The sequence below is a fragment of the Apodemus sylvaticus genome, chromosome 19 (assembly GCF_947179515.1).
Source record: "Apodemus sylvaticus chromosome 19, mApoSyl1.1, whole genome shotgun sequence".
NCBI classification, from domain to species: Eukaryota; Metazoa; Chordata; class Mammalia; order Rodentia; family Muridae; genus Apodemus; species Apodemus sylvaticus.
Window position 1 is genome coordinate 45693708 of NC_067490.1, and position 72089 is coordinate 45765796.

The 72089-nt window shown below is 44.9% G+C and overlaps 1 protein-coding gene across 1 annotated transcript; it reads left to right on the forward strand.

Annotated features, from left to right (window-relative positions):
• The first annotated feature begins 21469 nt into the window (after positions 1-21469).
• On the forward strand, positions 21470-46099 carry Ostm1 (osteoclastogenesis associated transmembrane protein 1). Its single transcript, XM_052163586.1, has 6 exons — positions 21470-21948; positions 27677-27791; positions 35668-35765; positions 40157-40324; positions 41822-41987; positions 44152-46099. Exons 1-6 carry the CDS (start codon positions 21535-21537, stop codon positions 44205-44207), a joined length of 1017 nt encoding a protein of 338 aa, XP_052019546.1. The 5' UTR covers positions 21470-21534; the 3' UTR covers positions 44208-46099.
• The last annotated feature ends 25990 nt before the right edge of the window (positions 46100-72089 follow it).

Below are 72089 nucleotides of genomic sequence, written 5' to 3' on the forward strand. Positions count from 1 at the left end.
GCACATGGGTGACAGCTCACAAAAGCTGGGAACCTGGGACATACGGCACAGCTTGAGCGCAACAGGTCGGAGAGGATCCTTTCCAAGTGACTCAGCTGGTCTAGTGCTCTTCCATTTGGTTTGAGTCCTCTCCGCATCTTGGCCTGTCTAAGAGGGACTCCCAGCTTTTATTGCTTACTGTGACAGGGAGGGGGCCTAGCAAATCTAGTCAGTTTCAGGAATTTCCTGAAGGGATTTAGATTTGTTTACCTTCCTGTTTAAAGAGCTTCCCAGCAAGATGGAAGGTTTCTATCTCAGAGGAAGCTGTTACACAACAGTAGGAAGCCAGCTTGATCTTCACGGTAAAGTCCACCACAGCAGGCGGGCTATGTAGACCTCACAACGAACACCATTGTCTTTAGCCAGGTGTGTAATTCTAGTACTCAGGAGGTGGAGTCAAGGGAATCAGGAGTTCAAGGTCAGCCTTAGCTACATGAGACCTTCCTTGCCTCAAAACAACAAAACAAAACACCAAACAATAAAAAGGAAAGAAAATGAACCAAAAAAACATATAGCATTTATTTACCGAGAATTTATTTAGCCAAAGGTATAAGCACGTATTTAACCAGAGCTCAAGATCAGCTGTGAGAAGGACTCACTGCCCTGACTGGTAGAACTCTGTTCTAATGTGCAGAAACCTGATGTTTCAGGTCGCCCAGGACAACTTTGTACCAGGTGAACTTTGTATCTTCTTGGGAGTTTATGAAATACAAGAAATCTCTTATGTGTGTTCAGTTCCTGCCTTATGAACTCCCCCCGACTCCCTCCCCACCCCCCCCCCCCAGTTGACAGGAGGGAAACTGAGTCACTGTTTGAACATCCCGACATTTTGGCCATGCTGGAACTGAGTTGAGTCTCTGCAAAGGTGCTGCTGGGCCAACATACATTTGCATTTGAAGTTGGAGAAAAAAAAAAAAAACCCAAGAGTAAGTTTGCCACAATCAAGTCTCTTTGTGCATGAATGACCCTAATAAGTACTTGTATTTTTAAAAATACATATATGTTGTATGAATTGAAGGGATCCAAAAAGGTCCAATTGCCTCAGAAATTCTCCCTCTACTAAATAGGCCTTAATAGCACTCACCTTTTTTAACCCTCCATGATTGCCAGAAAGTCACTGCTGAACAGAAATTTCCCACCGGGGAGAGAAAGGTCTGCAGTGCATCTACTTTTCCTTCTCTTCAGACTTCCTCCTCCTCATCTACATACCTCGTCTCCCAGATGCCACGGTTATATGGTTATATATTGTGATTCTATCCGTCATATTGGATAGAGTTTGTGCCTAGCAGGGAAGAAAGGTATTTGGTCTTTGGGATGATATTCCCAATACTAGATCTATTTTTAAAAATAAAGTTTATGCAATGTATTTTCTACCATGCAGACTGTGGGAAATCCGAAGTGTAGACACAGTATGGAGGGGGGAGGGGGCCAGGTTTCAAAGAGAGAGAGAGAAAGAAAACCTACAGCATCAGAGAAGGCACGCCCAGGCTTTGGTCAGTATAAAAGAAAAAGAGATTTGGGGGTCCAGGGGGAGAAGAAAAAGAATCTCAGAAAAGCAGGCGGGCAGTACGGTAGAGGCTCTGAAAGCGACTGTGCAGGGGTAGGGTTTCTGCAGGGAGAATAAGTACATTATCTCTCAAAGGGGTAATTACTTCTCCCCTCTACTTAACTTTTCAGGTGAATCAAATGTCCTTTGAGGCAGACTCCTGGTCAGGTAGTTGACAGACCCAGCTGTAATAATTTCTCTGTCTCTCTCTCTGTCTCCCTCTCTGTCTCTCTCTCTCTCTGTGTGTCTCTCTGTCTCTGTCTGTCTCTGTCTGTCTGTCTGTCTGTCTCTCTCTCTCTCCCCCTCTCCCTGGCTGGCCTTGAACTCAGAGATCTGCCTGCTTCTACCTCCTAAGTGCTAGGATTAAAGGCATGTGCCACCACATCTGGCTTAAAAAAATGACTTATTTTGAACTATGTGTCTGTGTGTAGGTGTGTGCACGTAAGAGCAGGTACCCATGGAAGCCAGAGGAGGACCTCAGATCCCCTAGAGCTGCAGTGACCACAGTTATGAGCCACATGATGTGGGTGCTGGGAAAAAAACTTATGTCCTCTGGGAGAGCAGCAGGAGACTTTATTCCTGGGCCATTTCTCCAGCCCTGTGTTTCCATTTTTATTATGTCAGGGAGACAAGAAACAGGATGGGGGTAGGGTGGGGCGTCTAAAGCTGATCCCGAGGGAGGGACATCTATCATCTGTGGCTTCTGAGGCACTTAGGAGTCAGAGACAGATGGATCTCAGTGAGTTTGAGGTGAGGTCTTACCTCAAAAACAAACACAACAAAACAATTCCTCATTCTAGGCCAGGAGAACCTGGAATCTCTCTGGGGGGTACCCACTGAACCCTGAGATCCAATACCTGTTAGTACCCGATCAGTTTTGTTTCCTCAAATGTATAGAGGATGGAGTCTCTGAAGACTGAGGACAAAGAAGGTATCTCAAGACAGTCATTAGAATCTTCTTTGACATTTGGCTCATTTAAGAGTTAATGCACATACAGCTGTATGCAAACTTCATCGTTAAAGCATGTCATTAGTTGAAATAACTATCACAGTCCTTAAATTAGTATCAGACTCCCTCTGGTAGTCTGAACAACAGAAAGTTAATTTTGAGGGTGGGCCATTTTTCTTTCTTTCTTTTTCTTCTGATACAGAAAAAAAAAGCCTAATTCTCCATTCTTCTACCAGGATGGAATGGACAGAGCTGGGAAGAAGGGGATAGCTAAGATATCCGGCAGAACAGGAGCGATCTATAGTTTGGCTTTATAGAGCAGTGGGTTAGGATTTAAATCGGGAAAACAGCAGAATGTGGCACCCATTCCACCTGCAGCCACAGGTCTGAGGCAGGAACAGCTGTAACGTCTGCCCACTGCTGTCTCTGTCATTGTATGACAACCTTTACTATATTTAGAATGTGGAACTTCTGCTTGTTCGTGAGACAGGGTCTTACTACATAGACCAGGCTGGCCTCGATCTTGCAGAGATCCACCTGCCCTTAACTCCTGAGTGCTGGGATTAAAGGTAGTTACCACTATGCAAGTTTTGTTTATTGTTGTTGTTGTTTTTTTGTTTTTTGTTTTTGAGACAAGGTCTCACTATGTAGCCCTGGCTGTCCTGGAACTCACTGTAGCCCAGACTGGCCTCGAACTCACAGAGACCTGCCTGCTGCCGCCTGTGGAGCACTGGAGCTAAAGGTGTGCGCCACTACCCAGCTGCTATTTTTTTATTTATTATTATTTTTTTAATATGAGTTTTGTTTTTCACGATAGGGTTTTTCTGTGTAGCCCTGGATGTCCTGGAACTCACTTTGTAGACCAGGCTGGCCTCGAACTCCCATCGGAAGTGCTGGGAGTAAAGGTGAGGTGAGTTCTTTATAAAGGCAAAATGCGTGGACTTAGCAGCATGGTCATTGGCTTAATAATCTCTATGTCCCAAGAAGTTAAATTATAATTAATAAAACATATTTTGAAGCTATCAGGTGATACATAAGAAATCCATTGAATTATTGATAAGGTTTTTATTGGTAAAAATCAGATTTCTAATTATAGTATCATTATAAGATTCTCCAGAGAAGTAAAACTAATAGGAGATAGATGATAAATAGAGGCATAGATGAGAGAGAGGAGAGATAGATGAGAAGATGCACACACACACACACACACACATACACACACATACACACAAACACATACATACACACACATACACACAAACACACACATACACACACAAACACATACATACACACACATACACACAAACACATACATACACACACACAAACACATACATACACACATACACACAAACACATACATACACACAAACACATACACACACAAACACATACATACACACACACAAACACATACATACACACACAAACACATACATACACATACACACAAACACATACATACACACACAAACACATACATACACACATACACACAAACACATGCATACACACATACACACCTAGACATATACATACAGATACACACAGACACACACATAGACATACACATACATAGATACACACATACATATACATAGACATGCACATTCAGACACACACATATACAAACTCACACAGAGACAGACAGACAGACATGCACACACAGACACATACATACACACAGACATACACAGACACATTCATAGACATATGCATACACACAGATACACACAGACACTCACAGACACACACGTACATAGACATACACACACAAACACACATACACATACAGACACATACACACACAAACACATATACACATACACAGACATATACATACAGATACACACAGACACACACATAGACACACATGTACCCAGACACACACACATACATACACATAGACACACACATATAGACAGACACACACATATACACACTCACACAGAGACAGACAGACAGACACACACACACTGATTATAAGGACTTGGCTGACATGACTGTAGACCCTGAGGTCCTAAGACCTGAAGTCAGAAGCTGTGCTCTGATGTGTAGTTCCAGTCTGAGGCCAAAGGTCGGACAATCAGGAGAGTTGCCAGCACAAGCTGTGCTCAGAAGATCCTGCGGCAGGGCAGGTTGGCCGGGTTCAATGCCCAGCATGTACCTCGCAGCCTACAAGTGTCTGTAACTCTAGTTCCAGTGGAGAAGACACCCTTCTCTGGCTTTGCAGGCACTAGAGACATACCTGGTACAGAGACATGTATGCCAGCTAAGCACCCACCACATCAAACAAGCAAACAGGCAGATAAATACATAACTTCAATAAAAAAGAAGGAACCCTTCCTGCCTGGCTGCCTGGCTGGGAACTCTGGTTTCCTTCAGCCTTAGACCTTCGGAGGATTGACTCTTTAGGGCTTCACCTGGGTCTAGTGGACCTGATTCTGCCTTCCAGTCTCTTCAGGCATGTGGCATGCATGTGGTGCAGACACACAAGCAGGCAAAACACCCAAACACATACAGTGAAATAAAGTGAAAGGAGTAAGAGGGCTTACATTGTCCATGTCACCAGCCATCATCCCCGGTTTGCCACATTCAGAGGCCTTGGGAGTTAGTTACGGTGGCCTTTTGTCATTGTTCAGACTTTTGTATATTAAAGAATTAGGAAAATAAAATGTGTTCCATTCATCAATGTAAAAACCATTCACTGCTGGGCTGGAGAGATGGCTCAGCAGTTAAGAGAACCAGACTAGTCTTCTAGAGGTCTTGAGTTCAATTCCCAGCACCCACACGGTGGCCCACAACTGTCTATAATTCCCACAGGATCCGATGTCCTCTTCTGGTGTGCTACATATATGCCGACAAAATAGTCATATTCATAAACATATCTATCTTTTTGGTTGTTTTTCAAGTCAGGGTTTCTCGTGTAACAGCTCTGGCTGTCCTGGAACTTGTTTTATAGTCCAGGTTGGCCTCAAATTCAGAGTTCTGCCTTCCTCTGCCTCTTGAGTGCTGGGATTAAAGGAGTGTGCCACCATACCTGGCTTAAATAAATCTTTGTTTTCCCCCACTTCCCTTCTCCCTCTTGCTCCTGCCCCACTTGCTCTAAGTAAATCTTTAAAAAACTCATTTAATGTAAATGTTACTAAGCCAACGGTTTTTGCGGTACATAAATTCAATGCATAAATTCAATTACTAACTTTTCTGTTGGAGTGATAAAACACCATGACGGTTTTACCGGGAACCAGGATTGCTGCTGGTGTAAGCTGTGCTCGGGTCTTACAGAAGAGTTCATTTGGCCATATATCTACAGGGTTAGAGCTCATGACGGCAGGTTGCAAGCGTGGTGGCAGGAGCAGGAGCTGAGGGCTCACATCCTGAGCTGCAAACACCAAGCAGAAAGATGGGACTGTCAAGGGTGCATTGCCTTTAAAGCCAGCGAGGCGTGCTTCCTCCAGGAAGGCCACGCCCCCTAAACCCAAACACCAGCACCAGCTGGCAACCTAGTGTTCAAATATCTGAGCCGTGTGGGGACATTCTCATTCAAACCAGCACAGTGAATGGTTCCTGTGTAAGGTACTTCTGGTATACGAATACACAGGGCAAGTGGAATACGATGCACACACTGATGTGTGCACGCAACGAGCAAGGCGGAAAGAAAAACATTGTGATGTAGGATAGCAGGCTGGACGTATGTCTGCTGGTTTATGTCATCCCCAAAGAGTAAACGGCTAGGAGAACTTGTTCCTTTACTTATTTATTTATTTATTTATTTATTTATTTATTTATTTTTGAAACAGTCTTGCCACACAGCCAAGATGGCCTGGAACTCTCTCTAGTCCTGGTGGGTCTCAAGTTCATGATCTTTCTGCCTCGGTCTCTTGACTGATAAGATTATAGGTGTGAGCCACTATGCCTGGGGACAGTAAGCATACTCAAACTTTTTCTTAGGTTATTTATTTTATATATACACATATGTGTGCTTTGTCTGCATGTCTGCATGTCTGTATGCATGTCTGTATGTGTGTCTCCATGTATGTATGTGTACCACATGTATATCTGTGTGTGTGTAGATCAGGAAAGGATGGCAGGTCACATAGGTCTACAGCTACAGATGGCTGTGAGCCACTGTGTGGGGCACAAATGGGTCCTCTGTAAGGGCAACAGGTCTTCTTAACCAGTGAGTAATCTCTCCTGGCCTCAGTAAAAGTTAAAAAATAAAAAAGAAAAAGAAATCCAATAACATACAGACATAGAGGACAAAAAAGAAAAAAAAAGCGGCCCAGGATCATAGAATTAGAGGTGAGGAAGACACAACATCTGTCCCTACACAGGGAGTTACTGGGACCATCGGGACCCAGGCATGCAGGAACTCCACCAGACCAGTGGCACAGGTTCCTTCCAGTCTGACTGGGCTGTGCCCTGAGCAGACCTTAGGCACAAACTCAGCAGCCAGTCCCACAACACCAGAGGAAGCTCCACTCCCAGGCGCTTTAACATGCCCAGGATCATAGGATCCCAGGAGCTTGGTCACACCAGGATCGCAGGGTCCCAGAGGCAGCTTGACTCCCAGGACCTCAGGATCCCAGGATCCCAGAATCACAGGAAAACAGAGACAGCTCGACTCTGAGGAGTTCTGACACAACCAGCGCTGCAGGAGAGACTGGCTTCAGTGAGATATAGCAAGGGCAGGTAGTACCAGAGATAACGGATGGTGGGAGGCAAGCTCAAGGACATAAGCACCAGAAACCAAGGTTAGTTGGGATCCTCAGAACCCAATTCTTCCACCATAGCAAGTCCTGGATACACCATCACATTGGAAAAGCAAGATTCGGATGTAAAACCACTTCTCATGATAATGATAGAGGACTAAATAACTCCCTTAAAGAAATGCAGGAGAATCCAGGTGGTAGTGGCTCACACCTTTAATCCCAGCACTTGGGAGGCAGAGGCAGGCAGATTTCTGAGTTTGAGGCCAGCCTGGTCTACAGAGTGAGTTCCAGGACAGCCAGGGCTACACAGAGAAACCCTGTCTTGAAAAACAAAAACAAACAAACAAAAAAAAAATTACAGGAGAACACAGGTAAACAGCTAGAAGCCCTTAAAGAGGAAACATAAAAATCCCTTAAAGAATTACAGGAAAACACAATCAAACAGGCGAAGGAAATGAACAAAACTATCTAGGATCTAAAAATGGAACTAGAAACAACAAAGAAATCACAAAGTGAGACAAACCTGGAGCTCGAAAACCTAGGAAAGAGATCAGGAGTCATAGATGCAAGCATCACCAACAGAATACAAGAGACAGAAGAGAGAATCTCAGGTGCAGAAGATACCATAAAAAACATCAACACAGTAGTCAAAGAAAACACAAAAATCAAAAAGATCCTAACCCAAAATATCCAGGAAATCCAGGACATAATGAGAAGACCAAACCTAAGAATTATAGGTATAGAAGAGAGTGAAGATTCCCAACTTAAAGAGCCAGAAAATATCTTCAACAAAATTATAGAAGAAAACGTCTCTAGCCTAAAGAAAGAGATGCCCATGAGCATACAAGAAGCCTACAGAACTCCAAATAGACTGGACCAGAACAGAAATTCCTCCTGTCACATAATAATCAAAACACCAAATGCACTAAACAAAGAAATATGAGAAGCAGTAAAGGAAAAAGGTCAAGTAACATATAAAGGCAGACCTATCAGAATTACACCAGACTTCTCAACAGAGACCATGAAAGCTAGAAGATCCTGGGCAGATGTCATACAGACCCTAAGGAACACAAATGCCAGCCGAGGCTACTATACTCAGCAAAACTCTCAATTACCATAGATGGAGAAAACAAGATATTCCATAATAAAACCAAATTTACACAATATATTTCCACAAATCCAGCCCTACAAAGGATAATAGATGGAAAACACCAACATAAGGAGGAAAACTACTAGAAAAAAGCAAGAAAGTAATCTTTGAACGAACTCACATAAACATAATTCCACCTCTAATAACAAAAATAACAGGAAGTAACAATCACTTTTCCTTTATAGCTCTTAATATGATAATTAATATTACCAACATATCCTAATCGATTGAAATTCAAAAATATGAGGAATTAGAAATTTGTTGGCTGTCATCCAGTGGTCTCTCTAATTTGGTATTTGGAGAAATATGTCCAATATTTCACAATCCATATGCATTTTCTGCTTGTTTGTATGTCACAGTGTCTTGCCGTGTACCACATAATAGTCTTGAAATCATGTTTCTCCTATCTCAGCCTCTCTATTAGTAGGATTGTTTATTTGATGTTTTTATACTATACTATGGTTTTCAGAACAGCTTACATATTTCAAAATTATTTATTCAGCCAAAAGAAACATAGATAATTAATTTGGGAGGTGGCTTGTAAGAGAACAACAAAGAGTGAGACTGAATGTTTTGCTTGGTATTTATAATTATTGTATCAATTTTTAAGAAGATGACCTTATAAGTTACTTTTTCTAAGATGAATGCTTTTCAAAATCATCACAGCCAATGAACCAGAATCTTACCCTCACCCCCCAACCAGAACCATTGTTCATTGAAACAGTTGATGAATGAGTTCGTGGATAGACCATCTTAATACACACACCATTTCTTAAATGAATGTAACCTGTTCCCTGTGGGCTGAGAATGATGACAATCACTCAAGTCAAACAGCTTTGACCATAGCAGGAAATGTGCATCCAAATAATTGTGCCTACAATTCATTCCTTGGTGCAGCAGAACTGTCAACTCTTAGATTAGCTACTATGCAGATAAAAATCCTTTGGTGATGTGAGGGACGTTGAAGTACAGCCTTATTACAATGAACTCCAATGTCCAAAAATTGTTCCTATTTTGGGTTTGTACCACAGTAAGAGGCAAGATTTTAAGCTCTACTAAAAACAAAACAAACAAACAAAAAGACTTTATCATTTTATGTTCATTTAATAATATATCCATCATTTTTATGATTGGTATAAAAATACATATTGTATTGAATATAATAAAAAAATAAAAATTATAATAAAAAATGTTTCAGGACAGCGAGAGCTACACAGAGAAACCTTGTCTTGAAAAACAAAAACAAAACAAAAAATGATAAATGAACTTTGGCTCCTACATGTATTTCATTAGTATGCTAATTTCCTTTCATCTTTAATAAACGACAAAATATATGTAGTTCAAGAAAGAAAAAAGAAAGAAGTATCAGAAGGTAGAACACAGATTAGTAACAGAAGCGGCACACACCCTTAATCCCAGCATTCAGGAGACAGAGGTGGGCAGATTTCTATGAGTTTGAGTCTAGCTTGGTCTACAGAGCTACTTCCAGGACAGTCAAGGGACACACACACACACACACACACACACACACACACACACCAACCCAACAAAGAAAAACTTAAAGTTTGATTTTGACCCCCTCTTCCCCATCCCACCTGACTGCCAGAAACCTTCTGACGCTCTCTGAGAGAGGGAGGTGGGCAGAGACAGTCTGGATCCACACACACATGCACGTTCGAGGGCCAGGGCATTTTACTAACCCAGGAGGCTTAGAGAAAAGTTTACTCTCTTAATGCTCAGCTGCCAGCCTTCCTCCATGGCCAGGACCTGAGATTAACGGCAACTGGATTGTATATTGGCAGATGATCCTCTGTCCTGTCCAAGAGAAAAACATTTAAAATATTTATGTTTTCAGAGCTGGGCATGTAGTTCAGGGGTAAAAGAGCATTTCTGGTGTGATTGATGCCCTAGGTTTAGTCCAAACAATAGAGTATAATATAATATTAATGATTTTAATCCGTTGTTTTGGGCCATTCATGTGTATCCATGGGCAGAGCATTTCCACCGAGCCTCATAGCGTTCCTCTCTTAAATACAAGCAGACAGACACTACCCACCAGACATGTAAGGAGAGGCATAAAACAAAAACAAACATCAGGACTGGGGAAGACGGCTCACTGGCTAAGGGCACTGGCTGCTCTTCTAGACATCCCAGCAACCACATGGTGGCTCACAACGATCTATATCATATGTATTATATAATATATATAATATATAATACAATACAATATAATATAGATATATATTATCTATATATCTATACATAGATATATATATATATACACACACTATATTAGATCAGATCTAATGAGATCTGATGTCCTTTCTGTCATGCAGGTGTATGTGCAGATAGAATACTCATACACATAAAATAAAAAAATCTTTTTAAAAAACCCCAGAGTGGCTGGCTCTTGGGGAATGACATGTAAGGTTGACTCCACATGAGCATTCAAATACATGTGCACCAATATAAATGTGTGTATAAGCAAACACAAATACATACACATACCCATACACTCTAGGAAAGCTGTAACTTGGAGGAAACAGACTAAGGAAGCTTACAACCCTATAAAGATGCAGTATCTACAAAGCAGGAAATTAAAATATGGCAGCAGGGATAAGAAACGGAATAGAAGTGCTGGAGAACAAAAGTAATGAAATCCACAGAAAATAGACTGAAAAGACAAAGAGACAAAACCCGTTCCACAGAGTTGTCCCCTGACCTCTGAATGTATACAGTAGCATGCATGTACCTCCCATCATGTGCATGCACACATGTGTGCACACACACATAATAAAGAAATAAATCGTAATGGAAAATATGACTTAAAACATTTTATTTTCATAATTTTCATTCATAGCTAGCTAGCTGCAAGGGAAGCCATTTCATGTTGTCTTTCCTGTGTGGGCACAAGTTAGCGCCATTTTAAGAGTGATAGTTTTTTCCTTTATCCTGGCTAGCTCCCAAATAATGAGACAGAGACTATTAGATTTATTTAATATACTTTATGGCACAATAACTGAGCAGTTATTAATCTATTCTAATCCTCTAAACGAATCTGGCTACCTCCCAGCCCAAATCCCTGAATACTTGCATTTTAGTATCGATCTGTCTCTCTGTGTTCCAGGGCTGCTCTCATGGAGTCTTCTGAGACTCTCCTCATAGCAACAGCTCTGTTCTCTCTCCTCCTCCCCTCGCCAGGACTGGAAGTTGAACTCCATTCTCTCTCTTACTCAGTCATCAGCTGATTAGCTCTTTATTGACCAATCGGGATAATTGAAGAGCAGTATTTATGCAACATTGAGACAGGAGATTTTTAGAATAAGCATTACAATGCTGTCTAGGGATTGCACCCAGACACAGGGCGCTGAAGCCAACATTTGAATTATGCCAGGATAATTTTTTCACACTAACGTCATGCCTACAGACACACATTCAGCTAAAACCATTGAAAAGGCAAAGAGACTGGATCTCCGAGTAATCCTTACTATAATGTTTACATCCAAATAAAAGGATATTCAAAAGCGAGAACTAGATCAAATAAAAGGGAGAAACCCAGCAAGCAAATTTATAGGTAGACAACTAGACTTTAACTATTTTTACAGACAAACCTTCTTTAGGGTACACAACCCCAGTGTCCCTTAAGGTCACAATATAAAACTTATAGCTGAGAATTTTCTGGCAGATCTGTGGATTCCGTGGCAGAGACCTGTATGCTAAAAGGCTAAGTTAATTTACCTCATACACATGATCACAGGGGCAGAATAACCCCGGATATGGAAGGCCTGGATGCCCACAACAGACAGCAGCCCACTAAAACTGTAACTGGTGTTTTTCCTTTCAAACTATTTTATGTGTATGGATATTATGTATGCATAGGTAGCACAGGCAGGCTTTGTACCTGCAGAGACCAGAAGAGAGCACCAAATCCTGTAAAACTGAAGTTACAGATGTTACTAAGCTGCCACATTGGTGCTAGGCATCAGACCCTGGTCCTCTGGGAGAACCGTCAGTGCTCCTGCTGGCTGAGCCATTGCACCAGACCCTTACTGTTGGTACCAAGACCTGCGAGGCCTGTGACGTCATATAGGCGACAATTAGAACAGTGTAACTATAGGCCTATTGCCAAAGCAACAACCATATACCCAGAATTCAATGGCCCACCTTTACCTGTAATTTACATCATCACCCGTATATAATTGGGTAGCGTTTCTACCCCTCTCTCTTTTTCTTTCCCTTCCTTCTTCTTGCCTGCTACCCCTTTCCCCATCTTAAATAAAGTCCCACATGGAACTGTTTGGCCTGGTGTATCTCATTGCGGCCCACGTCTCCACCGCATCCCCGTGGCAGGCAGACAGGTGACCTGTGCTGTGGCGAAGGCAGACCAACCAACACTTACTGAAAAAAAACAACACTTACTGTGTTTTATTTCAAGGCAGTGTAGCCCTGGATGGCCTGGACCTCTCCGTGTAAACAGGCCTCACACTCAGCGGTCTGCCTCCGCTGTCTCCAGAGAGCTTGCGTCTAAGCTGTATACTATCACCCTTGGGCCTGGTGGAACTTAAAAAAAGAAAACATCGTCCAAGCCATTGTCATAGTCCTGGCAGGTGGAGTGAGCCGCCATGCTTAAGTTGGGACTCCCACCATGCCATAGGGGTGGCTGCTTAGGCAGTTCCAAGGCCTTCAGAGGCCACGAGGCATAGCGGAAGCAAGGCTGGCAATGCACAAACTCTGTTAGGTCACAGTAGTTACAGGGATTAATTAGGAAAGATGCTAGGGAAGTAGGGATTGCAGGTGATGCCCTAGAGGACCGGTGCTATAGTATGAAACATCGAAGGCCTAAGGCCCTGGTTAGGAAACCACAGATCTCAGTCTAGGTTGTAGATACCTTTAGGGTGTGAGGACAGCCAGAGGGAAGTTAGTTATCAGGGTTGTGCTTCTGAAGAGAAAATGGGACGCGAAGCTCTTGTCTCTCATGCTGTACTGCCCGAAGGCAATGGGGACGAACAGCTATGAGCTGGAATCTCCCAAACTGTCAACCACCACGCCATTGCTGTGAAGAGACACCATGACCAAAGCAACTCTTATAAAGGAAAGCATTTAACTGGAGGCTGGCTCACACTGTCAGAGGCTCAGTCCATTATCATGGCGGCGAGCATGGCGGCACGCGTGGTGCTGGAGCAGCAGCTGAGAGCCATATCCTGATCAGCAGGGGAGAGGGGAGAAGGGGCAGGGAAGGGGAAGGGGAGGGGCAGGGGAGGAGGGGGAGCAAGGGAGCGGGGAGGAGGAGAGGGAGAGAGGGAAAGAGGGAGGGGAAGAGAAGGAGAGAGACTGGGTCTGGCATAGGCTTTTGAAACCTCAAAGCCCACCCACCCCCCAGTGCACACAGCCTACAACAAAGCCATGCCCACTCCAACAAGGCCACACCTCTTAATCCTTTCAAAGAGTTTCCCTCCTTGGAGATTAAGCATTCAAAAATATGAGCCTCTGTGGGCCATTTTTTTTTAAGTTTTCTGTTTTGTTTCTTTTGTCCCCGGGGTTCTAGGACTGTGAACGGTTATCTTGGGTAAGTGAGCCCACTGGATTCTGATGACCAGGTGTAGCCTTGGAGGTTGTGGGGTTCCTGACTATGCTATTTTTACACATCTGAAAGCCCTTTTCTACTATGTTCACCACACATTTCGAAAGGGAGGAAATGGAACACAGTGAGGAAATATTGGACAAAAGCAAGTCCAAACCAGCAGAACAAACTCCACATTCTGCATCTCCAGGTCTGAGGTCAAAGTGCTTCCTCACATCTCTTCCTCTTTGTTGACTGAAACACACTTCTCTCTCTTGGGTTGGTTCCATGCCGCTGGTCTGCAGTTCTCCTTGTTGGGTGGGTATTCTATGACCAGCATCTTGGGGGTCTCCACCACAGCCCAGCCTCCACCATCACAGCTTCATGCAATGCCCCTCTAAGCCTCCATGCAGGGACAGCCCTGACACATACCTGGCCTCAGTGGCTTTCCTTAGCTGCAGAAGAAGGTTCTACAACTTTTTTCTAGTATTCTTAACTCCAAAAGTCAGAATGATGTGGCTGAAGCCACCACCAAGACCACCCACGTCCAGTGGCATCTACATCAGCTTTCTGTTCCTGATGGTCCCCTTCACCCTTTGGCGTTTCTGTGTTCCTTTCCATAAATTGGCCGCTTAGCTGTGTAGGATCTTGCCCTGAAGTCAGCACTTCCATTTGGCAGAAGACTTTTCTTTAAACCTTTTATCTCTTGGGCACTGTACTCAGCTCCATTACACTTCTAGGTGCTCCTTTTCTCTTCATACTGTACATTTTGTATTTCTCTCTGTCCATCTTGTTCCTTTTCAATATTCTTAACAGTGATTACCTATAACCACATGGCACAGTCAATGGCTTGAAATTTCTGCCAGTGTCACTAATCCAAAGCTCAGCTTAGATTTAGGCAGATCTTTAGGACAAAGGTGAAAAGCAGTCATGTTATGCTCTGACAAAATACCACAAGAGCAGTCTCTTACCAACATTACTAAGTAGGCCACTTACTAACATTCTTCCCTTCTGAGACTTCATGAGCAGGGCTCCCATGGTCAAGTCACCTTCAACACTGCATTCTGTGCTCCTACTAGGATGGGCCATTAATTTCTGCTTAAAGTATCTAATCACTTTTCTAGTAAAAGTCCCAAGTCCACATTCTGCCAACAGTGTCAGGCCTGTCAGAGAAATACCACAGGCCCTGGCACCAGCTCTGTCTTAGTCACTATTCTACTACAGTGATGAGGCACCGTGACCAAAGAAACATTTAACTGGAGGTTCGCTTACAGTTTCAGAGGCTTTGTCTATTACTATCATGTGGGAGCACGGTGGCAGGCAGGCAGGCGTGGGGCTGCAGTAGCTGAGTGAAGAGCTGAATTCTGATCTGCAACCTGAGAGAGACTGGGCCTAGCATTGGCATCTGAAACCCCCAGTGACACACTTCTTCCAACAAGGTCACACCCACTCCATCAAGGCCACACCCACTCCATCAAGGCCACACCCAGTCCAGCAAGGCCACACCTCCTAATCCTTCTAATCCTTTCAACAAATTCTATAACCTGGTGACTAAGCCTTCAAACGTACAAGAAACCGAGAGCCAAAAGAAATGTTTCCACCTTTCAAGTTGATTGTACGGGGCATTTTGTTGTGGGTATGAAACACGGACTAAGGCGCCTGGTCTCGGAAAGTAGAACGGGGCTGAGCACTGGGTCAAGTGAAGAGGCACACATAGGCTTCAAGACTGACCTCCAGCATGCTGCCTACTGATCTCATAACACGGATGCTATCGCAAGGGACTAGAGGCAGATTCAGCTGGGTCATGCAGGAAGAAACTGAGATCAGTTACTGTTCAGAAATGATTTTTATCAGGAGCGTTTCAGGACCACAGGAGGGGAATGTGGCCGAGCCTTGAGGTGGGACCTCAAGCATCAGGAGAGACATGTGTCCTATCAGAGGCAGCGGTAGCAGGACCTTAAAGGGAAGAGGGACTTCTCTTTAAAACACAAAGAACAGCTCCATTAACAGAGAGTTCTTCAAGGACAAGAGCAGGAGAGACAGCCACTGGGTAGGTGTGGAGAGGAACCTGAGGGAGCCTTCCGGCAAATACTCCACACAGAGAGACTGTTCTGGCCTCTCTAAAGTCTGGAAACTAGGGGGAAGTTCATGCCATATGATTCAGTCTGGTTTAATCTACATGACTCCAAATTTGGCCAGGTACTGGGCAGACCCTTAAATCTCACTTGCAACTTTGAGGCCACAGCACAGCAGGAATTCATAATTCTGTGTCCCAGAGGGAGACGGCAGCAGGGGTGTGGCCTGATATCTCCACACAGTCACATCTCAGAGGGACCAACATCTTAGAGTGGGCAGCCATGTCTAACGACAGTCTGTGCTTTTAACCACACGACGGAACGATAGAGAGGACACAGATTATCACAGTGACTTAAGACGGTGTCACCAGTCTCAAGCGGGCACTCAGCATGCCTGCTAATCTTACTGTTTTTACCTATTGACTTCATTTTTCAGTACTCACAGGAATTCCATTCCCTCTCCTTCTTCCTCTCCCTCTCTGCAGACTTTCTCTCTGTTGTAGCTCAGGCTGACCTGAAATTCGAGTTGTATTCCAGGATGCCTTAAAAGTTGAGATCCTTGTGTCTCCGCTGACCGTGGCTGGGATTATAGATGTATACCGTCATGCCTGGGTCTATGTATTACTTACTTTTCTGTTGTTGTCATAAAGTACCTCGAGCAAAGCAACTTAGAGAAAAAAAGAGTTCACTCGGGATTATGGCTCCAACAGGAGAGTCCGTAAGGACAGGGAGGCACGTCAGCAGGTAGCTGGAGCAGGAGGCTGAGAGGTCACAGGCTCGACAGCAAGCGCGAAGCAGCGAGAACAAGCCAGAATCACCAGAATCGCCAGAATCGGGGAGGTTAGGTGCTTAGAGAGTTTGCCCCCAGTGACCTGCTTCTTCCAGCAAGATTCAAACAGCACCGTCGGACGGGGACTGAGTATTCAAATGCTTGAGTCTAGGGGGCAAAGGGGGCATTTCTCACCAAACCAGCACACTGTATTCCCTTGGAAGCTCGGTTTTAGATGAGATGCACTTCCAGCAGCTGCCGAGCATTATCCAGTGCCAACCACTGTCCTACATTCTGACAGGAAGTGAACAGCAAAGACTTGGCTTCGATGGGAAGAGACAAAAATGTGTGAGACTTTATACGATTTGAAGTGCTATGGGGAACAAGAGAATGGAGAGGAGGAAGGCAGAGGTGGCGGGTACACAGAGTCTCCTAAGACGTGGTAAAGCTTTTGCCTTTAGTATACAGTCTCCTAAGCCTTTGCCTTTAATATACAGAGTCTCCTAAGCCTTTGCCTTTAATATATAGATTCTTCTAAGACACGGTAAATATGTAAATATATATGTGTGTGTATATATATATATACACACACACACACATATGTGCCTTTAATATATAGATTCTTCTAAGACACTGTAAAGCCTTTGCCTTTAATATACAGCATCTCCTAAGACACAGAATATATAATATATATTATATATGTGCCTTAGAAGAATACACAGATTCTTCTAAGATGTGAGATATATATATATATATATATATATATATATATATATATATATATGTCTTTAATATATAGATTCTTTTAAGACACGGTAAAGCCTCTCCTAAGAGGCGGTAAATATAAGTATGTATGTCTTTAATATACAGATTCTTCTAAGACGCGGTAAAGCCTTTGCCTTAAGCTCGGAGTGGGTTTGTAGGCACGGGTGGTCAGAAGTGAAGAGCAACACGGTCAGCTCGGGGTTTGAACGAGCACAGATATAAAGGTCACCGCTCGGGAGACCAGACGGACTCAGTCCCGAGCCAGATCACCTCTGCCTCCTGCTCCTCCTCTGTTGTCGCCTGTCCTCTACTTCACCTATTCTAGTGGGAATGGCACGATCTCATTTTCAAATGGCTGAGAACGGGGCTCCCATATACAAATAATGTGCCAAATGTTTATATGTGAACTGTTAACTTTCCCTAGGGAAACTAAACAGATGTCTTCAATGCAGACAGGGCCCCACCATCAGAGCCGAGTGACGATTCTAACCAGATCTAACTGGGTGATTCACTGAGCTTGCTGGGTGAGAGTCTTAGCTTCAGTTCTGTTGCTGGGAACTGACACCATGACCAAGGAAATCTTATCCGAGAAAGCATTTAGTTGGCGTTTGCTTTACAGTTTCCGAGGGGAGTCCATGACCGTCGCGGTGGGCAGCAGGTGGCAGGCAGGCGTGGTGCTGCAGTAGTTGAACGCTTCAATCTGATCCACAGGCACAAGAGGAAAAAGTCTGAGCAAACCATCGGAAGGCGCCAGTAAGCAGTGTCCTGTCCCTCCGTGGGCTGTACTTGAGTTCCTCCCCTGACTTCCCTTCCTCCGTGATCCATGTGGGAGTATAAGCTAAACTCTTTCCTCCTCAAAGCTGTTCCTGATTACAGTGTTTCATCAAAGCAACAGAAGTCAAACTAGGACACACAACAAGTGCTTTCCCTGCTGACCCAGCTCCAGAGTCCCACGGAGGGCTGGCCCTCCCACATCAATCATCAACCAAGAAAATGCCCCACGGGCTTGCCTAAGGGCTGATTTTACCAAGGCACTTTCCCAAAAGAAGTTTACACTCCTCAGGTGACACTAGCTTGGGTCAAGTTGACCAGAACCAGCCTGTACAACTCCTAACTCTGAATCCTTGGTGGGCTTGCACTTGCAATTTAAATATTCTCTGGGCACCTTGACCACAGCCATCCTGAGTGGCCAGTTTCAGCTGGATTCGCTGCTTCTGTGTCCTTCCCACTGCTCTCCCTACCCTGTGTCCCTGTTCCTAACCATGGCACTATCACCCGCCCAATTATCTAACTCTGTACAGCGCCTCATACTACAGACCAAAATACCCACCAATTCTCATTGTTCCTGGACCACAGTTCTTTAGCCAAACCGTTCTCTTTCCCACTGGACATACCTCAGTGTCTTTTATACCTTTTATGTCTTCTTTTAAGGACACACTCTCAGTTCTAGGGTGCAGGGGGAGGGGAGTTCTCTACCTGAAATGCTCACACGCTTATGTCATTATCCCCCTTAACTCTGTTAATGGTTCTGGTTGCCCACAGGCTGAAATGAAAGCATTTGAGAGAGAAAGTCCTAGTATGCCGTTTTAGCTCCATCCCTGCGTCCCAACGGCACAGTAACACAATTTCCAAGCAACAAGTGTGAGCAGCTGCAGCCACAAGACAAGACCCGAGTCCTTCCTTCTAGTAGCTGCTATTCACTGCCAGGATGCTGTAAGCTGCCAAGGAATCCTACTCATCCTGTAAGACCCCAGAGATGGCCTCCTCCTGGAGAGGTTTCAGACTCATCTCTAAGCCCTGCAGACAGCTTCATTATAATGTCCCCCTGTAGCTTGGTTTAGTCCTGCTACACACAAGTTTTCATTTTTCTCAAATCAATTGCTTTAATTTTGTGTATATGTCTAGGCCTCCCTGTGGAGGTCAAAGGACAACCTGGGAAGTCTCTTCTCTTCTACTATGTGGGTCCTCGGGGTTGAACTCGAGTCAGACTTGATAGTAAGCATCTTAACCTGCCACAGGGTGCCTTGGTCACTCACTGTTCTATTGCTGTGACCACGGCAACATAGAGAAGAAGGCATTTAATTGGGGGCTTGTTTGCAGTTTTATAGAGTTAGAAAATTGCATCATTGCAGGAAGCGGACAGGCTTACATACATACACACAGACAGACAGAGACACTGGGCCTGGTCCAAGCCAACCCCCAGTGACACCTCCTAAGTCTTCTTCTGTAAGCAGTACATGAGCTAGGACTAGACATAGAAGTATGTTAGCCTATGTCGGCATTCACACTCAAACCACATGAGGCTGCCTCCATGGTCTCAGACCTTGAATACGTGGTCCCCGCTGGGGCGCTTTTTGGGAGGTTGAGGAGGTGCAGCCTTGATGCAGTGTCACTGGAGGTGGGTTTTGAGAGTATAAAGACTCCCACAATTCCCAGTTCACTCTCAGCTTGTGCGCACCGTTTAAGATATGAGTCCTCAGCGTCCAGCTCCAGCCTGTTGCTGCCTCCTCCTGCCACTGTGGATTCTTGTCTCCGGAATCATGAATCCAAATAACCTCTCTGTTGTTGCCTGTGTCATGGTGTCTTATCACAGCAACACCTGCTAAACCATCTTGCTGGATGGCCCTACAGTGTTTTTGTTTTTTGTTGTTGTTTTTTGCATCCTATTCTTGAGCACAACAATATATCCCGGCCTCTTGTTTTACTCGAGTGCCTACTGCAATGACTTATTAATAGCCTTTCTTTTGATTTGTTATTATGGGACATCTGCTACCAGTGATGAGAACCAGGAGAATCTCTCTCTCTCTCTCTCTCTCTCTCTCTCTCTCTCTCTCTCTCTCTCTCTCCCCTCTCTGGGATGTCTCTGGGTTGACAGAATGCTTGCTTGTAGCACCCAGTAGGCCCTGGGTTTGATCTCCAGCATCACAAACAACTGGCGTGGTGGTACATGCTGGTATATTCAGCAGCCAAGAGAATCAGAATTTCAAGGTCAATATCTGGTACAACGCAAGTTTGCTAGTGTGTTGGAGACTAATCTGAGCTACATGAGGTTTGCCTCAAAAAAGGAAAATACCTATATATATTATATAACATACAATATAACATATTACATGCTACATATTACATATCACATATTACACGTTATATATTAACATTACATATTATATATTACATATTATGCTACAATGTTATGTAATATGTGGTATAATAATTATGTACTATATATATAAAATATAATAATATAGTAGGGTATGTTCAAGTATATGTATTAGGTAGGGTTTCTATTGTGATAAATCACTATGCCCAGATTCGAGCCATATACAGTTGTCACTAGTCAAATATTAAATTTAAATTATGAGACCTTGGAAAATCAGTTGTATCATCATAGAAGCTACAATTCAAGGGTTCGGCTGCTACATGTAGTTAGTGGTTCCTCTATTAATTAAGAAGTGGACTATATTCATCACCACAGGAAGTTCTGTTCGGGTAGACAGTTAAGAATTAAAATCAATCAATCAATCAATCAAGCAAGCAAGCAAGCCTGGAAGCCACAAGTTCCAAAACCAGAACTGGCAACAGATGCTCTCCACTATCCAGAAAAGATAAAAACTTACTAACCCGGAGCCAATGGACACCTGCCCAAACCATCAATATACCCTGTTTTTCAGGGAGCTCACTCGGCAGTCAGCTCGCTGGTGGGCCCAACTATCGGAACAAACTGCACAGGCTCCTGGAAGGCGGGGAACCGCAGGGTGCGAGTCGTGCCGGGGATGCCCAGGAGTTGCTATAGCTAACTCGCGGGATGCACTTGCCAGGCGCGCTCACACTCGCGCGCCCCCGGAGGCAGGTGGGCGTGGCCATGACGCACGCATCTCGTGACCCCACTCAGGGCCTGCGCCGGCCGAAGCCGGAAGCGGCTGCTGTCGGAAGTACCGGGCGAGCTATCTGGTACTGGCCGGCCGGGGGATGGCTCAGGACGCGGAGCTGGAGAACCGCAGTGGGTGGCCGTGGCGGTGGCTGCCGGCGCTGCTGCTCCTGCAGCTGCTGCGGTGGAAGTGCGCCCTGGGCGCGCTCCCCTTCACCAGCAGTCGGCAAACAGGCTTTGCAGACCTGCTGTCGGAGCAGCAACTGCTGGAGGTGCAGGACTTGACCCTGACTCTGCTGCAGGGCGGAGGTCTGGGGCCGCTGTCACTGCTACCTCCGGACCTACCGGATCTGGAGCCCGAGTGCCGGGAGCTGCTGATGGACTTCGCCAATAGCAGCGCCGAGCTGACCGCCTGTATGGTGCGCAGCGCTCGGCCCGTGCGCCTCTGCCAGACCTGCTACCCGCTCTTCCAACAGGTCGCAATCAAGATGGACAACATCAGCCGAAACGTCGGGGTGGGTAGAGGAGCAGCCTTGGCACCTGTGGCGTGGGGGCTGGGAAAGTAAGGGAAAGGAATTGGACAGTCTGTGGAGTTGGGGTATGAGAAACAGGCGGGTGGCATCAGAGGCTTACGGCTTGGAATGCTGCCTCCCTGGATGCTGTAAGCCGGCATCTTCTTGGGACAGGTTTGCTGGAACATTGCAGCGAGCATGCCCAGAGCCACCAGTTTCTAGAAGTGTGACCTTGATTATTTTTTATAGTATCGGTTCCCTCCTCTATAAAATGCTAGAAAAAATATTCCAGTTGTTTCATGTTGCGTTATGGGAATTCGTCACAGTAAGGCAGTCTGGAGCCTGCTTGCCAGGAGTCCGGTTCCATCCTGTTTATCAGCTTGGACTCTGGGCAAGTTGGTGACAGTCTCTGCTTGTTTTCTCATCCATAAAGTGGGGACAGAGAGAGGCCACAAAAGCTGACACAGTGATAGCTCGTGGTCAGTGAGTCGATGTTTTACCGAGAAGGACAGTCTGCCTTCTCCGTAACTGGAGAGCTTTCCTGATCAACTGGAAGGTAATATGAAGGACTTAATGAAGGCGAACAAAAAGAGGAAGACACAGTCTGCCTCTAAGAACTGTATTAAACTAGGAAAGGATTAGAGTGTCGGCTACAGTGAGAGTCACAGGATTGTCTGGTAAAGGAAAAACAAGGACACGGGGATTGGGGGTGGAAATGGTCCTTGTGTATTGCCTCATGAAAAACGTGGTTTCAGTTGGTTTGTAAGTTGTAATTGGCTAGACTAAATAGAAATGTCTGTAGGTGCATCTTGCTTTTAATCTAGCCTAATGTTACTAAACAGATTTTTTTTTGTTTTTTGTTTTTTGGTAAATGGGGGAATTCATTTGCATTAAGTAAATTCCAGAATCACTCTTTGTGGAAAGAGCTGGCTTTCAAGGCAGTTTAAATAGGAGTACATGCAGTATTTTCCAGATTAGCTCCTTTCTATATGACTTTAAGTCCTTGCCCTCTGCAGCGTTATATTTGATTTTGAGCAGTTACATTAAATAAGCTGTTTTTAGGGAGCCTTTTCATTCCACTTATTTAATTAATGTATTTATTTGTGACGAAGTTTCTTGTTGCCCTGACTGGCCTTGAACTCACCGTGTAGCAGAGGATCACTTGACCCTCCTGCTTTCACCTCCATGGTGCAGACATGTGCCGCTGGGACCTGGTTTAATGCAGTGCTGTGAATAAAACCCATGACTTGCCCATGCTAGACAAGCTGTGTACTAACATCTCCTTTCCTCCAAGTTCCTGCTCCACAGCTCTGTTGTACCCCGCCCCCACCATCTGTAACCCCGCCCTCTCCGCTGTACCCTCCCACCCTCTGTAACCCCTCCCTCTCCCTTGTACCCTCCCACCCTCTGTAACCCCTCCCTCTCCCTTGTGCCCTCCCACCATCTGTAACCCCTCCCTCTCCACTGTACCCTCCCACCATATGTAACCCCTCCCTCTCCACTGTACCCTCCCACCATCTGTAACCCCTCCCTCTCCCTTGTACCCGCCCACCCTCTGTAACCCCTCCCTCTCCACTGTACCCGCCCACCCTCTGTAACCCCTCCCTCTCCACTGTACCCTCCCACCATTTGTAACCCCTCCCTCTCCCTTGTACCCGCCCACCCTCTGTAACCCCGCCCTCTCAGTGTGACCCTTCCACTCTCATGTGACCTGTTGTCTGTTACCCTCCCCCCTCCCTTCAGCTTTTTTTTTTTTTTTTTGTTCCCTGTCTTATGGGCTCCTTCCTGATTTCCTGGCCTCTTCTCAACCCTCACTCCAGTTAATACACAAATATAAGCATGGAAGGCTAGGACATGCCTGTGAGAGAACTGTAGCATTTGCCTTTCTGTGCCTAGGTCATTTCACGTAATACCTGAGTTTTCAGTCTCGTCAATTTTCCTGCACATTTCATAATTTTCAGCTGCCTTTTCTTTAAAAAAGAAAAAAAATCTTAAATAACAAGGCCTCTTGTGGGCACAGTGCCCATGAACCTGATTGTGGGGGCGGAGTACCTTGAGTCTTTGAGGCCATAGATGTTTTCCTCCTGCATCTGGATGCTGTGGGATTATGAGGCTTAAAAAAAAAAGTGAACCCAGTGGGCTAGAGCGGTGGTTCAGGGGTTAAGAGCACTTGCTGCTGCTGCAGAGGATGCTGGTTCGATTCCCAGCACCCACATGTTGCCTCACACCCATCCAGAGTATCAGACACCCTGTTTTGACCTTTGCAGGGACTGTATACACGTGGTGAACATGAATACATGCAGGCAAAACACTTCATACATCAAATAAAGTAAATCTGAAAACCATAAGAAGTGACCCTAAGTTCCAGTAATTAGGATGATGGGCGTCACCCACCAGCCGAGCCTGGTGGCCCGAGTTCCGTCCTATAACCCACGCGGTGGAACGGAAGAACCCGCCCCCTACACACAGCTGTGCAGACAGCTTGGCATGTGCGCCCCGTGTCTTCAAAGTAATAATACAGTGTCCTAGGAAGAGCGAGGAGGGATGCTAGGCCGTGAGCACTCAGCAGACTGAAAAGGAAGAGTCAGAGGAAAATTAGGGGAGACTGAGGACAAGGGGCAGAGAGGGTGTGTGGGTCAGATCCTGCTGAGGGAGTCGGAAGTGTGACTGTCAACATTGGCTCGAGGGTGGGACTAACGCAGGTGGTTCTGATGGCACACACCAAAGGTTAGAGAGGGTTAAACAATAAAGGAAGGAAAAGGGAGGGAAGAATGGCCGTAAAACAGAAATAGTTGGTAAAGTGGATGTGCTGCAGGGCTTTGGGAGTGATTTCCTTTCTATTTCTTTACCCTGTCCTTCCTCCTTTTCCTAAGGTCCTAGGGAGGGAGACAGGAAACAAGTTTAAATATATATATATATAAAACCCGTGTGTGTATGTGTGTGTGTGTGTGTGTGTGTGTGTGTGTATGTGTGTGTGTGTGTGTGTGTTCCGTCATTGTCCATGCTAATCTTGAGCTGCTGGGCCAAGTGATCCTCCTGTGTTGGCATCCAGCATCCTTAATCCTTAGAAGCTTGGACCACAGGCATCCAGTGGCGCCCGACACTGCGGAAGCACTAATGGAGAGCCTTTTGCAGGGAGAGGAAAGGAAGACCTTGTAGAGGTGAACAGGGGAAGAAGTGGGCCCGGGTCTGGGAGTGGTGAAGTTGGTAAGACCTGGGGCATCCCCAGAGTGGGGCAGGGGCTCTTTCTCCTGTGTGGTGGAGAGGCAGGCAAGTCAGAGAGATGGCCTATGTTTTCTTTGCCACATAGGAGGCTGGATCTTCTCTATCGAGTAAGGATGGATCCTGTCAAAGATTTGAAATGGTTGTAAAGTAAGATATGGAGTTGGAGGTTCTAGATTAATTATAAAAAAAGTGTGTCTCCCCTCCCACTCCCTCTGTCTGTCTCTCTCTGTGTGGTGTGTGTCTGTCTGTCTGCCTGCCTGCCTGTCTCTGTGTGTGTGTGTCTGTCTGCCTGCCTGCCTGCCTGTCTCTGTGTGTGTGTCTGTCTGCCTGTCTGTCTGCCTGCCTGTCTCTCTCTGTGTGTGTGTGTGTGTGTGTCTGTCTGTCTGCCTGCCTGCCTGCCTGTCTCTGTGTGTGTGTCTGTCTGCCTGTCTGCCTGCCTGCCTGCCTGTCTCTCTGTGTGTGTCTGTCTGCCTGTCTGCCTGCCTGCCTGTCTCTCTGTGTGTGTGTGTGTCTGCCTGTCTGTCTGTCTGCCTGCCTTGCCTGCCTGCCTGTCTCTGGCCTCATCCAACTTCTTAGGTGCAGCCATGATGAAAGTGAATGGTTATGTTCCTGGTGGCTAGGCTTCCGCCCGATGGTTATGATGGCAGATCGTTACAGTTATATTTTAGATACACACAGGGAGATACCACGCTTTAAGAAACAGACCCTATCCACGGCCACTCAGTAGGCGAAGCAGGCTGTCAGGTCGGAAGTGCCAAGCAAATTCAAAACAGTATAGTATTTTCTCTAAAATTAAGAAACAAAACACTTCTATGTGGTGGCTGCTTTGCCAGTCCTTGCAAGTGCCTGGCGCCTATGGAGAGCAGCCCAAGTCCGCCTGGAACTGGAGTGACAATCCATCGTATGCCACCATGTTGGTGTTGGAAATCAAGCCCAAGTCCTCTGGAGGAGCAGCAGATGCTAAGCCTCTCTCCAACCCCAAGAACGTGATTTTCTTTTGCTTGACTCTTAAGGATTTTTCCCAGCCTTGTCCCAACATAACCGTAGTGACACCAGGTTCAGAGCATACCTGCTGCTACCAGACAGTGTCTGCAGGCCACATAGCAATGCCACTTTTACCCTGTGGTCGCTTTATGCTGTCTTAGAGTTCTCTTCCCTTTCCCAGCGCAGAGCTTAGTTCAAATCCTGGATTCTCCATGAACTCTTTCCAGCTTTCTCCTCAACTAAACTGTGCCACACCTGGTGGCAGAGCAGTGATTTTTAAAAATTACATCTGCCTATTGAGTTAGATAGATGCGTATTTATCTCTGTAGATATGGTGTGCCTGCTTGACGGTGTGGGTACCCTTCTCATGGTACCCACATAGAGGGAAGAAAATAACTTGTGGGACACAGTTCCATGTTTTCACCAGGGCTTGGACTCTGGCTATTAGGTTTGAGGGCACTGCCTTTGTCCATGAAGCCATCTCATCCAACCTGTGGTGATTTTTAAGTAGCCAAGCAGCTACATGGAGGTGCACTTCAACTGCCTGCACCCACTCAAACAGACCCTCCCAGAGCACTTGGGGTTGTCAGCAAGGCAGATAGATGAAATACCACTCCTCGTGACTGTTACCAGGCACTGTGCTCCTTGGAGAGTGCGTGTTATCTCATTTAATATAGAAAGTATAGAACCCATGGTTATGAAATTATTATTACTAGATTTTCTTGCCCCAAAATTTTCTCTTGGACCAAAAATTAACCAAAGGATAAAGCCAAAGGTTTAGGAGCATTTGCACACAGATAGCGTACTATATAAATAACACATTTACTGTATAAAAGTTTAGACAGCGGAAGAAAAGCAAAACAAAAGTGAAGATAGAATTTGTCATACTCCGTCATCTAGAAATAACCATTGCTACATTTTGTTGCCTGCATTCTGGAAGTTGTCCTGTGCATGCAAAGTGAGAGATTGGAACACACTCACAGGAAGGGATTACGAAGTTGGACTTGAGCACAGAAACAAATATTCAAGAAGCAAAGATGAGGTTGGAGAGATGGCTCAGCTGTTAAGCAACGAGTCTCTTCCTTTGCACGTGAACCCTGCAACAATAAATATTAGATAGATAATTGTCTTCCTGCCGGGTTTTATTATTACCACTATTACTACTAGATCATATCAGACAAAATCTCTAATCGTTTCTAATAAATATCTCACCAGATTTATGGCTTCTGTGGGCTACAATTTGCTTGGAAAGTCTAAATATTCAAATTTTCTCTTCTTCTTCTTTTTTTTTTTTTAAGATTTATTTATTTATTATGTGTAAGTATACTGTAGCTGTCTTCAGAGACACCAGAAGATCTCAGATCTCATTACGGATGGCATCAGATCTCATTACGGACGGTTGTGAGCTTCTATGTGGTTGCTGGGATTTGAACTCAGGACCTTCAGAAGAGCAGTCAGTGCTCTTACCTGCTGAGCCATCTCACCAGCCCCCGTCTCTTCCTTTTTCTTGTTGCCGTTGCAGAATGCCTCCGAGAGCCAGCGCTGTGCCGGAAGTCTCCTGACGGCAGACAGGATGCAGATAATCCTGATGGTCTCTGAGTTTTTCAACAGCACGTGGCAGGAGGCGAACTGCGCAAGTGAGTCTCCAGGTCCAGTTGGTGCCGTGGCGGGTTCAGTAATAGACGTCAGATTTGACTTCGGTGAACTTTAAAATGGCTGAGACCAGGTAGTACGTTTGAGCTGTCGCTGTGTCATGGTGTGTTCGTCCTTGTCACCTGGGTGAGTCCTGCCAGCCAGAAATGTGTAGCAGATCACAGAGCTCTGAGGTGAGAGAGGCATAGGTTTGGGAAAGTTAACTTTGGTGTATGGAACTTTAGTTCCTTCATCTCTATGTTGGAGCAAATAGCAGAGCCTGTATTAACTGTTTAACATAATAATTATGATATTTTTAATAATCTGGAGGGAGGAGGGGGAGGGAGAAGGAGGGAGAGAGATCATCTGTTTTGCCAGCTTTGCAAAACAGAGGGTTTTGTGTAATAAACTGACACCTATTTGAAGTATTCTCTGGAAAAACTATCATGTCAACTTAAACTCTCCTTGAGTCCCAACCGCATCCTTACAAACCTTGTAGGCCTTCCGCTTCCAACTTAGTGAGAAAGACAGAGTTACAAATATAACTTAGCGGAGGAAAATAATAACATTACAGAGTCTCGGAGAAATCAGCTGGGAGCGGTCTTTGAACTGAGGCTTCTCGGCTTGGTTCCTCTGGGTGGGGCTGAGGTAAAAGACAGGGCAGAAAGAGGCCTCATGGGCAGAGGCACAGAGCGTGAGGAAAAGAGGGCACTGGAGGGTCCTGGAAACCCTCGGAGAGATGAAGGCAAACAAGGGGCGAGAACTTTGATGGATGCAGTAGTTTCTTATATGAACCTGCATTGCCATACTTCTTGGGATGCCAGCATGGTATTAAGAGGGGGTTTTGTAATCCCTTGGACTTGAAAAACACATGTTAATTGCAGTGAGAAGTAGCCAGGGTATTAGTCCTTTCTCATTGCTGTGACAGAAACAAGTGGCTACCAGAAAGGTTTATTTTAGCTACGGTTGCAGAGAAGTTGTATCCATACAGAGTCCATCATGGAGGAGGAGGAAGTTGTGTGAGGGAGGGGCTTTGTCTGTGGAGCCAGAATGTGAGGTGGTAGTCATCACGTGACTGCTGCGCTTGCTAATTTGGGAGGCCAGCGGAGGGCATCAGGTCTGCTGGGACTAGAGCTACAGAGGGTTGTAAGCCACCAGCTGAGCTGGCACTTGAAGCCAGGTCCTCTAGAAGGAAGAACAGCCAGGGTTCTTTTTTTTAAAGATTTATTCACTTATTTTATGCCTATGAGTACACTGTAGCTGTCTTCAGACACACCAGAAGAGGGCATCGGATCCCATTACAGATGGTTGTAAGCCACCATGTGGGTGCTGGGAATTGAACTCAGGACCTCTGGAAGAGCAGTAGCCAGTGCTCTTAACCCCTGAGCCATCTCATCAACTTGAAGCCAGTGTTCTTAACTCCTGAATCTTCAGCTTCTAAATAGGATTTAAAACAATGTGAACTTTTTGAGACAGGGTTTCATGTAGTCCACACCAGCCTCAGACTCGCTGTGTATTCACAGCTGGCCTTGAACCTCTGGCTTCTCGTCCTACCTCCCCGGTGCCGGGTTTGTAGCACCCTTGCTGTCTGAGCCTTCCTGTCTTGAAAATACTGCTCCGACTGCACTTCTGAGGAATGAACCACTAAGCTGTTAGACGTTGAGTTGTTCAAGAGATTATCATCTCCTAATTAGGATCAATTAACAAGCCAGGCCAGAGAACTAAAAGCACGGACATGTTTGGTGGGGGAGGGGTAGGTCAGGGGGTGGGGCAGCAGGAGAGAAAGACTTTGTTTTCATTTGTTTCTGACTGTTATTCAGAGGAGGTAAATTTACCTGCTTTGGACTGTCTGCATTTAATTCCCACTCAAAACTCTCTAGAAAACCTAGAGGTTCCCAGAATGTTCCGATTATAGCGTTTTTATGTTAGATGAGGTCAGAGGGACCAAATGCTATCTTTTCCAGGATTATGCATGAAAAAAACCTGATTTTTTCCCACTCACTGTTTTAATCCTATTTTAAAGTGTTTCGCAGTTCCTGTTTAAAGTGTGTTACAATCCATTTTAAGTGGATTGAAATAGTTTTAAGACACTGGACTAATTAAATTTCATTCTTTTTTTTTCTGGTTTATTCAGTAACAGCATTCTTTCCCTCTCTTCTCTCTCCCCCCTCCCTCCCTCCCTCCCTCCCTCCCTCCCTCCCTTCTTCCTTCCCTCCCTCCTTCCTTCCCTCCCTCCTTTTTTTACCTTGTAGTCCTTAGATTTCTTTACTATTTCCTTAGTAGTTGACATCCTATGTGATCATCTTAAAGATTCATTTATTTTATATATATGTATATGAGTGTTCTATTTGCATGTATGCCTGCACGCCAGAAGAGAACATCAGATCCACATATAGATGGTTGTGAGCCACTTCTCCAGTGCCTCTGTGGTCATTTTAACTCTTTGCCAAGTGTACACGCATTTCTAACTATGCTCTCTGCACACCTGGCTCATGAAGATCGCGGGAAAGTTATCTGAAAAAAATTAAAAAGTTTAAAGAAATGTGTAGTGGTTGGGGCTTAGGTGAGAGGCAGAGAGCTCTTGCATAAAGCCCTGGGCGCAGACTCCAGCTCCAAAAGGAAAACAAAAAGAGCTCCACATTTGACAGAATGCCACAAAGCCTTCTTGCTTGTCTTAAACAGTCTAGTGAGACACTGGGAACACGAGGAAGGGATCTGGAGGACGAGGAAGCGTGGGAGGAAGCAGGATGCCTGAGTGTCTCAGGTTAGGCTCCTCCAGCCCTGTGTGTGCTGTGAGCACAGTGCAGCCCCGCAGCCCCGCAGCCACGCAGCCACGCAGCCACGCAGCCCCGAGTGTGGATGAGGAGGCGGGCTTACATGAATGGCAGGAAAAGAGTCAGGAGGGGATGCAGGGGGTTGTGATTGTTCATCTGCATTCTGCTGTGTAGGATGTGTGTATGGTGGAAGCTCAGTGTTAGCATGTATAAAGTAAGACTTACAAGAGGCTCCTTGGTGTTAGCATGTATAAAGACTTACAGGAGGCTACTTAGTGTTAGCGTGTGTAAAGTAAGAGTTTCAATAGACTCCTTAGCTTAACCTGGAGTTATCTTCTCCTTCCATCACGTGGGTCCCTGGGAACCCACCAAGCCATGTCTCCAGCCCCCAGAAATGTGCTCTCTCTTCATTGGTGACCTGAAACTCCCGTGCCCTGGATGGTATTTTATGGGCATGGGGATGCTACTTAAGCGCCGTGTAATTCTGATGAACATTCTGATTCATTAAAGGAAAGTTAACTTTCAGTGGTGCAATAACTTAAGTATTCCTGACTGAAAAATCACTAATAAAACCTTCTGCTGAGCCAGCCAGGCAGGCGGGCGGGCGGGCAGGCAGGCAGGGCCTGTCTTTGTCACATATTATCTGTGTGGCAATGGACTTATTTGCATGATTTTAAACGTAGTTTTTGTATTTCTAAACTTAATAACACTCTCACCATTTATTCCTATTTTCTGAAGCTTGCTCACCTTTTCAGAAAGCGCGATTGTTGCTGTCCGTGAGATTAGATCTCTGTGTGGGTCCCTGGGAATCCACCTCAGGTCCTCAGGCTTGGAGGCAGGCACCCTACCCTCGCCTTGAGGAAGGTACAGTAGAGAACCTGTAACAGTAGACATCCTGTGAATCAGGTGTCTCTGTGTGTCCCAGGCCAGCCTCGGCTCACAGCCTCCCCTCTCAACCCCCTCCCTCCTCTCTTGGATGGGCTCATGGGGACGTTGTAACATAAGTGAATTATGTCTGTCCCCGTGTGGCTTCCAGATGAACGAGACTCACACTGTGGATTTATGAGTTTGGTTTTGCACAACCACTGGGGGATGACCCCAGGCTATGTTTCTATTCTCCAGCCGGTTATGTCCCAGTTCTGCTCCCCAAACGCTGCTGTTTGAGACTTCCCGGGTGATTTCTACCCCACCAGCCTGTTCTCAGGCTCCATCTCACTTAGGCACAGTTCATCTTATCTAATGGAGACGTCCTGTTTCCTGTCCCCTGTCCCTCCCTCCCGCCCTTTCTTTCTTCGTATCTCTGCATCTCCCTCTCCCACATCCCAGCAGAGGTTTTCATAGCATCACTTGGTAAAAATGAGGATCTCTTTGTTGTGGACAACCAGATCTTGGGGGGAAGGGGAGAGGCAGTATTTAGCATCAGACCCGGCCCACAACAGGATGTGACAATATAAACCTAGTTTTTAAAACGGCAGGGATGGGCCCAGAGGTGAAGGGCACTTGCTATTCTTGCAGAGGGCCTGGGTCCAGTTCCCGGTGTCCACACAGCAGCTTAGAACTGTCTGTTACTCAGTTCCAGGGCTTCCAGAACCATCTTCTGGCCTCAAAGAGTGCCATGTATACATGCAGTGCACTCACACAGACACACAGGCAAAACATAAAGGTTTTGGTGGTGGTGCACACTTTTAATCCCAGCACTTGAGGGGCAGAGGCAGGCGGATTTCTGAGTTTGAGGTCAGCCTGGTCTACAGAGTGAGTTCCAGGACAGCCAGGGCTACACAGAGAAACCCTGTGTCCAAAAAAAAAAAAAAAAAAAAAAAAAAAAAAAAAAGTCTTTAAAAAAAATGAGCAGAGGGGCTGCAAAGACAGACGGCTTGGCTGTTAGAGGTGCTGGCTCAGTTTTTAGGATCTGGGCTCAGTTTCCAGCATGGAAACTCACAGATACCTGTGACTCCAATTCCATGGAATTTCACACCCTCTTCTAACCCCCTTGGGCACCAGGCACAAAATGTATGTAAATAATACTCATATATGTAAATAAATCTTATAAAATTTGTTTTAAGCCACTAGAGAGCTTGACACAAACTCCTACTGGATGCCACATCTCTAAAGATGCGTGGTTCAGCAGGACTCGGTGGTGCATACCTGTAGTCCTGGCACTGGGGAGGGTGGGGCAGGACAGGGAGAAGTTTGGATGCAGACCCTGTCCCTAGAGTACTCAGGGTACAGCTCAGTAATCGGGTGCTTTTATATAGGGGGACCAGGGTTCAACCCTCAGCCCCAGGGGGTTGGGAGGAAGACAGCAGCCACATAATTCTGCTGTGGTAATTGAGCTGGTTTTTGTGTGAGGGCTTGACTGGAATCCTTAGCACCCGGAGAACGCCTCTCGAGCTGATGCCTGGGTCCTCATGGAGACAGAAGCTGTGCTAATCTGCACAGCCTTGATGAGGCTCCATTGATTATATGAGCTGAGGCAGAAACACGGTGACCACTTCACTTAGTGCGTATGGAGAGCTTGTGGTTACACCATCCCTAGCTTACTAATTTCTGCAACGTACAACTCCTCACTGTGCATCATCACCTTGTGCCCTGGTTCCCGGCAGTGCATAAAGGGGACTCACCAGAGTCCCTTTGTGTTGTATCAGAAAGTCAGGGTTCTTCTAATAATCAAGACACGTTTTACCCTACTGGATAAGCGAGGTCCTTTGTGCTTTGTCATAGCACCTCCTAAGAGTTCCTGAAAAAGAAAAAACCAACACACACACTGTGTCAGGACAGCACTCAATCAGCCATCAGCCTGCGCTAGCTTCTCACTTAATTTTCCAATTATTTTTAAGTGAAAAGAAAATAGCAGTAAAAGAGAAGACATTAGATCCTTTTATTCCTCAGAATGGCCTTCTTCATAAATCATTTTTTTTAATAAAGAAATTGTTTATTTGTGTATCTGGTGGAAGAGATTGCCAGCGCTTTCCAGAACAGCGTGTTGTGTGCTGCTGCATGGACCCAGGGAGGGAGGCCTGCCTGACATCTCTGGCTGTGTCTGCCTGGTGCGGCGGGACTCACTGTGATGCTGGTGTCTGCCTGCTGTGGGGCAACTGTTTCCGGTACTCCTCTGTAAGACAGTAACCCCCAGGCTGAAAACCGTTAGCCTAACTGAATGCTCTCTGACTATAAGTGTGCTTGTTTTTAATTTATGTCTGTTCTTCCTGACCCAGGAGTCAAGGCTACATCGTGTTAATAAAATAGCACATTTTTTTTACCATTACTATTTATTATTATATTACTTATATTATTACTTTTAAAAGATTTTAATAAGCCAGGAGATGGTGGCACATGCCTTTAATCCCAGCACTAGGGAGGCAGAAGCTAAGTGGATCTCTGAGTTCAAGGCCAGCCTGGTCTACAGAGTGAGTTCCAGGACAGCCAGGGCTACACAGAGAAACCCTGCTTCAACAAACAAAACAACAACAAATGATTTTAGTATGTGAACTTTGTGGATCCTGACATATTGAATAATTTGTATTTAATTAGTAAAAAAGAATTGCGTGCTTACAGAAGTACAGGCATGTGGAGAACACGTTTGGCATTTCGGCACCGTACTGACTTGTATGTGAGTCTTGGCGTGTGCCCTTCTTTCTCTGGCTTTATTTGTTCATTTGTAAAGGGAACCATCAATTTGTAAACGATTGATGATGAGCAGTCAGAGTTGGACCTGTGTTCTTAACCAAGACTGCCGAGACTGTAAATTCCCGGGCTCAGAGAGGCCAAGCATCTAGGAAAAGGACCAAGAAGGCCTCCATTAGTGTTCACTGGTGCAGAGGGGGTCCTGCCCAAGCCGTGTGTGTGTGTGTGTGTGTGTGTGTGTGTGTGTGTGTGTGTGTGTGTGTGTGTCTGTGTCTGTGTGCATGTGTGCATGCGCAGGGGTAGAGATGGTCTGTCTCTGTCTGTCTGTCTGTCTGTCTGTCTGTCGTGAATCCACTGAAGTCTAGCCGGCTTTTGGATTCAGGAGTGTCATATTATAATTTATCTGTTGGGTGAGCACCTGCTTCCGGGGTCCCAAGTGCACACACAGAGGTTAAAGTGCTGGCCGCCCTGCCCTGTTAACCAGGCTTAGGTTTCATCTTTCCCATCAGGTGACAGTGACTTCCTGAATCCCTGGGAGTGTCAGGTTCTTATGGGCACCAAAGAGGGGCAGAGGCATGCAGTTAGCCACTCTTGAGTATTGAAATTGTTGATTGTTTGACAAGAGTCTCGAAGTGTACATGTATGTGTGTGTTTGTATGTGTGTGTCTGTATGTGTGTGTATCGTGTGTATGTATGTGTGGATATATGTGTGTGTATGTTTGTATATGTAGGTGTGTGTTTGTGTGTGTCTGTATGTGTTTTTATGTGTATATGTATGTGCTAGTATGTGTGTTTGTATGTTTATATGTGTGTATGTGTATATATGTTGTGTATTTGTATGTATATGTATGTGTGTTTGCATGTGTATGTGTTTATATATGTGTATGTATGTGTGTATGTGTTATGTGTTTGTATGTGTGTTTGTGTATATGTATGTGTGTGTTTATGTGTGTATGTGTGATGTATAATGTATGTGTGTGTTTATGTGTGTATGTGTGATGTATAATGTATGTGTGTGTTTATGTGTGTATGTATGATGTATATGTGTGTGTTTGTATGTATATGTGTGTATGTATGTGTGTATATTTGTATGTGTGTATGTATGTGTATTTATGTCTATTTATGTATGTATATTTGTATGTGTGTATGTATGTGTGTTTATGTGTGTGTGTTACTCACCTTGCAGTGTCTGAGAGTGCTGGCCCAACAGCCAGACCAATTACAAATTCCAGCTTTCTGTGTATCAGTTGTGTGACCTTGGACTTGTGTGACCTTGGACTTGTGTGAACTTGGACGGGCTCCTTCATTTCTCCTTCCTGTTTCTTATTTCTAAATTTTATTTACAATTTTGAACTATTTGCTAGGTGTGGTGACACAGGCCTTTAATTACAGTACTTGGGAGGCAGAGGCAGGGGGATTTCTACAGATTATATAGTAGTAGGCAAGGCTGGGCTACATAATGTCTGTTTCCTTGTTTTTACAGATTGCTTGACAAACAATGGTGAGGATTTGTCAAATAACACAGAGGACTTCCTCAGTCTGTTTAACAAGACTTTGGCCTGCTTTGAGCATAACCTGCAGGTCAGTAAGTAATGCAAGTGAATGATGTGAAATTCTGACTTTTTATAAGGTTTTGGTATTTTTGTTTTTCTCTCCTCATAAAGGAATTTGTGAACCTTTATTTCTATTCTTAGACTCTTAGATTTTTTTTTCCCACTATGTCAGCACTTCAGCTTAGGACCAAGTGTGGTAGCACATGCCCTGTAGTTGGCCAGCAGAGGCAAGCGAATCTCTGACAGTTCAAGACTGCTGGTCCACAAAGCCAATTCCTGGCCAGCCAGGACTACACAGTGAGACTGGGGGGGGGGGGCAGAGGGAGGGAGGGGGGCGGGAAGGAAGGCAAAAGGGTTGGAGATTGGAGGAGGGATGATGGTTCAGTGGATAAAAATTTCAGGAGTGGTATCACATGCCTTTAATCCCAGCACCCATGAGGCAGAGGCAGGCAGATCTCTGTGATTTTAAGGTCAGCCTTGTCTACACCATGAGTTACAGGACAACCTGTCTCAAAAAACCCAAAAGCAAAACAAACAACGGAGCTCACAGGCAGCTCACAGAAAACTGTCGCTCCAGCTCTGGGGAACCCAGTGCCCTCCTCTGGCCTCTGGGGGCAACTGCAGCCACATGCATATTCTCCCAGACTCTCCCAGCACACATACACACACGCAATTTAAAGATAATCCTAAGTCCTACAAATCAGAGGTGGGAGAGATCACTTAGAGGTTAAGAGCGCAGGTTGCTTTTCCGTAGGGGGCGGCTCAGTACTCAGGACCAGCCTGGTGGCTCACAGCCATCTGTAATCCCAGCTCCGTGGGAACCGAGTTTCTTCTGGCCTCTGTAGACACCAGGCAACACATACGGTGTGTTGAAGGTAGAAAAAAGTAGAGGCGGCAGCCACAGATCTGCGACGACGTCAGTGGCTCGGTTGTGGTTTTCCCCGTAGTGTTAGAGGAAAGCTGGTAATTCAACATAACTACTGGAAGTCTGTCCGACTGATAGGTTATGTTCTCTTACAGTGTGCTTGGCTGATAGTAAAAGGAAAGGACCCCAGTTGGGCTTAGACCCTGAGTAGCCGAGGGTGCTGACACCATGGTGGGGAGACAAGGAGGAAGATAACGTAGAATAGCGAAGATTAGGAATCCTGTTTCAGAGGCCGGAGAGATGGCGCAGGGAATAAGAACAAGGGCTGCTCTTGCAGAGGACCTGGGTTCGGTTCCCAGCACCCACAGGACCACTCCCAACCATCTGTAACTCCAGCTCCACGGGAACTAAATACCTTCTGGCCTCTGTAGACACCAGGCACACACATGGTGCACATACATACATGCAGAAAATACCGATGTACATAAATAGTCCTTTTTAAAATTGGGGTAATTTTTAATTAAAAAACATCTTAGGTAGATAGTCATAACTAGCAAGTGTTAGGTATGGGTTCACTAGAGCAAAGACTCACGAGAAGTTCCCATATAGTTTCATACCATGTCCCCTTACTGAAAGGGTCACTGAGGTACAGAGGTGAAGGGACTTTCGTGAGGTCAGACTGCATGGAGACGCACCCGGATGGCTTTAAAAGAGAATCCTGTTTGGGGCAAGAGAGATTGCTCCAGGGCTAAAGGCGCTTGCCGCCCAGCCTGATGGTTCAGGCAAACCCTAGGGCCCATACGGTGAAAGAAGGGAACCCCTCCAGCCGGAAGTCTGCTGAACATCACTTCCACCACAGCAAGTGCATGCCTGTGCACGCACACACACATAAATAAACAATAGAAAAATGCAGCATAGTTTTTAAAAGAATTCTGTTTTGAACCTGTTAAGTATGACACGCTGATGCTCCTGGCAGACATCCAAACTCAGGGGACAGCGAGTGGGGGAGGGGCTGCAAGGTCAGGGGTCACCAGACCAGTCGTTACTTAAAGCCAGGCAACTAGATGAAGAGAGAAAGTAGTCAGAGTTGGTAAAGAGGCTCTGATAACCGAGTCCAGGGGCTTCGGGATGGGGAACAGGCTAGACCACAGCTTTCCCCGTGGATGAACGGGCAGGAGGAGGCTCACGCGCTGTACTTGATCCGCCTCGGGTGGGAAATGTTGGCAAGTAACTTCTCTCGACCCCCAGCCTGTTCCTGGTGACAGGGCAGAGTGAAAGGGTGTCTGACACACACAGGCTCAGCTACTATGACAGACTCCCGTATAGCCTTCCCGAGGTGACATGGGCCCCTGTGCGTTGTCTGACCAGGTTCTGACATTAGCTTTGACTCACTGAACCTTAGGAAGGCATCCTCAGAGTCCACACACCTGCCGTCGTCTCGCATCCCAGATCCACTCCCTTGCTTGGTTAGGAGCTGGGTAGCACTGGGTGGCGTCCGTTCTGCGGCAATCCTCCATTAATTAGCCTTCTCTTGTGTAGCATTGTGTGGCTGTTCTGAACCACTGCCATTCACAGCCTTTTGCATGTCACCGGGAGTTCCTTCAAGAATGTGTTCAGTAGACTCCTGGGAGGGGAACGCCATGTCAAAAGTATCTGCGTTTTTAATTTTCAAGTTTTGTAAACGGAGCTGTATTTCCCTGCCACCCCCACACACCACCAGGATTCTGTGCTAGGTTTGTAGTTTTGGCTACATTCACAATTGACCTGTGGAAGGTGGCTCTTTCTTGTGGGAGTTTAAGGGAAGACTTGGCTTGTCAACTAGATAGATGGTAAGGGTCGTGTTACCCGGTTTCTGTCAGTTGAGCCGCCCTGATCTCTCTCTTATCTCCATGTTCGGTAGATGCCCTTTGCTTGTGCTCACGGTAAAAAGTAAAGAGGATAGAGAGCAAACATGCAAACGTGTGCTTCAAATACAGGCGGCAGCTAGAAGCCAGAAGCCAGGGCTTGCTGGCATGCTACCCCACGTACCGCCATTGCAGGCTATCTGTCCGTTTTCGTTCACTAGACAGCTCTGGGTTAGGAGCTGAGAGGAGACAGTTGTGTGGGGTTCATAGCCCTCCCATAAGAAAAGTCCAATTTTGTTCAGATAAAGGATGGCGTTTAGGCTGTGAAGCTTAGTGTGGATGAATTTTGTTTGGAAAGTTAAAGCAGAGTTAAGTACAAATATCAACAGCGAGATAACTCAGGAAGGTTAGTATTTATTTGTCAGTCATTTGGCAGTGAACTACTGCTGTCTCCAACATCCTCCCCAGGGGTCATCAGAGGCCTGTGCAGCAGTTTCAAACTTAAGAGACAGACACCTAGAAAGTGCTGGAGACCTTTGCCTGTGCCCATACACCAGACCTCCTAGAAAGTTCTAGAAGCCCTTGCTGTGCGCCCTCAGATTCTCAGGACGCATCATCCAAGTGGTCTAGGGACCTCCCGTGGTCGCAGCCCATCACTCTTTTTACCTTGGGGTTAGCAGTGACCTTTGTGAGCTCTCCTTATTATTAATATGTAATCATTATATACAGCAGTGGGTTTTATTGTGACATTCTTATTTCCTACGTGTATGTAAACTGTGCTTTTATCCTATTCATAGATCAAGTCTTCTTTTGTTCGAGGCTTGCTCAGAAAGCCATTGCCTTTAAAAAGAAAGAATTATTTTCTTGTATGTATTTAGGGGGTGCATGTGGGTATCAGAGGACAGCTCTCCGGTGGGTTCCAGTGACTATATCTGGGTCACCGCTTACTGGCAAGCAGCCTGACCCACTGAGCTGTCAACCAGATTCTTTGCCTATTCTCATATCTTCGTGTTTTCTGCATGTTTACCCTCTAGTGATTTCAAAGTTTCAGGTCCTAAATTAAGGTCTTTGGTTTGTTTTACAGTTGTTTTTTTTTCACAGTAGGGGGCGGGATCTAGTTTCAGTGTTATACGGATATCCAACTCCCAGTGCCATTTGTTAAGGAGATAGATGCATTAGTCAGGGTTTCCATTCCTGCACAAACATCATGACCAAGAAGCAAGTTGGGGAGGAAAGGGTTTATTGAGCTTACACTTCCACGTTGCAGTTCATCACTAAAGGAAGTCAGGACTGGAACTCAAGCAGGTCAGGAAGCAGGAGCTGATGCAGAGGCCATGGAGGGATGTTTCTTACTGGCTTGCTTCCCCTGGCTTGCACCACCCACAAGGGGCCCTCTCCTCTTGATCACTAATTGAGAAAATGCCACACAGCTGGATCTCATGGAGGCACTTCCCCAACTGAAGCTTCTTTCTCTGTGATAACTCTAGCCTGTGCCAAGTTGACACACAAAACTAGCCAGTACAGGAGACTTGTCTTTGACCTTTCTTACACCATATTGTCTTATGCCTGGGCTTGGGGTTGGGGCAGGGTGTCGTCTCTCTGTGTCTGTGCATCTCTGTGTGTGTCTGTGTGTGTAGTTTGAGTGGCTGCATGCAGGGACCCCGTGTCCACTATGTACGGTGTGTCTTACATCTGCCTTTGTCACTTTAGGGGCGCACATACAGTCTCCTACCACCAAAAAATTACTCCGAAGTGTGCAGGAACTGTAAAGAGGCATATACAAACCTGAGCCTCCTGTACAGCGAAATGCAGAAGATGAACGGACTTCAGAACACGGCCGAGCCTGGGGCGCACTTGTGCATCGATGTGGAAGACGCGGTGAGTGACTGCTTCCGGCACGGCTCACTTTCTGCAGCTGGGGAATGTGTGTTCAGTGCCAGCATCTGCGTTCAGTGCCAGCATCTCTTGTGTGCACTGGATTATGCACGGGGCATCTTCAACCAGAAAGAGAAGCAGCAGCTATAAAGCTATGGGGTTCTGTGGTGTCTGTGTCAGACCGAAATGGACACTAAACAGACACCTCACGGGCGAGGTAGTCATTTGGCAAATTTTGATTTTAAAGTAGAAAGTGCAGCTATGATGACACAGTGTAAACCCTGTCTTGAAAAGTAAAGAGGGGGTGGTGGGGGAAGGTAAGAAAGTAGATGTAGCCTTCAGGGGCATGGTGTCTTAAATTTCAGCTCTCTATCTAGTTGTTGCTGGCGAAAGAGGTTTTGCATCTTAACTACCATGTTTTCAAAAGATCTTGTGCAGTTCTTGCATTAATTTCTTTACCCATATGATAATTTGAGAATATTTACTTATAGTCTATCTCCTCGATGGAATATGAGTCACATGAGGACAAAGACCTAGTGTTTTCTAATTCATCGCTTAAGAGATAGGACAGTGCACAGAGGGGGTGGTGAGAGAGAGAGAGAGAGAGAGAGAGAGAGAGAGCGCAAAAATGAGGTCTCATTGTTAAGTGCAGGCCAGCCTTGAACTTGAAGTGGTCCTCCTGCCTCGTCTCCTTGGTACTGGGGTCACAGGCATGCTCCGCTATGCCCAGGATGTCACTCAGTACTGCTTACTGAAGCCTTTTCTTCACTATATAGCGCGTCTTTCCATAGAGCACCAGTAGGTGGCAGCAGTGCCCTCCTAGGCAATATGATGCCTGAGACTTAGTTATCAAAAATAGAGAACTCAAGGTCAAAATGGCTAGGCTTGCTGGTTAAGAATAGCCCCGATTGCATTATCAAACCAGCCTAGAGGGACCAGTCCTGGACTATCCAGTAGGGCTCAGGATAGGGACAGGCACTGGGCGTGGGCTCATAGGGCTTTGGGCTTCGCTATCTCCGTCCTGTGAGTGTACATACTTAATAGCAGGCTCTCAGTAATAAATAACCTTTAATCAAGGAAACAGAGTCTTTACTCTATTTTTGTAACTGGAGATAAAGTGATTGACATTCTGGTATATCTTGCTGGTTATTATGTATTTAGAATATATAATGTTTTGTGTGGTTATAAGTATATACAGTGACAGCTGGGTGCACTCAGGAGGCAGAGGCAGGTGGATACCTGAGTTTGAGGCCAGCCTGATCTACAGAGTGAGCTCCAAAATAGCCACAGTTGCACAGAGAGTCTCCAAAATAAAGCAGAACCAAAAAAAAAAAATACATTACTAATTGTAAACCAGCTTTTTCCCCTAGCAGAAGAAATTGATCTCAACTATCAGTAGATTTTTAAAGCTGTTTTAAATGATGTCTGGATTGCAAAAACATGCTAAGAAATTAAAGAGAACTTAAGTCTAACATCAGATTATAACATATGTTTTTCTAGATGAACATTACTCGAAAGCTTTGGAGTCGAACCTTCAACTGTTCGATCACCTACAGCGACACGGTGTCTGTGGTCGCGGTGTCTGTGTTTATTCTCTTCCTGCCGGTTGTCTTCTACCTTAGTAGCTTCCTTCACTCAGAGCAAAAGAAACGCAAACTCATCCTACGTAAGTTCCTTTCTGTGATCATCCATCTGTTTAGCCAAGGACCTATACGTAAAAGATTTGGGGGCGACGGGGCCGCCGGGAGAACAGTGTCAAAGCTCTTACCTGTATGCACAAGGCTGGGGGGTCAGCCTTCAGCACCATAACGTAGGGGAAGAGACAGATCTGTTTAGAAAGAATGCATGCGGCAAGTGCCTTTACCTGCCGAGCCATCGTGCAAAGACCACGTGATCTTTCTTTAATGGCACGCTGGCGCTGCTGCGGAGCGCCGAGGTTGCTTAACCGTCATTTGTTTCTTCTGCCTGATTCACCGCCCTTGGCCAGATCATAAAGTTCATCAGAACAAGAATTTCTTTTCTCGTATACCATCAGGTCACCGGTACCTAGAAAGTGCCTGGCCACAGTGAGTGCTCGCAGACATTTGCTGAGCAAAAGAATACTATAGTCGGTTTAATGGCAACATCACAATACTACCCCTGTGAAATTCCCTATGGAAAAATACACTGGATCAGATAATGTCAGGCAATATGGCTTTCAGGAAGCAGGAGCGAGTGGATCCTTGAGTTGAAGCTAGCCTGGTCGACATGACAAGTTCTAAGCCAGCCATGGATTCACAGTTCAACCATGACTCAAAACCAAACAAATTAACAGAGCAAAAACGCCAAAGCAAATAAACAATAAAAACAGAGAAAGACAGACAGACAGGCAGACAGGGAAAGAAAACCACACACAATGTGTGAGTTCAGAGTTCATGTGCCCGTGCTCATGGCCGCCTGCTCTGCCTCCCCACTTTCCCCCTTCCTCCCGGCATGAACTGATGGCGCACGGCTGCTCCGCAGTACAGTTATGCCTATGAAGACTTGTGCAGAGCTTAAAACAAGGCCAGGGAATCGAGGTCCCTGAGCCCTGCTGCAGCTCCTCCTAGGAAGCCAGCAATTCTCAGATCTCAGCATGCACCACTGGCAACGAGCGTGGGCTTTCAGTTCCAGAGCATGAGAAACACTTGCGCTGAACTCTTCAAAACACGACCTCACCAAGTGGCCATGATCCTGTTTAAACCTGTGGCTCAGTGCCAAGCGCATGATAGCCGTAGCTGGAATAGTCTTGCTAATAGTGCTGTGTGCGATGTACACCTCGATTTTTTAAAGAGTCATTCTTTTTAAAACTAGAGTCTTTTTTGCTTGCTTGCTTATTTATTTATTTATTTATTTATTTATTTATTTATTTTTGACTCAGGGTTTTCTCTGTGTAGCTTTGGCTATCCTGGAACTTGCTCAATAAACCAGGTTGGCCTCGAACTCAGAGAGATCCATCTCTGTCTGCTGGGATTAAAGGTGCCTGCCACCACTGCCGGCTCAAAACAATGCATTTCATTGTGACATTTACATACACACACACACACACACACACACACACACACACACAAAATGTGTGTGTGTTTTGCTGTTCTTGCTTGGTGCTGGGCATTGAAGCTAGAACTTTGTAAGTGTTAGCACTATCCTTTACCACTGAACTTGCACCCTAATCCCCCCAAAAGTGAGTGAGCATGGATGTCTGGGACAGGTTCTTACCCCACGTAGCACAGGTTAGTCTAGAACTTGCTATGCAGGCCAGGCTGGCTTGAAATTCACAATCCTTCATCCTTAGTCTCCTGAGTGCGAGGATTACAGGCACATGGAATGTACCCTGCCTAAAAAAAATTTTTTTTATCTAAAAATAGAGGTAATGTTCTCCCTTTCTTGATTACATTAGATATGGTGTTGTCTTCTTCCAGCTCTTAGGAGGGGTTCTTCAGGCTTCATAATTAAAAGTGACTGCAGCAGAAGCTTTGTAAACACTCTTGTCTTTTAAGAGACACTTAGAGTTTGATTTCTAGCTTCAACTTTTATTGTTATTCTTTATCTACACATTAAGATTGCAATGCTCAAGAAAGCGTGGGAGCCTGTTTTATTAGGTACTGATTTTAACAACGTCCTGGGTAGTAGTTTCTACTTAATTTAATTTTATGCTGTTCATAAAAAAAAGAACCTTAGGTTTTATGTCTAAGAATACTGGATCAAGTCAGATTCAGCCAGTGAATAGATAATGTAGTGGTTTGTATATAAGCACTGGACAAGCCCTCAAGAGCAGGAGTTGAAACCCATATGTATGTATTTTGTCTCCCCAGCCAAACGTCTCAAGTCAAGCACCAGTTTTGCCAACATTCAAGAAAATTCCACCTGAGGCCTGCACAGGGGACGTGGCCTCTGTGTCATCCCAGTAAGTGGTTAGACACAGCACAGTTGAGGAGAAGTGAGCCAGGTCGGACAAGCCGCGTGCTCATGAACTGCTGGGGCTGTGGACCTGTAATTTATGCTGAATAAGGGTTCTCAAATTCCCTTTTCCTGAGCACCCCCTTTTTGAAGACTTCTGTTTGATTGTTTTTTTTTTTAATTTCAAACATAGCAATGTTACATATTTTAAGGTATATCTGTTACAGTAGCAAGTGAGGACTGGATTGTTTGTTTGCTTGTTTGTTTTGCAGACATGTGAATGACTACGTGACACTTCTGATATATCTGATATATATATTACCAGAAGTACACAAAACAGAAACAGCTGAGGTCTGCCATTTACACATTAGTCATTTGAGAAAGAAACATACTTGCCAAATGGTAGCAGGCTCAGTGATTAACTTAAATGAATTCCTATTGCAGTATTGCTATATGTATATACATATGCATAGACATACATATGTATATGTATATATGTAATGTATATTTAATATATCATACATTAAAATAATGTTCTCTAGTTCCCTGAAGTCACTTTTGAAACCACTAATACATTTTTAACAGTTTTCAGAAAGCGATGCCACATTATACATTTATCTTTGTTAAAGGTTTACAATAACTGGGTTTCTAACATGACTTTTATAAACACTGTTTTACATCTTATTTTCGCCTTTATTTTGTAAGTAATTTAAAATCACTGGACTGCTTAATTGTCTTTGAGGACATGATGGATTATGTCAGCGGATTTGCATTGTGAATTTCATTAAGTTATTTGGTAACTTATAACTTATTTGGCAACTTTGTAACTTATTAGTAGTTTAAGTCAATTGTAGCCCAAGTGTGTCAGCTGTGTTTAAATTTGTGATTTTTAATGAAAATTTTATCTTGGACTATTTGGAGATTTGGGGGAGAGGCAAAGGGCAAATCTGAGAACTTAAAATTCAGAAAATAGACAAGGACCTGACGAGTGTTCGCTTCAGGACAGCAGGTGGCTCACACTGGAGATGGATCGGGTGACAGGCTCACACAGGAAGCCCCTCAGTTAAGGCACCCCCCCCCCCAGCTATGGGAAGGATGAAGGTCGCATGACTAAAATGAAATTACACATCTCACTACTTCTGCTTTGGAATATTTCTAGCAACCTTTGAAACAATGCGTGCTTCAGTCTTTCAGTTTTATTTCTCAATATGAAGAAGTTGATGGTTTCGTTGGTTAGTTTGGTAGAAAAGAGTTTTGTTTTAAAGGCTGTGAATGGAAAGGCTCTTCAGGTGCAGGGCGAATAAAATGTGAATCCCTTCACAGACGGCGGTTGCTCTAGAGGGAGACAGGAGTGTTTGGGTATTCTTGTATGTTTACCACATAAGCAGAGTGTGAGAGCAGGCTCGTCCCCAAGTGTGTCACATGGGGTGTGTGACAGTCAGAGGATGCTGTGATCCACGAGATGTGCTGTCACTGTTCCTGCGGCTGTGACTAAGGGCGCTGTCTTGATTTAAAGCACATGGTTGAGGACCTTCGAAAGCTATCTTCATCGAAACATATAAAGCCTGCTTACCTGTGCGAAGTTATCAAAGTGGCCGATTTAACCTGTGAGTAGCGACTCCGCGGGCACCTCTCACTACTGTGTGTACAAACCACTCAAGCCGGTGGGCACTTTAACAAGCCAGCCAGCCCAGTTCCTGATCAGGGCCCAGCTCTCTAAAAGTTGCATCAGAAACAAATTTGAAAATGTGATGAAGAACTTCATCTTATGGTCATATGAAAAATGTATATGCTTCTGAATCCTGACACATACCTGTTTTTCCTTATTCTTTACAATAAAAGAAATAACAAGGAAAATTGTAATGCTGTAATTGAATTTTTATTCTCTGAATTTATTACTATTATTATTATTATTGAGACAGGGTCTTACTTTGTAGCCCTGCCTGTCTTGTAACTCACTATGTAGCCTTGAACTCACAGAGATCCACCTGCCTCTGCCTCCTGAGTGCTGAAACTAAAGGCCTGCTCCACAACACCTTATGTAACTGAATTTTTAATTCATTTAAACAACTTGAGATCAGAAACTTAACATCACTCCTCAGTTTTTCTCGTTTTGTTTTACTATTTATCTAATGAACCCACCCCTACAGTGACACACTTCCTCCAATAAGACCACACCTACTCCAACAAGGTCACACCTAATAGTGCCACCTCCTGGGCCAAGCATATTCAAACCACCACATCCCATTGCCTGGCCGCCATTGGATTGTTCAAACATGAGTCTATGGGGGCCATACCATAGCATAATGCAAAATGCAAAATACATTTAGTCCAACTTCAAAAGTCCCATAGTCTATAACAGTCTCGATAATGTTAAAAGTTCAAAGTCTCTTCTGAGATTCATGGAATCACTTAACTGTAATCCCCTAAGAAATCAAAATAAAGAAAGCAGATCGTATACCTCCAACTTCACAGAATATACATTACCATTCCAAAATGACATAGTGAGGAAATACTGGGCCAAAACAAGACAGAAACCCAGCTGGGAAAACTCCAAATTCAGTGTCTGATGTCAAAGCTCTCTTCAGATCTTCCAACTCCTTTCAGCTTCGTTGATTATAACACAATTCTTTCTTTTTGGCTGATTCCAATCCCTGTTAGCAGTTTTCCTTGGCAGGAATCCTAGGGTTCTGGCATCTTGAACATTTTAGGGTCTCCAAGGCAACTTCAGTGTTACAGATTCTTGTTCTAATGTCTGGGAGCCACGCATGATCTTCTGGGCTCCTCCAAAGGGCTGGCGTCACTTCCCCAGCTCTGCCCTCTGTAGCACTCTAGGCTCAGGTTGACTCCACCCCACTGCTGCTGCTGTTGGTGGTGGTCATCCCATGGCACTGGCATCTCAACTTCATTTCAACTAGGCTTCACCAGTAGCCTCTCACATGTTCCCTTCATGCTACCAAGCCTCAGCTTCTCTCCATGACCCCTTCAGTCCTGGGCCGTCAACTACAACTGGGGCTGCACCTTTAACAATGGCCTTCCCTGGCCTCTCACTATGCCAAGCCTCAGCTGCTCTCCATGATCCCTTCATGCCTCTGACTCCTGGGATGTACTACCATGCCTAGGCTAAGGTTCTCAGGGCCACTATGCCTCAAGATTTGGATCAAAAGCCTATGTCTTCCAGCTTCAAAATCTGAATCACAGATATGTCCTTCATTTCTGTACTGTAGTTCATTTCAGATTAAAAGTCAAAATAAAAACAATAACCAGGTAATGGAACTATCCCTTGTTCAACTGCAAAAGCTTAAACAATAAGTTTATCCGGGTGGGATCTTGCTCCAAATTCACCATTCCTTAATTCCATTTAATATCCTTGAACCTGGGGTTTAGCACCATTCCGTTTTCCGATGCCCTTTGATTACTGGAACCATATATTTTGTATTTTTTCCTTCTAAGGTTGCTATGCATGATCAAATGCTCTTCATGAGAGGAAACCAGAGGACAAAGTATATGCTGGACATTTTTGAGACTTCCTTTGTCAATGCAATTAATTTGAATCTCTTCACCTTAGCTTCAGGAAGACTCTTCAGACAAGGGCAAAAAGCAGCCACGTTCTTCGCCAAAACATTATAAGAATGATCTCCAGGCATCATACTAAAATTCCTCTTCTCCAAAATCCCTTAAGCAAGGGCTGCACAGTTTAAATCTATTGTAGCACCAATGTCTTCCATGTTCCTATTAGGATGGTACGTTCAGCCCCACTTAAAGCACTCCACTTCCCAAACCGAAGAACCCAAATCCATGTTCCTCCAAATAAAGACATGGTCAGGCCTATCTGTCTTGCTAGGGTTTCCACTGGTATGAAGAGACTTCATGACCAAGGCAACTTTTATAGGGGACAGCATTTAATGGGGACTGACTTACAGTTCAGAGGCTCTGTCCATTATCATCACGGCAGCACACAGGCAGACATAGAGCTGGAGCAGAGTGTTCTACATCTTGTTCCGAAGGCAGACAGGAGAAGATGGTCTCATGGGTACCTAGGAGGAGGGTCCCAAAGCCCACCCCCACAGGACACACTTCCTCCAACAAGGTCGCATCTCCTAATAGTGCCAGTCCCTGGGTCAAGCATATTCAAACCACCACATATAATCTGTTTTGATCAAGTCAACCCCAATTACCTCTCTTGCATCCCCCCAACTTTTCCCTCTCAACTACATTTGATCTCCCCCCCCTCCCCCACTGAACCCCAGACAGTCCCTGTAGTGCTGCCAGGGTGTGCATGTGTATAGGACTGTAGACCAGAGCCTGGCTAGTCATGGCTGACTCTTACATGGGTGCTGAGCATTTGAACTCATGTCCTCTTAGTTCAGAGCCAGATCTCTTAGCCACTGAACCATCTTCCCAGTCCCCTTCATATTTCTTCCTTCCTTCCTTCCTTCCTTCCTTCCTTCCTTCCTTCCTTCCTTCCTTCCTTCCCTCCCTCCCTTCCTCCCTTCTTCCTTTTCTTTCTTTGTTTCTTTGTTTCTTTGTTTCTTTCTTTGTTTCTTTGTTTCTTTCTTTCTTTCTTTCTCTCTCTCTCTCTCTCTCTCTCTCTCGAATTCTTTCTCTTTCTTTCTTTCTCTCTTTCTCTCTTTCTTTCTCTCTTTCTTTCTCTTTCTTTCTCTCTCTCTTTCTTTCTTTCTTTCTTTCTTTCTTTCTTTCTTTCTTTCTTTCTTTCTTTCTTTCTTTCTTTCTTTCTTTCTTTCTTTCGAGACAGGCCTTCTCTATGTAGTCCAGACTGTCCTAGAACTCACTCTGTAGACCAGGTTGGCCTTGAACTCATAGAAATCCACCTGCCTTTGCCTCCCAAGTTCAGGGACTAAGGGTGTGCCCCACCACTGCCTGGTCTCCTTTGTATTTCTTTTTTTTTAATTCATTTTTTATGATTTATGTATTTATTTTTATTTAATGTATTTGAGTACACTGTAGCTGTCTTCAGACACACCAGAAGAGAGCATCGGATCCCATTACAGATGGTTGTGAGCTACCATGTGGTTGCTGGGGAATTGAACTCAGGACCTCTGGAAGAGCAGCCAGTGCTCTTAACCTCTGAGCCATCTCTCCAGCCCCATCCTTTGAATTTCTTAAAAATTAAAACAGAAATGATTTAAGGCTGCAGACATGGCTCGGTGGTCAAGATCAATTGTTGCTCTTGCTGATGGCAGGGGTTCAGTTTCCGGCACCCACGTGGGGACTCACAAACACCTGTAACTCTAGTTTTAAGGGATCGGATGCCCTCAGCTGGCAAGAACCACACACAAGGTGCACATAGACACATGCCGAGACACACACACACACACACACACACACACACACACACACACAAAGTAATCCACTTAAAAATGTCAAAGAATTTACTTGCATGTTTGTAATTACATGTATGTGTGTGTCTGCATGTGGATATATGCATGAGAGCACATGTTCCCAAGGAAGCATTGCATTCCTGGAACAGGAGTGACAGGTGGTTACTGAGCTGCCCAGTGTGGGTGCCAGGAGCCAGCTTCAGGTCCTCCGGATACGCAGTAAGTGCTCTTAACCTCCAAGCCATCTCTTCAACCCTATTCCCTCCTTTATGCTTCTTAAGGGTGCAAATTGCCATATAGAGGGGGAAAAAACCTAACAGCAGCAAACCCAAGGACTTTGAAACCACACCTAAGCTTAAACTCCTACTTTCCCCTTATTTAGACAAATAGCCTAATTCTCAGCTTCAGTTTCCATAACCCCAAATAAACAACAGTGTCAGGTATTGTGACACATGCCTTTAATCCCAGTTCTTTGGAGGCAGAGGCAGGAGGATCTCTGTGAGTTCTAGACCAGCCTGCTCTATATAATGAGCTCCAGCGCAGCTAGAACCACATAGTGAGAAACTATCTCAAAAGAAAAAAAGAGGAGTTAATGACAAAGATCATTGTGAAAATTAAATAATGTTATAAATACACACGTGCCAGGTAAGTACCTAATAGTGATCAGTAATGATCAATAAGCACTTGCCCACATTCCCATATTACCCTTCTACACACAGATTGCACCACACAATTTGGTCTCTCTGTCTCTGTCTCTATCTCTCTCTTTGTGTGTGTGTGTGAGAGAGAGAGAGTGAGAGAGAGAGAGAGAGAGAGAGAGAGCACTATGCAGTTTCTATGGAGACTAGGCTGGTCTTGAACTAACAGATCTGTCTGCCTCTGCTTCCTGAATGCTGGGATTTGGGTCCAGACGTATGCCCCTCTCATTGCTTCCCAGAGTCTTTATCATTGTGATTAGTGTGCTGTCTCCTGACTACACAGTAAAGTCTTCCAGCACAGTAGCATCTTCCAGGTTAGAGGCTTCACCTTTGTCTTTTGTGCTATTTATTTGATCAGTGGGTTTAGAGTCAGAGTAAAGGTTATTTGAGGGGAAAACGACCAAATGTCCTTGCTCAAGTGTATGCACTGTGCTGTGAGATGTCTCTGTAAAAGGATGCGTAGGTTCTTGAGTGAGCCCCTCAGCTGCCGTGTGAAGCACAGGTGCACAGTGGAAAGAGGGCTGTGCCTCCCTGCACTAAGGAGAATCCCAGGCTTCAGCGAGTGCCAGGGATCGTGTGCTGTTGCACTTAAAACTAACATCCTACATCAGACATAACACTCCTGAGTCCCATCACCCGAGCCTCTGCTAAATGAGCATTGATTAGTTCCAACTGTTGGAAAACGCCAGGCTAAAGCAGCTGGTTAGAAAAACATCAACACGATGCCCAGAAGTGGCTTAATTCACCTTTCAGTTATCCCATACATTACCTACTTACTTGCTGTAGTGGACGCACCATTCACCTAAAACCTCAAAGTTACAGGCAGAGCACACTAATGGTTCTGTTGGAAGGTCCAGCAGTTAAATGACATGGTGTTGTCGTTTCTTCCTTTGTAATCAAGATGGCTTCACTTAGGATTTGAGCTCCCCAGCTGATTCTCCTGGAGGAACACCTGAAGCAGCAAATTCATGTCTCGGATGCGGCCTGGCAGCGCTAACCTTCTCAGAACAGAGCCCATCGACCCCTCAACTCACGATGCTGCTGCTCTCTGTGGGCGCTTCTCTCTTCTAACGCTGGTGGAAAATTCGCCAGCCATGTGGCTGAGGGGAGGGATTGGAAAGAGGGCCGGGCAACAGCACTGTGGTGAAGCAGGACCTGGAACGCTAACACAAGCCACTTATACGCTCACACGCACCCATTACACCACACAGGCACACATGCACAGGTGCTCACTCACACATGTGCTCATACACAATCATATGCATGCACACACTCACACACAGACATACACATGTACAGGCACACACACATGCATACACACACCCACACAGGCACACACGCACACGTGCTCACTCACACATATGCTCATACACACTCATATTCATGCACACAGTCACACACAGACATGCACACATACAGGCACATACATGTGCATACACACACTAACACACAGGCAGGCACACATGTGCATACACATGTGCATACTCACACATGTGCTCACACACTCATATGCATGCACACAGACATGCACAAGCACACACGCACACATACACTAACACACACATGTACACCCTCCCCACAGGCACACATTTACACATATGCACACACACTCACATGTGTGCATACTCACACATGTGCTCACACACTCTCATGTGCATGCACACACACAGACATACACACACATAGGCACATGCACACACACACAAGCACACACTCACATGTGTGTGCATACTCACACATGTGCTCACACACTCATATGCATGCACACAGACATGCAAAGCACACACACATACACTAACACATGCATGTACACCCCCCACACACAGGCACACACTTAAACATGTGCACACACATGTGTGCATACTCACACATGTGCTCACACACTCTCATGTGCATGCACACACACAGACATGCACAGGCACATGCACACACTCACATGTGTGCATACTCACACATGTGCTCACACACTCTCATGTGCATGCACACACACAGACATGCACACACATAGGCACATGCACACACACATGCACACACATGTGTGCATACTCACACATGCTCACACACTCTCATGTGCATGCACACACAGAGACATGCACAGGCACACACTCACATGCACACACTAACACACACATGCTTGCACACACATATACACACACACAGGTTTGTACACATGCACACAATCACACACACTTGTTCTTTGCCAAGGTCAGACTCTGTTTCCTCAGTACAGCTTTCTGGACAATTTCACCCCGACTCCACTCCTCCCTTTGAACTCTAATTACAATCAGACTTCTCCCTCCACTAACTTAAGATTGGCTCTTTAACAATTTTGTGATTCTTAATATTCTACACACAATTCTCCTCAGACTCCAAGACTTCAGAAACCATGGACAAATAATGCAGTCCTGTGCGACTTGTCTGAGGAGGTGCCTCTGTGTGACCCATCCCGACTCTTCCCAGGAGCCTCTGCAGTGGGAAAGCTGTCCCAGCGGCGAGGATGGCGTGGGATGCCCTCTCTTGTAAGGAGCATGCTCCATCCCTGTGGCCCGTAGCATCCTGGACCACACATCAATGGAAGTGTTCATGTGCTTGTTGATTTGTTCTTTCTATATAAATGTATTAAATACCTACTGTGTTTGTGTGTGTGTGTGTGTGGGGGCATCCTGGATTGTTGAAACTCAGAACTGGCAAGCTCCCTGCTGATCATTTTGGCAGAAATGAAGTAAGGCTCAGGGATGGCTCAGAGGTTAAAGCACTGTCTGCTCTTGCAGAGGAGCTGGGTTCACTTCCCAGCACCCACAGAGTGGCCTATAACTGTCTGTACTCCAGTTCCATGGGATCCAACACCCCTTTCTGGCCATTGTTGGCTCCTGAGCACACACAATGAACATACATACATGCATACATACATACATACATGCAGGCAAACACGCATGCACATGAAATAAAAGCAATAAAACTTTGGGCTGAAGAGACATCTTGGAAATCCACTAGCTCCCGTTGCAGAGGACTTGGGCTTGATTCCCAGTGTGTCTGCCTCCTGCAGGGTGATTTGAGGCTGTCCAGACTTCCCTCTGAGCCAGACCTCTTGAGAAAGGGAGTTCCTCTCTGGCCAGTTGTGAGCACAGCAGCAATGATCCCATGTTCTTGCTGCCTTTACCTCTCTGCTAGGCTTAGAGAATGTACCAGAATAATGTTCAGACCGGGTCATGAAGAGAGACATTGCACACACGTTTCCGAGTCTACTTCATGTCTCGAGTGTAGGAATCGTGTCAGTGAGAGAGGCTGGCCTAAGCAGCAGGGACACTGTGCAGAGCCACACGGGGACTCCCAAGCCAGGCCCCTGCCGCCCATGGTGGTGTGGCTCACCCTTCCTCTCATCTCTCTCCTTCCAACACTCTCTAGTCATCTAGTCTACCTCCTGTGGGCTCTCCTCGTTAAGTTTTCTTCCTCTTACAGTGTCAGAAGCAGAACTTCCCACCAATGAGGGAAACCAGAGAACAAAATTAAAAAGGGCAACTTGTTTTCTTCAATACTCACTCAAACATCTGGGGTTTGTGTTTTGTGTTTGTTTGTTTGTTTGTTTGTTTGTTTGTGGAGCTAGGGTCTCACTATGTTGCCATGGTGGGCCGGGAACTCAGAATATAGACGAGTCTGGTCTTGAGTTCATAGGAATCTACCTGCCTCCTCCTCCAGAATACTGGGATTAAAGGTGTGCGACAATATGTTCAGGCCTTCTCCTAAACACTAAATTCATTTACTAATAAATACATATCTAATATATATATATATATTTTCCTTCTATTCCAGGCTGTCTTTCCATTGAACTGACTGAACTCATAGGTGCTTGTTAGTCTTTTCCGATAGGAACAGCATTGCCCAACTTCCTGTTTGTGTTCCTTCTTTTTCATTTCATCTCTTCTTCTTCTTCTTGTTCTTCTTCTTCTTCTTCTTCTCCTCCTCCTCCTCCTTCTCCTCCTTCTCCTCCTCCTTCTGCTCCTCCTCCTCCTCCTCCTTCTCCTTCTCCTCCTCCTTCTGCTCCTCCTCCTTCTTCTCCTTCTCCTCCTTCTTCTCCTCCTCCTTCTTCCTCTCCCTCTTCCCCTTCTTCCCCTTCCCCCTTCTCCTTCTCCTCCTTCATTCAGACTAGTTTTCGTTACAATTGGCAGAAAGTCAACTCAAACTAGTGTGAGCACAAAGGGCATTTAGTAAGAAGTCTGGGGATTTATCTAGTTTTTATAGTTTCTAGTACAGCTACATGTAGCTCATGGACTTTACTGATCTTTAAAAAAAAAGAGTGAGAGAAAAGAAATCCAGGGAGTTCATGGGGGAAATCCTTGGAAGGAAACGAAGGCTAACACAGTGACTGTCTACTGCAGTGGTTCTCAGCCTTCCTAATGCTCCACCCTTTATGTTGCTCATGCAGTGGTGACCCCAAGCAGTTGCTACTTCATAGCTCCATTTTTGTTAGAAAATGTTATTTCTAACATAATGTAAACATTATTTACATTATGTTAGAAAGCATAATGTAAATAAATGATAGATAAGATATCTGATGTGTCCCCGGTGAAAGGGTCACTGGGCCCCCAAATGAGTGGCAACCCACAAGGATGAAAACTGCTGATCTACTCTCTTTTGACTTAAAAAAATCAAAACTTTATAGTTTTATCCTAGAGAATATGCTCATTATGAAAAAAATGTTATTGGGAGGAAAAGGTAAATTATGGTCGTAGGAAGGATGTGTAAGTAGTACTTCTAGCCTAGAACACATTATTTTTTTAATGAGAAAAAGTCTAAATAAAGGCTTTTCTAAGAAAATATTGCCATATATGGGGCCTCGAGCAAAACAACCCAAAGGTATATTAAGTGATGCCTTTAGGAAATATGAAAATAACTAGTCATTCTTAAAAAGGCTTGATCAGGGCTGGGGGATGGCTCAGAGGTTAAGACTATTTGCCGCTCCATTTGAGGACCTTGTTTAGTTCCCAGCACCCACAATCACCTGCAACTCTAGTTCCAGAAGATCTGATGCCCTCTTCTGGCCTCAAGAGGCACTGCATGCATGTGGGGCACATAGACTCTATACTTAGCTTCATTGAGAAACCAGCTGACTCCATTTTGTAACCATGAATTTCATACTCTAGTTCACTTAGGTCTTTGTTTAAAAACTACCCTGTGGTTTTGTCCTTTAAAAGAGGCTTAGAAATTGGCTTGGGGTTGATCTCTTGAATCCAACCTTAGGGAGAGGCAACCAGCCATCAGACCGGCTGTGCTGTGCACAGAATAAGGTTTGCTTTGATTTGGTAATAATTCATGCTTGGTGGAACTGACATTTGGAGGTCCCAGTGAGATAAAGACTTCAACCCAAATTCTGAAGCTGGATCCCTCCCTTTAGTTCTGGCACCGGAGCACCATTCCCAGGGGTGCACACCAAAACATTCCAAGGCCCTGGGGTGTGCTTTCAGTCTGGTGGACTGCAGGAGCCAACAGGCTGCGTTGAAAGAAAACCAGCAGGCACCTGTCTGAGGAGGGCTCCACCAATAAGCCAGTGTTTTGTTTCTGTGCTCTCTGGTTCTGGTTCTGCTGAGATGGTATCTGTGGTCAGTAAGGTATCTGACGAGCGCATGAGCTTCTGTCCAGGGACTAGTGAGACACTACACTGCCTACCCCACCTAGTTCTTGGCCCCTGTGTTTGAAATCCCCCATTTTACAGACCCTCAGAAGAAGCCACAGGGATGCCTCTGGACCTCATTGTACAGGGAGCAGAGATAGAAATCAGTCAGCCCTAGTTAAATGGATGAATGAAAGTGGCCAGCACATATTTTGTTTTGACTGGTTTGTTCTGACTCTATGTATTTTGCTTTTTTGTTTTTTTCTGTCTCTATGAGTTCAAGGCCAGCCTGGTCTACAGAGTTCTAGAACAGCCAGGGCTACACAGAGAGACCCTGTCTCAAACAAACTAACAAACAAGGAAAAAAAAAAAGAAATGAATGTATGTTTTTTTAAAAAAACAAACAAACCAGAGGGTCTCTTGAATTGGGATGGATTCTTATATAATGATATTTGTCCTAAAAAAATAAACATAAAAATAAAAACAAAACCATAAAAACAAGGTTTATAAAAAATTAGAATTTAAAAACAACATATGTTTGATAACTAAGATATTAAAGCTGTACTTACATGCTTTTCTGTGCAAGGAAAAATTACAAATAGAAAGCATTACAAATCGGGAATATAGGCAATTCTCTCTTTTATTTTATTTTATTTTATTTTTATTTTTGGTTTTTTTAAGACAGGGTTTCTCTGTGTAGCCCAGGCTGTCCTGGAACTCACTCTGTAGACCAGGCTGGTCTTCAGAAATCCACCTGCCTCTGCTTCCCAAGTGCTGGAATTAAAGGCATGTGCCACCACCACCCAGCTCTCTCTTTTATCTCTGTACTGTTGTTTGGTATAATGCCTGGCAACAACAACAACAACAACAACAACAACAAAAGAAAAAAGAAAAAACAACACTGAAAAGGTTATGATGATTAAAAATATAATGACCTTTATTCCTCAATCAGGTCAAGCTCTTTTCTCTTTTGAAAAATGGCTAAGCTGGGCAGTGGTGGCACACAAGCAAAGAGCAAAACCAAATAAACAACAACAACAACAACAACAAAACCCTTTATGCCCAGCACTCAGGAGGCAGAGGTGGTGAATCTCTGGTCTACAGAGTGAGTTCTAGGACATCAGGCCACACAGAGAAACCCTGTGTCGAAAAAATGAACAAACAAATAAATACAGCTTTTTTTTTTTAAATAAAAAAGGCCAAATAACAGGTATCTGCATGTCAGCTTTATCTCAGCATAATCTCATGGATTAAACCAAATGTCTGTCCGTGAATGTTCTCAAAATTCACCGAGTCTGCCAACATCAGTGGTTTGATATATGTAAAGATTCATCTAATACTTCTGCCAAATCTAGTTTTCACTTTAAATAGAGGCCTATAGCCGGATGTATCCCTGAGATAATAGACTATCCCAGCATAGGACCCAGAGGATTAGGCCTGGGAATCCATTCGGAGATGGAGAATGCTGCCAGAGCAGAACCAAGCAAGGGAGAAAGGGAAGAGAAGCAGTACTGGCTGGTCTTGTGTCACCTCCACACAAGCTGGAGTCACCAGAGGGCCTGTTCTCAATTAGCGATCAGTGAGGGAGGACCCATTGTGGGTGGATCCATCAGTCAGTCCTGGGTTCTGCTGGAAAGAACCCAGGTGTCCCTCAACAGAAGAGTGGATGCAAAAAATGTGGTATATCTACACAATGGAATACTATTCAGCCATTAGAAACGATGAATTCATGAAATTCTTAGGCAAATGGATGGAGCTGGAGAACATCATACTAAGTGAGGTAACCCAGACTCAAAAGGTGAATCATGGTATGCACTCACTAATAAGTGGATATTAACCTAGAAAATTAGAATACCCAAAACATAATTCATACATCAAATGAGGTACAAGAAGAACGGAGGAGTGGCCCCTTGTTCTGGAAAGACTCAGTGAAGCAGTATAGGGCAAAACCAGAACGGGGAAGTGGGAAGGGTTGGGTGGGAGAACGGGGAGGGAAGGGGGCTGATGGGACTTTCGGGGAGTGGGGGGCTAGAAAAGGGGAAATCATTTGAAATGTAAATAAAAAATATATCGAATAAAAAAAAAGTAAACCAAAAAAAAAAAAAGAAGAAGAAAGAAAGAAAGAAAGAAAGAAAGAAAGAAAGAAAGAAAGAAAGAAAGAAAGAAAGAAAGAAAGAAAGAAAGAAAGAAAGAAAGAAAGCAGGCTGAGCAAGCCCTGGGGAGCAAGTCAGTCAGCAGCACTCCTCCACGGCCTCTGCATCAGCTCTGCCTCCAGGTTCCTGCCCTGTGTGAGTTCCTGTCCTGACTTCAGTGATGAACAGCAATATGAAAGTGTAAGCAGAGTAAACCACTTCTCAGCAATAGAAACTCTAAGACAGAGCTGAACAACAACAACAACAACAACAATAATAATTACATAAATAGGTATATCTGAACTGTCTCAGACCTCCCAGCTGACGGATAATGACCAGGGACTTGTCGTCACCTATAAAGCTTGAGCGCTCTAAGTAAGGCTACTTCCGTTAGCTCTTCTTAACTTAATTAACCCATCCTAGTCCATGCCTGCCATGAGGCCCATTAACCTCTCCCTCAGGCCCAGCACCCTTTCTACAACCTCCAAACTGGCAGAATCTTCCAGCACCTAAATCTTCCTACAGTTCCTGTCTGTCTCTGCCCGGAAGTCCCGCCTTTCCTCTCCGGCCTCAGCTATGGGCCTCAACTCTTTACTAAGTGAAGGACGTCTGTGCTAAATTATGATACCGAAGTCAGGTCCCCAACTCTCCGCAGGCACAGAAATCAATATTTGAAGGATACAAAGACGACCTTTACACAGTGCACAAAGAAATGATCCCAACAAAAAGGAAAGAAAAGAAAAAGGAAATTAGCTCAGGTCACCTCCAGGCTTAGGGCCACCTGTCTTTTTGCCTGGGTTTTGAAGCTGACTGACAATCACTATGAGGGACCAGCACCTCCAGTTGGGTTTTCTTAAAAGAAAAAAAAAATAGACTTAGATGACGGCAGAGATCGGCATCATTCTAGACAAAGAACAATGGAGGCTCACAAAACAGGTTGAATTAGGATGAAGGGGATAAAAGAAAAATCAAAAACATGGGAGGAAGATGGGAAGCTGAAGTGTTGGGGCTACCACGATAAGTGAATGTGTCTGAGGCATCCCTGTCTTAGGATGTAGCAAGACAAAGACGGAGCAATCTGGCAGAGCCCATGGAATGTCTCTCCTCACCAAAGTCTATTCAGGCTAACAGAGACTGACTGAATGTACTGGCTGGTTTTGTGTGTCAACTTGACACAGGCTGGAGTTATCACAGAGAAAGGAGCTTCAGTTGGGGAAGTGCCTCCATGAGATCCAGCTGTGGGGCATTTTCTCAATTAGTGATCAAGGGGGGAGGGTCCCCTGTGGGTGGTGCCATCCCTGGACTGGTAGTCTTGGGTTCTATAAGAGAGCAAGCTGAGCAAGCCAGGGGAAGCAAGCCAGTAAGAAACATCCCTCCATGGCCTCTGCATCAGCTCCTGCTTCCCGACCTGCTTGAGTTCCAGTCCTGACTTCCTTTTGTGATGAACAGCAGCAATGCAGAACTGTAAGCTGAATAAACCCTTTCCTCCCCAACTTGCTTCTTGGTCATGATTTTTGTGCAGGAATAGAAACCTTGACTAAGATACTGAATAATGTGTGTCTAAACCTCCTTGTCTTTTCTAATGTTGTTAAACTTTAGCTATTTTGCTAAACTGAGTCATACAGAAATCCTTGATGCTCTGCAATGATGCACTATGTAGGTCCAGGAAAACAAAGTTGCCTGTCTCCAAATGAACTGTATTTATGATTTAAAGTTTTATTTAGATACTAAAAGAGCTTCAATTCAAAAATTGTAATTTTTAAAGGCTAAACTTTTGTTTGTTTGTTTGTTTTTCAAGACAGGGCCTCTCTGTGTAGCCCTGGCTGTCCTGGAACTCACTCTGTAGACCAGGCTGGCCTCCAATTCAGAAATCCACCTGCCTCTGCCTCCCAAGTGCTGGGATTAAAGGCATGTGCCACCACTACCTAAACTTAACAGGGAGAAAAATATAAATCCTAATCTTATAAAAGCTACTAACTTATTATAAACTGTTAAAGATGATCAAGACATGTAAGTTAAAAGTCAGTCACCTTATAGGTGATCAGATTCTTTAATATGCTCAAACCTATACTTGTATTCATGCTAAATACAAGTGTTTTCAAGGTTAAACCTAAAGCAAGTAACTACAAACAAAATTTATTTTAAAAATCAGGTATACTTAATAGATAATGGTTCTCAAACACTTCAGGGATCTGCTGAATAAAGCATGTAAATATTTAATGAAAAAACCTTCCATGGCAGGCAGGATGCCAGCTCATAGACACAACCCTACGGTCTCCAGAGAGGACTATGGGGCACAGCTGACTCCTGGGATTATGAAGTTAACCACTAGGCAAGGAACCACCTCATGGCCTCCCGCCCCTGGCCACCAGGGCCCTGCCCAAACTGAGGATATTGTTGACTGTTCCACTCTGCCTCATCAAAGTAGGTCAGTTTCCCCAAGTTCCTCCACAGGACAATTTCTCAGACCTTCTGGGTCTGATCTGACAGCCAAAAGCTAATGCTACCTGTGCAGCAACTAAAGATATAATACTGTCCTGTATGACAGCTAAAGACCTATAACCTCTGCCCACCCCCATCAAAGTCACAGAGACCGAGACCACCACTGGAGCCTAGGGTATTTGTCTAGGTAGCTGGCAAGTCTCAGTCAGTTGATACAGAGGCCATTTGGCTTATATTTCCTGTTATGTCTTATTCTTCTCAGATCTCTGATGATGCTAAAGCTAACTGTAGTCTTAGCAGATTAGGAGCAGCTGAATGGTCACTACATTTCATATATAAAAACCAGGCCTTGATTTTTCTAGAGCTATCAGGTCTCCAGATGAGAAAGATAAGCTCACAAAACCAGATTTCAATGTAGCTTTTTACTATTCCTTTGTATTTTTTTAGATTTATTTATTTCATGTATATGAGTACACTGTAGCTGTCTTCAGACACACCAGAAGAAGGCATCAGATTCTGTTACAGATGGTTTTGAGCCACCATGTGGTTGCTGGGAATTGAACTCAGAACCTCTGGAAGAGCAGTCAGTGCTCTTAACCACTGAGCCATCTCTCCAGCCCTTTACTATTCCTGTATTCAGAGGAACTTGCTTTGCAACGACTGCTCTCAGGAATCAACCGTTTGCGTTTCATGACAACTGATTGGATAAAAAATGGAACTTAAAAATAATACATGATGTCAAAAATTAAAAGTTTTAACACATTAATCAATAGAGTTCTGATATTTAAAAATGCTTTTCATCACGCTGAAAACATCTCTATCACACACACACACACACACACACACACACACACACACCGCCCTCTGCACAAATTAAAAATTGCTTCTTACCACAAAATCAATCTGGGGTCCCTAAGCTTACACTATGACTCAAAGCTGTGAGCCTACTCCATCAGTTTACTGATCTCTTTTGTAAACTTCAGGATCTTAGAGTTCCAAAACTTCCACTCCTGTCCCTAGTCTATATATGTCTCAGCAGATTTCCACTTGCCTGACAGACTCCATCCAGGAATCAGCTGCAGACTGCAAACTGCTCTATAAGTGATTTGCGCCGCCATGCCGGTTCAGGTGGTCCTACAAACCCAGAGAGCCCTGGACTTGCTGGAAGCGGATGCAAGCCAGTCCTGCTGACATGACCGCTCCCAGTCTCCTTAGCTGGGCCAGAGAGCCAGATGCCTCTGACCAATGCCCTCTGGGCCTTTGACTAACATTCCAGCTTTCCTAGGTCCTGATCAGGTTTTCCTAACTTCAGCTGAGAAGCAGTAACAGAAGAGAGTATATTGCCCCTTATCCTCAACAAAGGCTGCAACATTAGGCCCAAAGAAGCTTCCGGGCAAAGGGGACAAAATGGCCATGCACATTTTTTTTTTCTTTTTCGAGACAGAGTCTCTCTGTGTATCCCTGGCTGTCCTGGGACTCACTCTGTAAACCAGGCTGGCCTCAAACTCAGAAATCTGCCTGCCTCTGCCTCCCAAGTGCTGGGATTAAAGGCATGCACCCGGTGCAACTACCGCCTGGCACCATACACAATTCTATTGGCACACCGGGACACATACTGGTATCCAGGCTCCTTCACTATCAAAAAGGTACCTGTCAAAAGTAAATACTTGGACCCACAGGAGGGAAGAAATTGGCACCAGTCCCTGTTAATGGCTCCCTCCAGCTAATTACCTTTGACTCTGTCTCTGCAGGTCCTCTAATGTTCCTCAGGATACGCCATGAATCTTACATGCATTAAGAATTTTGTTTTCAAGCCGGGCGGTGGTGGCACACACCTGTAATCCCAGCACTCTGGGAGGCAGAGGCAAGCGGATTTCTGAGACTGAGGCCAGCCTGGTCTACAGAGTGAGTTCCAGGACCGCCAGGGCTACACAGAGAAACCCTGTCTCGAAAAAACCAAAAACCAAAATCCAAAAATCAAAAAAAAAAAAAAAGAATTTTGTTTTCCATCAGATAGAAAATGTTAAAATGCTCTCTCTTCATAGGCAGCATAGGCATTATCAGGCCCTTCAGCAACTAGAAATGGAAATTACCTACCAAGGATTTGACAGGGACACCTAAGACAAGAGGAGAATGAAAAACCAGCCGGACTTCATTTTCTGGTCAAGAGCAACTTTAATACCCTGCTTCAGCTAGGTTTCTGTTTACTATAAAACTTAAGTTTAGGGCTGGAGGTTAAGAGCACTGACTTATCTTCCAAAGGTCCTGAGCTCAATTCCCAGCAACCACCTGGTGACTCACAACCATCTATAATGGGGATTCAATGACCTCTTCTGGCGTGTCTGAAGACAGTAACAGTGTACTCACATACATGGAATGAATAAATACATCTTTAAAAACAAACAAACCTTAAGTTTCTATTTCTAGGAATTGGGCTGCATCACACCCCTGTAACCATAGAATGTACTATAACAAATGTTCTGGGGAAATTTTCCTGGTCTTGCTTCTGTGACCATGTTTGTTTGCAGAATCCCCCACCCTTTGGTTGTGCCCTGTAATGGAGACTTGAGAAATTAGCTGAGGGCTGACCTCTTGAAGTCCACCTTAGATAGAGACAGAGCTCGACCAGCTTTGCTGGGCACAGAGTAAAGCCTGCTTTGATTTGGCCATAATTTGTGGCCGGTGATCTTTCTCCTCTGTTGGTGAACGCATAAAAGTAAAAATGAATCTTTAAAGCTATGGTGGTGAAGTCACATTATAGCTCTGTTTTGTGGTTGTCATTTAAATATATATTTATTTTGTTTATGTGTCTCTGTGTATATGTGTCTGAGTGTATATAGGTACACCACAGATACGGGTGTAGTGAAGGCCATACAAAGGAACTGGATCCCCTAGACCTGGGCAGACTGTTGTGAACCATCTGATGCGGGTGCTAGGAACTGAACCCAGGTCCTCTGCAAGAGCAACCCCCAGCCGCCTCTCAAGCCCATGTGGTTAAGTCTTATTTAAATATAATTTTTTTTTTATTTTAGGTTCTACTTTGGTAAGACTACTTTTCTAACTTCATATTCTTTTTTTTTGTTTGGGTTTTTGTTTTTGTTTTTTTGTTTTTTGTTTTTTGGATTTGTTTTTTTTTTTTTTCGAGACAGGATTTCTCTGTATACCCCTGGCTGTCCTGGAACTCACTCTGTTAGACCAGGCTGGCCTCTGCCTCCCAGAGTGCTGGGATTACAGGCGTGCGCCACCACTGCCGCCGCCACACCAGACTCTAACTTCATATTCTTTTAGAAAGCAATTTGGTATATTTTTCTGCTAGTCAGTAAAGTAATGTGTGTGTTTGTGAGTGTGTGTGTGTGTGTGTGTGTGTGTGGTGTATGTAAAGAAACACATATATGTTACTTTACTGACCATTAAAAATCTGTCAAACTGTTATCTATCTGTCTGTCTGTCTGTCTGTCTGTCTATCTATGCAATTAAAAAATACTGGATATGATGGATTTATTATAATCTCAGCACCTAGGAAGCTGAGGCAGGAGGATGAGAAAGCCCAAGGCCTGCCTCAGCTTCATAATGAGTTCAAGGTCAGCTTGTACTACATAATGAGACCTTGTCACAAACAAAACAGCAAAAACAAAACTTAACCAACCAAACAAACAAACAAAAAGAATATACAGGTTCTGGCTCTTCAATAGACAGAAGAAAACAAAGAAACTGTCTTATTTTTAAAATGTACTTTGAGTCTTTAAATGTTCATTTTGGCTGTTGTTTTGCTACACAAAAGTAAAAGGATTAGGGACCCATTCCATATACACTTACAAAACTCAGACACTATTGTAGGAGCCAACAAGTGCTTGCTGACAGGAGCCTGATATAGCTGTCACCTGGGAGGCTCTGCCAGAGCATGACAAATACAGAGGGGGACACTCTCAGCCAGCCATTGGACTGAGCACAGGGACCCCAATGGAGGAGCTAGAGAAAGGACCCAAGGAGCTGAAGGAGCTTGTAGCCCCATAGGAGGAACAACAATATGAACCAACCAGTACCCCAGAACTCCCAGGGATTAAACCACCAACCAAAGAGACACAGGGAGGGACCCATGGCTCCAGATGCATATGCAGCAGAGGATGGCGTTGTTGGACATCAAAGGGAGGAGAGAGAGGCCCTTGGTCCTGAGAAGGCTAGATGTCCCAGTATAGGGAAGTGGGAGTGGGTAAATTGGTGAGCAGGGGGACGGGGGTGGGGGGGTAGGGGGGTTGGGGGATTTTGGGGGGTGGGACCAGGAAAGGGGACAACATTTGAAATATAAATAAAGACTCTAATTAAAAAAAACAAACAAACTAAAGCCAGATGTGGTGGCACAAACCTATAACCAGATCCCTCAGGAGACAGAGGCAGGAGGATCAGGAATTGAAGGTCATCTTGGATTATATGAGAGGCTGCATGAGAAAAAAATGAACTAAATGCTAATTCTGTTTAAATGTATTCTAATATAGCATTTAGCAAATACAGTGTTCCCTTCTATATAATTTAAATGTTCAGTCTCATAAGTCTCCGATCTTTTCTGCCCCTTCTTAAATAAAATCTGTTGTTTATTTATATATATATATATAAAAAGTAAAAGGATTAGTGAGATGATTCAGCCAGTGAATGTGCCTGATTCCTGGACCCCATAAGATAGAAGGAGTCAATGATTCCTGAGAGCTGTCTTTTGACCTTCCTTTGCAACACACACACACACACACACACACACACACACAGGCACCCATCCATGCACACACACACACACACACACACACACAGGCACCCATCCATGCACATACACACACACACACAGGCACCCATCCATGCACACACACACACACACACACACACACACACACACACAGGCACCCATCCATGCACACACACACACACACACACACACACACACAGGCACCCATCCATGCACACACACACACACACACACACAGGCACCCATCCATACACACATGCACATACACACATAAATAAATAAATGTAATTTGAAAAATGCGAAGACTCGTAGGAGGTGGAGCCTGGTGGTGAGCACCTTTAGTCCACCCCGCCCCGACTCTGGAGGCAGAAGCAGGTGGATCTCTGCTGAGTTCTGGGTCAGCTCAGGCTACAGAGTGAGACTTTGTCTCAAACAAGCAAACAAACAAAACAATACCCTCCAAGGTTTGAGAAAAAGCTCTGTGGTTAAGATCCGATGTGCTCTTCTGGCCTCCATGGCTACCAGCATGCACGCATATATACAGGCATATATACACACAAAAACAGATGCAACCCTTGAGAAAGAAAATGGCGTGCTTAACTCTTTCACAAAATCCTTATTAATTTCTCATGTAAATCAATACAGAAAAAAATTAAGATTACAATTCAGGGACTGTGGTCTCAAACGTCGGTGGATCTCATGTTAAAGCCCTGTAGTGTTGTGTTGTTTGACATTTTTAGTGGTTCCAGAAGGAAATCTGATTTCAGAGAGGTGGAGAACCGCCGTACATCACGTGGCCAAAGTGGCGACCAGACCCTTAGGGTCTGCTCTTAGTTTTTGAGTCCTTTCCTTGCCTCTCTCTCACAACCACAAGTTCCCGAGAAGTTCATGACCTCCCCGTTCTGATTTGGCTTTACAGAAATCCCTCCAGGGGAGCAAGCTAAAACAACACATTTGATACCCCTGTGGTGGTCACTCCCTCTCGCTCTTTGATTCGAATTTATCCCTTAAATTCCATCTCTTTCAGCCACTCTAGAAATAATCCTACCCAATTCAGTTTGTGTCAAAGCCCTGGTGCTGGATAAAGTCCTCTCATTTGCTTACTGAAGAAATATCATTTGTCCCCTAAGACAAGGCAGGCAATATGCCAGGTCTTGAGGTTGCAGCAGTGACCCTGACAGAAGCAGGGTCACCTGATCTCACAGACCTTTGATCTAGTGATTATGACACTGTGTGCGTGCTGGAGCCCAGATAAGCACCCAAGTAGGACCGACCCAGGCTTAAAATCAAGGATTACCAATTATAACTAATCATCAATAACATCTTTTCTTTTAAAAATCGAATTGCATTTTCCATTAAATGGGATGGTTGCTGTTTCTTTGTTTTAATAAAGAATTCTACTAGTCCATGAAAGGCCAGGTTGGTTACAAAAGTGCACAAATTTCGCTCTAGCTCAGCCAATCTTGCAGATAGGATTCCTTTGGCTGCTAGTGCAATCGCTATTAAAAAGGTGACCGCTAGAGGCAGGCAGATTTCTAAGTTCAAGGCCAGCCTGGTCTACAAAGTGAGTTCCAGGACAGCTAGGGCTACACAGAGAAACCCTGTCTCAAAAACAACAACAACAACAAAAAAGCAAAAAAAGCAAAAACAAACAAACAAACAAACAAAAAACCCCAAAAATAAAATAAAAAAGGGTGTCCTCTCAGAGAAGACTCCTTAAGCTGGTAGCACTCTTAAATTTCCAGAGGCTAAGTAAGTGGGAGCCTTCCTCTGGAGAGGAACGAGAGTTTCTTATGGCCTTTCTTGAATTGAGGGCCGATAGCTTTTTACACTGTTCCCCAGCGTGGCTTTGAGGGTCACTCCCCAGAAGTAAGACTCAGAGCTCAGAAGAGGATCGGGCGACAGTCTCTCTCTCTCCTTCCTTGTGAACATCCAGTTCTGCTCATTCCGGTTTCCTTCTTCCCTCTCACCCTACAGACGTGAACGGGCAGCTTGTTGGAGACTTTAACCACGCCCAGTGTTCAGGGCTTGGGCGGCAGGCTGTGCAATGGGAGGGCTGGAGGAAGACGGAGGTTTCTGTGGGTCAAGGTGTAGCCAGAAGGTGCTGAGGGGAAATCTTATACCAAACCTCAGGTCCTCAACTCCAAACAGCAACCACAGTCAACCACCGCCACAGGGCAAGAAGGAAAAGGAGGAGGGAGGGAAAGAGGAGGTGTAGCGGAGGCAGAGATTTTCTCCCAAGTATGTGCCAATCTCCTTAGAAATGTTGTAATTAAGCCCCAATTAGCAATGGAAAGCCTCCAGTTCTGTAAGGATGGCCCAAGGCCTGACCATCCACAGATCTAGTTTTACCCCTGTTGATGTTTACCCCTTGACAGTTTTTTTCCCCTGAAATGCATATTTCCCAGGAGGAGATAGAACTTAACAGCATGCACCAAATGTAATTCCCAACTTTCAACCTCATGAAGCAGATACCAGCGGCCCACGAGGCTGCTAACGCTGCCATGCCTGGGTGTCTTATGCGGTTTCTCTCTCCTGACGGGTTTAACCTCTAATGTATAGACTTCTCTGTCTACCAGTTTAGCATATATCCACTAGTTTATCTGTTTCTCTTTCTACCACCAGCATCCTTCAAAGCTACTCCACGGCTCATTTTGCAGGCTTCCCAAGGGCTTGCTCAGTCCCTATACTGCCCCCTACTGGCACGTTCGGGAATAACTGTTTATGTGTCCACTAGCTTAGGGCTTGATTTCTTTACAAGATGAAAGAAATACATTTGGTAAGATTTTTCTAGGTCTCTGTTAGGAAGTTGTAAACTCTTTCCCTAGGTCTGGCCTCTACACATTGAGACAAACTCCAGATATATGTTTAAGGATAGCTTGGCCTGAAATGAATCCTAACCTATTTGGACAGTAAGACTTCGTTCAGAGCCAAGAAATTTTTCTAAGTTTCGTTTCTCAAAGTGTCTATAGAGTAACCATCTGTTGTCAAAATTTATTTATTTTTTAAGACAGATTATGATGATGATGGTGATCACATCAGAGACCACCACATAGACCCCAGGCGAAACTGCAGGGGTGCTAATACCTCTTTATAAAAAGAGTGGAATTCAAAGGCAAGCTGTCCCGGAAGAGCCATCAAACGGCTTCAAGAGCAGCAAGAACACAAAGAAAAAGTAGGGAAAACATAACGTCAATCATGAGAGAGCAGACATGGGAGAGGCACCCAGTGGGCTCAGGGGCTTGCTCCTTAGGGATATAGAGCCTTCTGGGTAACACCACATCGATCCAAGGTCTCCCCACGCTCCTTTCATTTCTTGCCTTATCTCGGGTATTTTAGGTTCCTAATGGGTCCTTACAAAGTCATTGATGGGAAATGGGTGTGTTTTTCAAGGAGAGTGACTTTGTGAATCCTCGGGCATCTGCTTGGGCAGAGCCTCTTTCTCCACCATAGGGAAGCAGCTTGGTCTCTCCAGGTTCCCACAGATACGGGTGTTGGGGTCCAGGAGTCACCCCACAAACCACATTGATACATTGATCTCAGTCAGACAGACATAGTTTATTGAGCATTTGCCCCAGGACTGATCGATGGGGGCCACAGACTAGACTCGGAAGCTGACTGTGGCCAGGAGTGTTTCTCAGGGCGAAACCCACAAGGAACGCATGTGCAGGTGCAGGAAGTGCTGCCCAGTGGTCAGATCTGACTCAGGCGCTTTCGGGAAGCTAGACAGACAGTTCTAACTGGCCTTTATTCTGACTGGTCCTAAGTGAAGCTTATGGCTGTGGAATTTCTTAGGATTAACAAACCTCCCAACATAACAGGGTATGTGGTAAGCTTGACTCTGCTCTGAATCAAGCTATTTTTCTGTGTCAGTAACAATATGAAATGACCGGCAGGCATGGAAGAAAATGGCTGCAGCTATGCTGGGGAAGCCGGCTTCAATAATTGTGCTACGCCGATCTCCTGACCAGCACACCAGTTCCTTCCAGAGAGAGTTTACTCAGAAAGATTGTTTAGTTACAGCTTGCTGGGTGTGCCCCCGAATCTCCCTCGAGCGTGACTGATATACCCTTGCTAGGACGGTCCATGGTCCGAGATGACCGCTCTACCATTGGCCAAGCAACATGGCGTGAGATCACGCCACTGAGTGATCCAAGCCTCAAGCCTTATACGGACTTGTTTACTCCGGACGGCCAGGCTCCCGGCAGCGCCATCTTTAAGGCGTGGTCAGCTCTCCACAAATAATGAGTGACTTATCTTGCCCTCTAGGTATTACCACAGGACCTGGACAATGTGCTCTTCCTCTTCCTCTTATATTTTATGAATGTGATTTTACTTGACCCATTCTCCAATGGATTTCTTCTTCAGAAACTCATGGCCGTTTGGGGGGCAGTTAAAGAAACGAAGCAGAAGAGTCAGAGGCAGGAGGCCAATGGAACGTCACGCCCTCCCTTCCTGTGCCTACCCCTGGCAGGTGTTTGTTGTTGAGAGGAAGACTTCAAAGAGCACTGAGGAGATGAAGTTGACTTTTCTTAAAATCATCTCTTTGGCAGTTCAGCCACACAACTTCCCGCCTCTCCAGTTTGAAATGGTGACCATCAACGTCAACGTGACGTTTTGGCGGAGATGGGCATCTTCTGTCTTCCTAAATGTGTTTCACAAGAAATCTGTCCCCTAATAGGAAAGAGATAGATGAGGACCCAAGAGAGATTTAAAAAAAATAAAGGTCAGGAAGAGAAGGCAAGCCACAAGGGGACAGTAGTATTTTATAGTCCTCTCTATGATGGGATCACAAAGACTTCAGATTTATTTATACTTATTTTTATTTTTAAACAGGATATTGCTGTATAGCCCAGGCTGTAGCAATCTTCCTGTTTCTGCCTTCCAAATGCTGGGGTTACATGAGTGTCTAGTGCTCCCATTTTATTTTTGGTCCTCCTTGGAGCTGGTTGTGGCCTGAGGCCCGAGCCTCTCTCTGAGGACAGTTTACTACCAAGAGAGACAGAAACCAGACAGAAAGGATCTGGCTGATATGAGCTGCCCAGCGACGCCAACAGCCGCTGACCCTCCGTTGGGAATCCTATTTCAGAGTTCCTCCTGCCCAGCAAGCTCTCTGCTAGGTGCTTGGAAACAGATGGACTAACATAATGCAGTGATTTTGTAATCTGTCATAAAACCATAAGCCACAGACCCACAGACTTTGACCCTCCACAGGTATAATAAGCTCTTTTATTTGGCCGCACATGTTCTGCCACTGAGGAGGGAGGAAGGAGGCCGTCTTCTAATTATATAACCTAAGCATGTTTTGCCAGAGCACAAAGCATTATATTCATTAGCAACAATCTTTTAAGCTGGGTTCTTTTTACTTGCCTGTTAACTAATTGACAGGAAAGAATTTGTATTAATAACATAATACAAGCCAAGCATGGCTTAGTATGACAGTTTTCTTAAAATTGCAGGCAAGCTGTACAAGCCGACATGACTGTCAGCCCTTATGTTGAAATCCTGCGTATCAAGGCTCTCGCTGTGCCTGCTAAACAATCTTGCTCTGGCAGAAAATTGCTCTCCCGGGGCCAAGGCCAGGAGTCGGTGTGGCTTAGTTGACGGACTTTAGCTGTTCCGCTTTTGAGTGAGGACGTGATCTTTGCTTATGTTTTCTTGAAACCTTGGTGAGGCAGGCCCAACAATTGCATTAACTTCCATTTAGTTAACTTCACTGGTTCTTCCCTGTTGGGGTCCATGTTTGGACTCCATACTGGCTGGTTTTATGTCAACTTGACCCAAGCTAGAGTCAACAGAAAGGAAGGAGTCTCAGTTGAGGAAATGACTTCATGAGATGAAGCAGTAAGGCATCTTCTCAATTAGCGATCGGTGTGGGAGGGCCCAGCCTATTGTGGGTGGTGTCACTCCTGCGCTGGTGGTCCTGAGTTTTATAAGAAAGCAGGCTGAGCAAGCCATGGGGAGCAAGTCAGTAAGTAGCACTTCTCCGTGGCCTCGGCATCAGCTCCAGGTTCCTGCACTATTTGAGTTCCTGTCCTGACTTCCTTTGACGATAAACAGCAATTAATGTGGAAGTGTAAACTGAATAGCACCCTCCCCTGCCCATTCCCCCTCCCCCCCCCAAAATACTCTTGGTGTGGTTCATTTGCTCTGGACCAAAATATTAAGTTGGTGGATGGGTAATATTACTCTCTCTCCCTCATATTTAATTTTTATTTTACTTCATGGGGAATAAGAAGAATTGTTTCTGCTTGGTGTGGTGACACATACCTATCATCCCAGCATGTGGGAAATAAACGGAGGCAGAAAGATCAGGAGTTCAAGGCCAGTCTCTGATTACATAGCAAGTTCAAAGCCAACCTGGTGTTCAAAAGGTTCTGCCTCAAAAATAAATAGATAAATAAATAAATAAATGAGCAAATAAATGAATAAAAATAAATAAATCTTAATCTATTTTTCAAATCATTAGCAACTTCACCAGTCATTCGGGCGGGTAAGGAAATGGCTCAATAATTAGGAACCGTCACTGTTCTTGCAAAGGACCCGGGTTTGGTTCCCAGCATCTATCCTGGGAGCCTCAGCAGTTACCTGTTAACTCCAGCTTGAAATCGTCAGTGCCTCTGGCCTCCAAAGAGGCCAGCTACCTCCACAAAGCCCATACACACACACAGATGCCCACATAATTAAAATGTAATAAACATGTATTGTTTTTGAAAATATGTGAAGTGATTGGAGAGGAAGCAAAATTAAAAATCTGTCATGGCAGGAGCAGTGAGCAGTGTGTGTGCCTTCAATACCAGCATTCCTGAGGCAGAGACAGGCTGACCTTTGGGAGTTCAGGGTCAGCCAGGGCTTCACTGTCTCAAAAAGACAAAACTAGAGAAGCAAAAAAACAAGCA

Excerpts from the sequence above, each read along its gene's own strand:
- Ostm1 (XM_052163586.1), top strand. The coding sequence starts at position 21,535 with ATGGCTCAGGACGCGGAGCTGGAGAACCGCAGTGGGTGGCCGTGGCGG. Across the intron at positions 35,766-40,156 it reads GCTTTGAGCATAACCTGCAG|GGGCGCACATACAGTCTCCT; the intron begins GTCAGTAAGTAA and ends TTGTCACTTTAG. Across the intron at positions 40,325-41,821 it reads GCATCGATGTGGAAGACGCG|ATGAACATTACTCGAAAGCT; the intron begins GTGAGTGACTGC and ends ATGTTTTTCTAG.